The 62230-nt window shown below is 33.4% G+C and overlaps 2 protein-coding genes across 2 annotated transcripts; both read left to right on the top strand.

Annotated features, from left to right (window-relative positions):
• The first annotated feature begins 4623 nt into the window (after positions 1 to 4623).
• Positions 4624 to 26458, top strand: LOC134241466 (uncharacterized). The gene is made up of 2 exons (XM_062723504.1): positions 4624 to 4746; positions 24075 to 26458. Exon 2 carries the CDS (start codon positions 24083 to 24085, stop codon positions 24725 to 24727), a length of 645 nt encoding a protein of 214 aa, XP_062579488.1. The 5' UTR covers positions 4624 to 4746; positions 24075 to 24082; the 3' UTR covers positions 24728 to 26458.
• Positions 26459 to 32105: 5647 nt separating this feature from the next.
• LOC134241468 (agrin-like) lies at positions 32106 to 37157 on the top strand. The gene is made up of 4 exons (XM_062723505.1): positions 32106 to 32212; positions 33744 to 33942; positions 36361 to 36651; positions 36988 to 37157. The coding sequence occupies exons 1-4, from the start codon at positions 32173 to 32175 to the stop codon at positions 37091 to 37093; spliced, it is 636 nt and encodes a 211-aa protein (XP_062579489.1). The 5' UTR covers positions 32106 to 32172; the 3' UTR covers positions 37094 to 37157.
• The last annotated feature ends 25073 nt before the right edge of the window (positions 37158 to 62230 follow it).

Raw genomic sequence — 62230 nt, 5'->3', positions numbered from 1 at the left:
TGGAGATCACTCTTGAAAAAAAAATGAAAATTTGTACAACACATAAGTTAATCTCCCCCTGTGTAACATATTACATGAAGACAAAACAAAAGTATCTCTTCTGATTGGTCGATAAAATTACCCCCTATCTATCCCTCTAATATTGACACAAAATTAAAACACGGATTAAAACAGTCTTTCAAGTGCCGCTAGGGTTCGCTGTTATGAATGATAATAAGTTGCTTAACTTGCTTAGAGCAAGTCCCAGGTATAGAACGGTTTATCCACAAGTCAGTTTTTAGCATTTCCCAAGTGTTTCTTTGCTGTCAAAATTTAGCACTAATGTTAAACTTATTTACTATACAGTTGCGGAAACCGTTTATTTACATATAAGTAAATTTTTAAATTAAAATAAAAATTTAAGTCTACCTTCCGTTTAATTCTAACCTAATTCAATTTTTATACCTGGTCGTTCTTCATCATGCTAAGTAACACAAATAAGATAATTAATTATAGCATTTACTTGTAAATATGTATATGTTTTTATAGGAAGCGCAAAAGTGTGTATACAAAAAACATGACATTATATTTTCTTCTTCATAATAATCGTCCATGAGAGCTTAAATGTTGAATAATCTGTTCCCCATTCATTTGACCCTGTTATTTCAGGTAAAGTGAAGACATTCACATTCTTTTGGTCAACACTTTTGTATAAAAACAATTTAAGGAATAGGTTATCCTTTTGTGTACATAACAATACCAATGGAAAAGGAGCCTATATGTCATTCCTAAAAACGATGTCATAAATCGGCACTTAGTTGGTCGTTTTACGCACCTGAGTTGTCTGTCCTTAAAACACAATATCAAAGTAGTCAACTATTAATAATTAAACTTTAAAATTATTTGATTAAAGGTGTGCCTAATTTATTATCTTTTTTGATAATTCCATGTACCTATAAATCAATATCTGAAATGATTTTTTACCATATGTACAACTTGAAAAATTAGTTGAAAGGCCTACCTGCTGTATCGATGAGCTGCAATGTGTATATATCTGGTATATATTTATTGTATATTCTATGTTAATTGCGCGGATTTTTGGAAAAGCTGATAAATTACACATCTCTTATCGTGATGACGACAATTATAAGCTACGGGCACCTGTTCCTGTGTCCAAGATCGTTGTAGATAATCTATCTATAAAATTAGTAAAATGATATGAAAACAATTTCATTTAAAAAGTTAAATCTTTATAAATAAATTTCTTTAACCAGGGGCATATCATTAAATAAATAATGTAAAATGATTTTAAAACGGTGTCTTTCAAAAGCTAAAATATCCTGCGGTTTCGACAAAATTTATTATATCTAGGTTTTTCCAGAAAAGGTGTAAATAATATTTTTTTCTGTTCTTATTGTTCAAATTATATATAAAAAAAAAAAAAATATATATATATATATAAGCACTATCGGATGTGTTAGATTGACATAACAATAATGACATCTATACTTGAGCTGTAAAAATAAGTTTTAAAATAACATTTTATTCTCTTGTTTATATTAGAAAGGCTTTTGACCAAAATATTTTTTTTTCAGATTGATTGATTGTGCATGCATTTAATAGCTTGTTAAATTAAATATTTATCACCGATTTTGAGATTTACAGAGAGAGAAAAAACAAAAACGTACGACACTTTATTATATTTTGATTTGACTATCGGAATATTTCTATCACTAGAAGAATTTTCTGAATTTGACTATTAAAGATTTCAATTCCAAATTGGACTAATTTTCTTCCCTTAAATATTTATCAAATATATTATCATGTGACATTATATTAAAGCATTTTACAGCTTAAAAGGATTCCCCAAGGAAAAGTTAAAAAAAAAACATCATTAGCTAAGCAGTAATTAATTAACAAAGATTGCATTAAAGTCTATGGGGAAAAGCGTTTTTTTTTTAGTTTTAAAGCAAAAGATCAAACATAAGGAATATCATTAAACACTCTGCTCGAAAGATGCATTAAAACTTTAAAAATAGAAATTAAAACATTTCTTTTTTACCAGATAAGTATTTTAAAATTGATTTTAATAATTAATTTTAATTAAAGAGAAGTTACCTGAACTCATGGATTTAAATTAGGATACATTCAATCCTTACTCGCTAATATATAGTAATAAATGAGAATTATGTCTGAATAAACCGAGTATTCAACACTAACACATCTTCAATTTCTTTGATTCTTTTGCTATCAGGGATTGAATACCTTGATTTCAATTTTCCATTCGATTATTTCGTCATTTTTCAGTAAATGAGATACTTTGTGATGATTGTATAAGCATTTCAAAATATTTGTAATTAATTACTAATTACTTTTTTCAAGTCCATGAAATTTGTTGGATTTCTTTTTTCAAGTATTAAAAATGCTCCGTGGCATCTGATCCCACCTCTGATGTTTCGGGGGTCCGTGTTTGATCTGCTCTTAGTTTGTATTGTTTTATTGACTTTGAGATGGAATACTGTACGTTATCTCCATTTCCTTCATACAATACTTTTATATAGGAACCCTTATTTAAGAAAAAAACATGGAGGACATGGATATAAGGAATATAAATTAAAATCAAAGTTCATAAAACAATTCAAAATAGAAGCAAGGCAAACACAGACCTTTAAAACATCAGAGGAGGTGGGAGCAGTTGTCATGGAGGTAGGGGCATCCCCTGGCCGCCGCTTCCCCTGCCATTATCAGGAAATAGCAAAAAAATCCGTCGTCAATTCAGTGTATAAATAATGGACTAACATTTAGTATGAAAAGAACAAAAGAACTTAGGAAATGATGACGTCAGTCAGCATTAGACTCAATGATAAATATAGGATCTCCCATGGTTTGTGATTTTTATCCAACTCGTTATGTGTTTTCTATCCCTGAGCCTTGGCGAGGGGACAGAAAAAACACAAAGTGTTGGATAAAAGCACAAACCATAAGAGATCCTTTTTATCACATATTTTTTTTCACTATAAATGTGTATTTTGTCTTTGTTTCTAATTCAAAGTTCCCTTTCGGTTACCCCTGACCAAATAACGTAATAAATAATATCATATTACGATGTATGAAATAGTTCGTACAAAAATAAAGAAAAAAAGCATTTATTTTTTTTAAATCCATGAATAAAAAATTTGTTAAAATTTATCAAATAATGTGAAATTTGACGATGTAAGTCATTTACAATAATTATTGACTTCAGCTCAGTCATCCGATTCCTTGTCAAAGATAACATGCTGCCTTTTCTGTGGTGTTTTGTTTGAACATTCATATATGATTACAATTTTTTTTTCCGTCGTGCATGTCTCTAGTCAAGAAGTTTTGAATGCCCCTGAAACATTAATAATCATATAACTTCCAGTGTTTGATGTTGTGATATTTCGTACAGCTGTTTTGTGTCCAATTGAATGTGGCGGATCCGGGGTTGTTTACAGGAGGTGCGGAGTTCGAAAGGATGCCAGATATACTTTTAAGTTGATTTTCATTGATGCTGCTGTAAATGTTAATAGATTGGAGGTTTTTATGGCTAGTTATCTGCATGATTTGATTTGAAGGTACATTGTTTTTGCTTAATTTTTGCACTAGATTTTTTCCAGTGAGTTTTTTTTGTCTCCACCAATATCAGCTGCATTTGCCTTTCTTTTCATTAAAGATGCTAATTTTTTGACGCCAACCGGAGGTCTTTTAAACCATTGCTCTTTGACTGACATTGCGTGTTGCTGAGTATGCGTAGCTAAATAAAATGGATCATCAGGTTTTAAAAAAATCATTGGGTCTTATTTCTGAAAAAAGTTTGTAAATAGCAACTAAACATCCATCTGGCGCGCAAGTATTTGCCCACATTTTGGGTATGACTACACAAACATCAGATCTCTTGGATTTATTCCTTGTCTTGTTTTTGATTGTCTTTCATTAAATGTTAAGGTAGATCGCGGGTTTGTTGACGTCACAATAGGATTTGACGTAAAAAGCTTAATACATTTACAGTATCAAACTACAAACAAGCATGAAGTATTTCCATCAGTATGCATCATAAAGTAAAACAAACATTAAGCTTGTTTTTTACTTGTATGTAGTAAAAAATAAAGGATTAATCAATAACTGATCAATACTAAATTAAATTAAGAGTTAACATAAAGTTAAAAAATGAAAGATAAAAAATATTAAATGCTCATGACCACGCGTACGTCTCTGTGTATTGTTAAATTTTCCTATTACATTAACGTTGTTACACTTTGGACTGGAAAGATTTTCAACACTATCTACATTATCATCATAAGTCCATAAAACAATACAAAACAGAAGCAAGACATTGTAAACAAAGACCGGTCACAGTTATTCAGGAGAGTGTTGTTTTTATGGATTGCTTAATTATAAAATAGTAACAACAGAATGATATATCAACACTCACTGGAAAAAATATAGTGCAAAAATTGAGCAAAAACAATGTACCTTCAAATCAAATCATGATGATAACTAGCCATAAAAACCTCCAATCCATTAACATTTACAGCAGCAATGAAAATCAACACTCAAGTTTCGTTTTAGGTAATGCGGAACATATTTAAAATTCTGATTTGTTAGAGGTTTTTGTAGAGATGCTTTGGGAAACCGTGAATGAATTGTCTAAGGAAGAAAAAGAAGAAATAGGATGGACAACAGACGATGTGCCAGAGACTAGTTGGAATATATCAAGCCTCTTCTCAACAGATCCCAAAAGCAAAGGTAATGTTTTCCTTAAAAATACGAGGGGTGTCCCATAAAATCATAGACAGGGAACATATTTTATTTTCTCTTTGCTAAATCAAATTTCTTTCCTTGTCATAGCAAAGAGTGACATTTTATGATCATGTATTTCAAGTTTCATGACGATACCACATTTAATGAGAAAACTGTGAAAAAATAAAGAAAACGTGTAAGTGTACATCGGCGCACCTACGAAAGCAAGCGTAATTTACGTCTCTCACAATGACATGGTCCCTTTTTCTGCTTCACATGAGGCTATTAACATCTAAATGAATATTTGTTATAGTGAAAAACAACTCTTGATTAAGGGAATATTTCAAATTCACTACTGTCCGTTTTTTGAAACAAGAGTTTTAGTCAAAATTGAATTAGTTGAAAGATCACCCTACATTTGAGACACGGAGAATACACCTTGCTTGACGACGTTCATGACCCAGAACATTTCCAAATGTCTGTGTTAAAGAATCAGTACTCAACTTTACATGCAATAACTTTTTTTCGATATAGAGGAAAAACTCTTTAAATCTCATACTATAAAAAACAACTTTTCTTTACTTTATTAAAATGTAGTGTGTAATGTCCTTTCGCCACTCCTTTCCCCTGTCTCTGATGAATATAAAACATACTAAAAACAATTTATTACATTTCCGTTCGCCGGGTACGCGTTCAACGACGTCATTTTCATCAATCTCAATTCGAACAACACTTTGAAAATCATGCCACCAGTCGTCTGTTACTAAAGCTATTTACAAATGTGCTCAGTGTATGAAAATTTGACATATTATTAAGATTTTGATTCTGGTTTCAGTTATTGAAATTTTAGATCAATCTTTTACATAATACCAAAGAAATAAAAACAAATGTACATGTAATAGTTATATGCGTAAATTATTCCGAATTTTGGTCGTATGATGACAGCCCATATCGGCCTTCATATAAATCGTCCTAATATAATAAATATGAAAGATATATATTATAGAATTCACAATTTTAAAGAACATTGAATGTATTATGTCTATGCAAAATTTGGTTTGTATTGGTCATGTGTTAAAAAAGTTATTAACATTGTCTACGACATTTTAGGACAACCCTCGTATATCTATTTTTCTTTTGCAAATTTAAATTTCCGTCCCATTTAAATAGGATTTTTAGCATATATATATTTCACTGTCTGGTGTAAGAAAGCAGCGCAGAACCAAAAATGTGCAATTAAAAATCGGTTTATCATTTTTAAAACCCTGCGGAAAAGTAATTAATTTACACATTAATACTCTGTATTTTTAGAATGGAAATTAAAAATCTTAATACTGTTTTATTATCTATATTTCCTCGAATTTTGGTATTTATACTGTAGTGAATTTGTATTAATGTCGGGCTCGGCGTCGGGTTCGGAGTGCATATGTTTTGTATACGTCATAAGTCGGTTCTAATGAAAGTTTCTAAAGTATCGGACGTCTATTCGATTCCTTGGCAGCTCGGAACTCGTGGTGCACTTAGGACCCACACCAGAAGCACCACACTGGTGTCAGAAGTGTCGTAAATTTATGCAGCTAAGTTTTTGCGTGAATTTGCACTTGTTTTATTGAATATTTTACAGTCGGGTTTAATTTCGACCACGTGCGTTTCAAAGAAGTGTGAATCCGCTCCTCTGTTATTGCACGATTTTGGCGGGACAAGTCCAGATAGCCTGTTTGCGTATTTATTAAATTTTGTATCAGATTGTGTGAATCCGCATTCTGAATATTTGTGTTATTCATTGCAAAATCATCATTACATTTATCAATAGATCAAGAGGGGTAATTTTTGCTATTTATGAGTTTGTCAAGCATCACAAAATTTTTAGACAAAAACCCACTTCAAGTTCCCTCTTCCCCAATCGACAAATTGCCTGTGTTGATTTCAGATAGTTTGGGAAACTGCCTTCAAACACATCACAACACATATAATATTCCACTGCATTTTCTCACTTATCCAGGGTCACCTACTGCCACTGCAATTGATAGGGCAATACCTGAGTTAGAAAAACTGTCTAAGGGAAACAGGCCACTTGTTGTGTATGTTTGGTTAGGTGTGTGTGATATTACAAAAAAAATACATAAGGGGTCTAATCGCAGGCAAAGGCAAATTGAATTGCGATATACCTCAGTAGGCGAAGCGAGTACACACATATTGGAGCAATTTCATAGGTTAAAACATTTGGTCATCACCAATAAAGGCTCTATAAAATTCCTTACAGTTCCAGTGTACTCGGCAAAAATTTACAATTCTTACTTAGGCCATCCCCACCCTGAATATTTTGAAGCCACAGATAAGTTTCTAGTTGAAGAAATAACACTCCTTAACCAGAAAATTTTTGATCTAAATCAATCGTTAGGCCGTAACACCCTCCAATTTCACCTTGACATTGTAAAGGTCAGAGGTCGTGGAAGACAATCTTTTAATTTTAATCTCTTAAGAGACGGAATTCATCCTGATAGTAAATTGTCGGAAAAGTGGCTAAGGCGATTAGAATTGGACATAATTAAGGAGTGTTGGATTGACACAACACCAGATTTGTTAACCTTGAGTGTTGACCCACAAGAATTACTGACACTGTAATCACAAAACAAGAATTATGTCTACCGGTGACAATTTGCTCGATGACACACTAACAACAGACAATGACAATGATCATAAGTTAGAAGCTAGTTTAAAAATGTCTGTAGAAAATGGTACTGTCAGGGTGTTGGAAAAAGTTGAGAGAACCTTAGGCGACCTTTCCTTAAACATACATGAAACAAATTTGATGTTGGGGAAGCAAGATAAAACTTTTGAATCACAAATGCAAAAGATGAGAAATCAAGAGCAACTTTTGTCAAGAAGCATAGACAGACAAATGGATGTAATAAATAAACAAGAGAAACTTCTATGGGAAACAATAGAAAATCATAAAGAAATGATGAAAAGACAAGAAAGCATTTTCTTAGACATGACTCAAGGGATCACACAGGTCTTGGAGCACTCGCTTAGCCGAGGGGACAGCCCCAGGCAAATCGATGCTCAACAGGGCCACATGTCTGGATTGCTGCACAGTCGAGGGGACAGCCCCAGGCAAGTGTATGCACAACAGGACCACAAGACGGGGTTGCTGCATAGTCGAGGGGACAGCCCCAGGCTATGTCAGCATGATCAGGAGGAAAAGCGACCACAAAGTGATGAAGATTGGCTTGGGTTTTCAACACCCCACAGGCCAAACAACATGAATGGAAATGACTCATTACCATCAGGACGTGTCATGCAGAGAAACACGCACACACTACATGGCTTAGGTAGCAACAGTGCAAGTAATAGACAACCTACATCAACTCCTCTTTCAGGAGCAAGCAACGTACCATTTCAGCCACTTTTAGACACAATTAACAATTTTGAATCTTGTCGAGGCCTGGGAGCTTCAAGTTTCAAGCAAGAGTACATGCCAAGACAGAAGTTGCCAATATTTGATGGAAGTGGCGATTGGGAAGGATTTCTCCTACCCTTCAAAAGGGCTGCGCAACGCTACGCATGGACAACAGAAGAACAACTAGACCGATTCATTGAATGTCTGAGGGGGCAGGCTTCAAAATATCTATGCAGCTTACCGAGTTCTGTACAGAGCGACTTCCCTAAACTACTTAAACTTATGTCAGATCGCTTCAATAGAAAAGATCCACCTGCTACAGCAAGGAAAAGATTAGAAGAAGTGCGACAAAGGGGAGAGTCTGACGATGAATTCGCAGAGCATGTCCGGCGCTTAGTTTCACAAGCATTTCCCTCTGTGAACATTGAGCTCCAAGAAGAAATTGCTGCAGAATCCTTCCTGAAAGGGTACAAAAATTCTAAAATTGGGTATGAAGCCCTAAACAAAATGCCGAAAACTATATCTGAGGCATTAGATTATGTTATACAGTTACAGCACAACTTCAGGGCAACAATTGGCCGTGAAAATGTCCAATTTCAGCGACATTCAAGGAGAGTCTCTTGGCAAGAGGATTCCCATAACATTGGAAACGCAGAAGGGAATGCTTACGAAAACTTGCGATCACTCTCCTCAATGGACACAAAGGAAAAGTCATTAAAGGATGCGATTTTGGAATTAAAGGAGTTGATAGAGCGGAAAACAACAGAAATGAGATCCCGCCGGTCACCATCCCCCAAAAGAGGTTGTTTCAAGTGTGGGGAATTGAACCATTTCCAAAAGAACTGCCCAACTTTGAATTCACCATATCAGTCTCCTAAGAAGGATGATCACTTTAATGAACAGGAGACTCAGCAAAAATTATTCAAGATTGGAACCAAGAGTGGGAAAACAATAAGAGTACCAGTGCAAATAAATGGGGAAGAAACTCATGCAATTATTGATACTGGGGCAGAAGTAACTGTGCTATCAGAAGACTTTGTGAGGAGTAGGAGTTTAGTGTATTCTGGCGGTAAGAAAACAACAACACTTTTAAATGCAGAAAGTGGCAACAAGATGGCAGCAGTTACTGATGTTACAGTGCGAGTTGATTTGGGGAAGTCTTCAGTTGATTGGAAAGTCTGCATTGCGCCCATACATGATGAGGTACTAATTGGAATTGACCTGCTAATGGCCCTTGATGCTATTGTTTTAACAAGACAGGGTGATCTAATGGTTGGAGGAGAGCTTGTGCTTGGAAACATGGAGTCTGCAAGTGAGATACATGTCACAAGAGTTAGCGTAGATACTGACACCATACTTCCCCCACTGAGCGAGACAGTACTTAATGGATATGTCAACAAACCTGATGCACACCTTGTTGGGGTACTGGATCCTGCATCCTTAAAAAATGGTGCACATATTGGTTCTGTACTAGTAAATATGAATGAGCATATACCTGTTCGAATCTTAAACCCAACTCCCCAAGAACTTAAGTTGCCTGCAGGCACGCATTTAGGTAAATTGGTGGAAGCTGAAATGGACAAGGTTGAAGAGCACCAGCAGAAAGATGAGTGTGATGCTGTCCCAGTGCATCTGGACAACCTAATGGAGAGAGCTATAAAGGGACGTTCAGAAGGAGAAGCAAATGAAATAAAAGCCTTGTTAATGGATTATCAAGATGTTTTTGCAAAAAGTGCCAGTGATATGGGATGTTTCTCTAAGATTACTCACAAGATTGTCACAGGTGATGCTCCACCTGTACGGCAACCAGTTCGGCGAACACCTCTGGGGTTTCAAGGTGAGGAAGAACAACATTTGCAGAGCCTTCTCAATACTGGTGTTGTGGTACCTTCAACTTCTGATTGGGCATCACCTGTGGTATTGGTGAGGAAAAAAGATGGTGGGGTAAGGTGGTGCATCGATTATAGGAAGCTCAACGATGTAACAAGGAAAGACTCCTACCCACTTCCAAATATTGAGGAATGCCTGGACACTCTTGCAGGGTCAACAATTTTTTCAACTATCGACCTGCAGCAAGGATATCATCAAATTGAAGTTGACCAAGCTGATAGGAGGAAAACAGCCTTTATTACTCGCTACGGTTTATTCGAGTATACACGCATGCCTTTTGGGCTATGCGGAGCACCTGGGACATTTCAAAGGGCAATGGAGTTTATTTTGAAAGGCCTCCAGTGGAATATGGTGTTGATTTACTTAGACGATGTGATTGTTGCCAGTCGCAGTATGCAGGAGCATATTGAACACCTTAAGGAGGTCCTCCAAAGGTTTAGAGAAAGCAACCTTAAGCTGAAGCCATCTAAATGCAATTTTTTCCAGAAAAGTGTATTGTTCTTAGGACACCGAATCAGTGCAGAAGGAATTGAGGCAAACCCAGAGCTTACCAAGGTTGTACAGGACTGGCCTCAGCCTCATAATGTCAAGGACATACAATCCTTCCTAGGCCTCACTAACTATTACCGTCGGTTCATTGACAAGTATTCAGAAATAGCTGAACCACTGTTCCAGTTAACCAAAAAGGGAGTGAAATTTCATTGGGAAGCTGAACAACAAAAGGCATTTGAAGTTTTAAAAGAGAAACTAGTGTCCCCACCTGTTCTGGCTTATCCGCTAGCCCAGAATACATTTATTTTAGATACCGACGCATCTAACTGTTCAATTGGAGCAGTCCTTTCACAACTACAAGGCGACTCAGAAAAGGTCATCAGTTATGCCAGCAAGCGTCTTGGTCCAACACAATCAAAGTACTGTGTTACACGCAAGGAACTTCTTGCTATTGTCACCTTTACGCAGAAGTTCAGACACTACCTTTTAGGCAGGCAGTTTATTGTGCGGACCGACCATGGCTCCCTTACTTGGTTGTATCGTTTTAAGACACCACAGGGACAACTTGCACGCTGGTTAGAACATCTCAGCCAGTTTAACATCGTTTTTCAGCACAGGAGAGGTCTGAACCACGGCAATGCTGATGCCTTATCCAGATACCCTCTAGAAGGACCACAATGTGACTGCTACACTATTGGATCAAGATTATCTGACTTGCCATGTGGCGGATGCAAACACTGCACAAAAATACATCAGGAGTGGTCTCGATTTCACACAGACGTAGATGACGTCATACCCTTAGCAGTAAGGAGTGATTTTGGCATGGTATTTGCTAAACATCAGACAAGCCATGGAGACCAATGCTGTGATGACTCTGATCCAGGGCCAAATACTAGTTTTTGCTCTGGAGGACACAGTGTCCCCGAGCAAAGTGCGGCGATGGGTACCATCCGGAATTTAACACAGATAGATGAGGCAGTAAGTGATGATGAGGAAGAAATAGGTCCTCCTATATCCTTAAGCAAATACACAAATGAAGAATTGAGTCAGAAACAAAAGGACGACCCAGAGCTACATAAGCTTTTTAAGTGGGTGGAAGGGAAGTTTCCAAGTAATCGAGAGGAAGTATTTTCTGAGTCGCCAGCCCTTAAACACTTTTGGCTTACAAGAGAAAATCTCTCACTAAGCAATAACTGCCTTTATTACCGATGGACGTTTCCAGAGGAGACCCGACTATTATTCATCGTGCCTGAGGCAATGAAGAAGGAAATTATAGACATCGCCCACTGTTCACCATTATCGGGACACCCTGGAATTAAAAGAACTATTCAGCGCCTTCGACAGACCTTCTACTGGTTTAATATGACGGATTGGGTGAAAACTTTTGTTGGAGCATGCGAAAAATGTGCGCTAAGTAAAAAGGCTAACAAGACAAATAGATCCTCATTGCAGCAGTACCAAGCTGGATCACCCATGGACAGAATACAGCTGGATATACTAGGACCCTTTCCTTTATCTAAAAAGGGAAATAAATATATCCTTGTTCTTGTCGACCAGTTTTCGAAATGGACGGAGTGTTATCCACTTGCCAACCAGACAGCGGAGACTATTGCCAATGTACTAGTGAAGGACTTTATTGCCCGCTTCGGGGTGCCTCTAGAACTTCACACGGACCAAGGGCGGAACTTCGATAGTGACCTGATGAAAAGACTATCAGAGTTGATGGGCTGGGCAAAAACAAGAACAACCCCCTACCACCCTTCTTCAAACGGGCTCGTGGAGAGATTTAACAGGACCTTACTTCAGATGATGCGATGCTTTGTCAGCCAGAATCAGGAAGACTGGGACGAACACCTTCCCTTGCTTGCGGGGGCATATCGAAGTACTCCTCATACCAGTACTGGCTTCACACCCAATAGACTGATGTTAGGTCATGAAGTCCATCTTCCTCAAGAGGTGATATTGGGCTTACATTCAGCAGAGCAGGATGAAATACCATACCTGGAGAAACTACGATCGTCAATGAGGAAATGTCAAGAAATAGCTCGAGGAAACTTGAAGAGTGCATCGATAGGACAAAAACGATTACACGATTTGCGTGTGTACGAGAGGTCCTACGACATTGGTGATTTAGTATACATACGGGACGACTCAAAGAAAGTAGGCAAGAGTCCTAAACTACAACCGTTATGGAAAGGGCCTGCAGTAGTTGCTAGAAAGTTGGGTGCAGTGCTGTATGAAGTTATCACAAAGAAGGGATGCACAGTACTGCATCATGACCGCCTCAAGCCTTGCCACCAAGAAACACTGCCCAGATGGATATCGAAAGCACGAAGACAGCTCCAGTATTGTGTCAACTTTAAGGAAAAGGACCCTCAAGCAATCTCACCAGAAGATGCTGATGTTCCAGGCGAGACAGAAGACAAGTCAGAGGAAACTGCAGTAGAAGAGAACTGGGTGGTACCTGATATACCCATACAACATGAAGCTGAAAAGGAAACAGTTCCTTCAGGACCGGCTACACCGGAGAACCAGGATAGCGATGCGGAAGACCAACAGAGGACCAACGAGACCACTACTAGATGTGGAAGAAAGATTCAACCTCCGTCAAGATACACGTCCTAAAGCAGCTTTAAATATCAGAACAATTAACTAATGTTTATTTTCTTTGCTTTCATTTCATGTATTATTCCTTTTAGAAAAAGGGGAGTAGTGTAGTGAATTTGTATTAATGTCGGGCTCGGCGTCGGGTTCGGAGTGCAAATGTTTTGTATACGTCATAAGTCAGTTCTAATAAAAGTTTCTAAAGTATCGGACGTCTGTTTGATTCCTTGGCAGCTCGGAACTCGTGGTGCACTTAGGACCCACACCAGAAGCACCACAATACTTTAACAAATGTGAATTTCATACAGTTTTATATACACCAGGTTGAATTCCGACTTTCTGAAAAATGGCGGCTGCGTTGGCCCAGGCGGCGCACTGGACTATGATCAAGTCTTCTCATTTTGAATTCACTCCTTCAGAAATGTACAAGTCATAAATGTTTGATATACAAGGGAATGTTTTCTGGTCCCCATTATTAAAAATGAATGAAATGGTTTCTCTATGTATATGTATAACGGATATAAAAATGAAGACAGGATTAAACCTTTGACAGGAGTGCCACTGTGCAATTCCATTAGGGACAGACAAAAAGCCCGTAGAAATAAAGGGTTTTCAAATTATTAAAATTTCATACCAGAATATGCATATACATGTACTTTTTTTTTTTACATATTTTAATGTTTGATCATATCATAGTAATTAACTTATTTTACATTAATAACTATAATCGTTTTTATCAATCAAAGAATTTGATTCTGGTAATTGGAATATTTCTTCAAAAATTTGAACGGTTGACATTTGTCTTTTTTGACTTTGTAGATTACTCCAGGTGTATAGTTAGAGAATGATGTCACTTAAAATCTTATTGCTCAAATTGTTTAAAGTGAACATTCTAAAACTTAGTAATGTATCTGCGAATTAATTTTATAAAGGGGTCGGCAGGGGATGCTCACTCCCCCATGACAATGATCCCACCTCTGATGTTTCGGGGTCCGTGTTCGCTCTCCTTTAATTTTGTATTGTTTTATGGTCTTTGAGATGGAATACTGTTTGTTATCTCCATATCTTTCTTTTAACCACCGAATTTGATCTCTGTTGGTGGACAATTTGTTCCCGAGGATACTTGTCGTCCGGTACCTATTCATTCATGAGTACACAGAATAACGAAATGATACTGGCAGGCGCGTCGCCCAGTATAGAAACACGTCACTCCTTTGGGTCTATAAGGGACACAGACTCAAGGAGTTCATTTGGTGCCCCTCGGATAATCCTCAGGGATATAAAACATATGTCATATGTACAGTCTTCAGATTCCCAGTTTTGGTATAAAACCAATACACCAAATTGAAAGAATGGAGGTTTCTATTACAAATATATTTTCCGATCCCATGTCTTCTGTTTCAAAATGTTCTGTTTCGAAGCTGTAAAACCTGTGATATTTTGATAACTGACACTTATTTCACGAGTAATCTTACTGGACAGAGCGTCTAAACCTAAACTTGGGAAAATCTGAACTGCAAATCTTCTAATGTTGTCTGTGGAATACAATGTAATCTGTGTGGACTTGTTTATGTCGGTGAAACCAAGGAATCGCTTAACAAAAGAACATCAGGTGATTGATTTCAAATTAATCATGGTGGTCAGCAGCTTTTATACAAACATTTTAATTCACCTCATCATTCTTTTTTATCAATGAAAGTTAGAATTCTCGAAAAGATTTATCACCACATAAAAAGTCCGTCCCTGAGTACACCTTTTCGTAGACAAAGAGAAGAATTTTGGATTAGAAAACTAGGGACAGCCTTTCCCTGTGGATGTAATGATAATGTCAATAGTGTTGGATATCTTTCCAGTCTGCAGTGTAATAATGTAAATGTGATGGGACTTTTTAACCATACTTAGAGACGTAAGCGTAGTCGTGGGCATCGTTCGTACAATTCACCTGCAATACACGACGTGTCTTTTGATTCATTACTACCTTATGTAAATCAACAGTTAGGTCTACATCATATTTGAACAAAACTTTACTCTGTCCCTTTGAAACTTTTAAATAGTTTCCTTGAAAAGGTCAAGGAACATCCAATTTGAATATAGACTCGGATCTGTGAATATGGATATTGCATATCATAAGCTCTTTCAACCCGCACGCTTCACGGAAGAAAATGCAGCAAAAACAATCCGTCTTTCCTTTAACTTTAATATGCCAATAAAGGAATTGACGCGGTTAATATAAGGAATATTCTTAATCACAAAAGGGTCCAGTCTTCTATTCCACCACATTTCAAATTAAAGACTACACCTTGTATTTCCTACAAATATGCATCGACCATTGCTTCCAAATTTTTCAATTACAAAAACACTTTACATGGCCTGGATACCGACTATCTGAAACATAATCTGTTCTTCTTCGCCCTATAACTATAGTCCTGCTGGACACGTTATTACAAGTGACATAAATATAGTTCGTAATGAGGACCTTTGATCACTTATTTTAAAAGGTCCTAAATATAGGGATCCCCGATCCTTCAACTGGCGTCGGAATTTCATAAATGTTATGGATTCTGTTGAAAATTACGCCAGACGATGGGCCAGATATGAAAAAGAAGACATTGACACCTTGTCGGAATGGATTAAATGTATCAGATCCATGTTAAAATCCTGTATTAAAAGTTTGGAGGGCAATATGAAAACCATATACCCTTCTGTGTTCGATGAACCAGAAGGGAAAAAGGAGTTAGATAGATTACACGATCAGTATGTACTGGTACCTGCCGACAAAGCAGGTACCAAGATTGTCTTCGTTTGTAAGACTCATTATAAAAATTGCGTTCTAGAAGAACTCTGATTTAATTCTACAAATGGTAATCCTACTTATACTCATACTTTCCTTTCTAGGGAATAAATTCTTCAAAATAACTTGTCAGTTTTGAAGTTTGGAATACTTTCAATATTCCACAGAGCCAAAATGAACTACCTTATGTATATTGAATTCCAAAACTTCATACGAATCCTTACAAACAAAGATACATTGCAGGTTTCAGTAAATGTTTAACCAAAGCTCTTTCGTTACTCCTCACTATATACAAGATATTGACAGTAGTGAAGGAAAAACTTCAAGACTACTCTGCAACTATATATTCAAGAAGTGGTGTGAATCAGATGTAAATACTAAAAAATTCTAAGCAACTTTTGGACAATTTTAAATCACAAAATTTTACAAAAATCAACAGCTTAAAAGCTTACGGATTTTCACTTGCGGTTCGGACTCCCAGGATTAGGTAAAGACTTCTCAGGTGACCTATAAGGCCCGTGGGCCTTTTGTTTATTGCAAGTATTTATTTTTACCTTTATTATTGTGATGAATCGTCTGTCAAATCAGCTTTAACAGATGTTTAGAATCAATCGCCAGTCTTATCAGCTTCGGGCTCTTTGGAATTAAAAACAAACAGCACAGTGGCAATGAACTCAAGTTGCCAAATGCATCTTAGGCCATAAAAACAAACCTTTGTCATTGCGCTAGTTGATGAAATGATCTGGACTTGAGAATGATTTCAACATACATAAACGCCAACTGACTTACAAGGTTTCTACCTTCACTTTCATATCAGTACATAACAAAACATACAGAAAGAAAACAAAGGATCACTTCGTTCTAAATAGGTATTTGACCTATAGGACCGGGCTTGGTTCTTCTCTCTACAAAAACCTTGTCGATTTCCGTTCTGATTAATGACTTTAGACTGAATACATAATAACAATTTGTTTTTCTTAAATCTTTATTTCAGTGAGTAGAGATAGGAAGAACTCTTTTTTTCTGAGTTTATTTTTTATTTCCAAATGTAATAATTTATATTTTTCTTTACTTCTCATTGTGCATACATGTAATGGTAATGTATACTGTCTCTGAAATTCTATTCTTTATGTTTAGGCTTTATTTATCAGTGGATATTATAAAACATGTCATATTAATGTGTGCAAATTATGTAAACCTAAATGAAATCAAAGGAAAACAGTTACTGATATATACGTAGCCAAAGTCAATGTGATCAAATTCTAAGGAATATCATCGCATTTCAATGCTGCCAAGAATACCTGTATGGAGTAACATAAAGTGAGCTTGTCCTCGGAGAAAGTGTGCTTATATTGTTCCGCCTGACTGACGACTGGACATTGGATTGTCACGATCTTAGCTCTCTTAAGGATGAATTCTTCTGATCAATTTACCCCAAGTGGGTCTTCGTACTTAGACATGTCGTAAAATTCAAACTGATATCAATTTACAAAGAAGTTTTTAAAGTTTTTATGATTTATATGTTTAACTTTATTTATTTTTAAATAAAAAATCTTTCTATGTTGTATAAATGACCAACACGTGTGCAAAATTACGATATTTACGACATAGGCCTAAGAAAGTCGACAAGTGAAATCGACATCGAGAGGGGAAGACTCAAGAAGACGGGATCGCCCGTTTCAAAGCGACAGGAATGCCGAATGGCACTCCATTAAAAGAGCCAACCGACAGAAATTTTAAAACATTAAAAAAATTGTCGAGATCACAATTAAGCCTACAGGAACATTCTCGAAAGCGGTACCCAAACATGCCAGCCAAGAGCACCGAAGTGTGTTGACGCAGTGGAAAAGCGAAAATGTAAGTTAACAATGCTTTCAAACTTATTGAAAATAGCAATGTTTATGCGTTAAAGATACAAAGGTTTCAAAATACATAGTATACTGTAACACCGCAAACTCAAACATAGCATAAACATGTTACATGTACGTAACGTTAGGCCTAAGGTCTCCAGAGGCGTGTAGACGACGTACATTCGTATTATCTTTTTTATTACAACTTTAGCTTTTAGTATATGATAAATTACCTTTGATATTGTAAATGCAGAATCTCTATCTCAAATTTATAGACATACCGTAAGAAAAAAATAAGATAATTCTATAATTTTTAGCTGTTTACATTCGGTAAGAAACTAGGTCGCTTCATTCTATGGCGGCCTATGCGGGTTAAAAAAATGGAATATTTCTGAAACATCATGGAACATGTAGAAATTATTTTAGTCTTAACTTCAGGCCTGGGTTCATAAAAACAAAGTCAGATAGACAAAATAATGATTTTACATTTTTTGAACAATGATATTACCAGTAAATTATAATCTAATTTTTTTCTAAAATAATTTTTTACAGGTAAGTCTTGTTTCCACAAGAATCACTAATGAAGGCTTTTAGAAGAGAGCAGGGTTTAAGAACCACTAAAATCAGATGGAGAAAACCATAAAAAATCAGATTGAGAAAGTGGGACTGGATTTAACTAATCATTGGGAAGCCACCATCCAACACCACAAACCAGGACCCAATCTGGAACCCCAGGCCAAGAGAAAGAGAGGCCATCCAACAGACTATTGTGAAGTTTTATGTGTTAATTGATTACTTTTTGTTCTTAAAAATCTTTTCTTAACAAAATTGTAAATATTACCTGAAATTATCACACTAATTTTGAACATTTGGTGAATAAAACACATACTTTGATGCCTAAATGCTTGATTTATTTTCATTAAATGCTGCAAAAGAAACATGGGGTGGGGATATAAAAAATATCAAAACTTTCTTATATGTGCACTAACCCCTACTTTTCATGCTATGAAAAGAAGCCATAATACGTAAAGAAACTGTACAACAATTTTCTTAAAAAGTTTAATTGTAGAAATATGTTTTTTTTTTTTGGTTTTTCGAGCAATTTTATAGGGAAAAATGGGCCTAATTTTGACATGGGTGAACAACATTTTTGGGTACAAGTTATCTAATTGGTATTTATTTGGTCATATTTTGTTTAAAAAATCAACTTTGCAATACTTTCAAGTTAATTTAAGCCAAATTAAGTTTTAATTCACTGTATTTATCAGTTTTATGAGGTATTTTATTGTCTAGTAGCATTTTTAAGGAAATTTCCCATGCTCTATTTTGGCCTATGTTCAAAGGGTTGAACCTCTCTTAGATGAACACTAACATACATTTTTCTTGTCTTTAAATTATTCCTTGGATATTACACTTTCAGAAAAATATAAGCATTTGAAAAGTTTAATGCACGTTTTTTTCCGCGTATCACAAGAATACATCCTTAAGGGTTTCTTATATCAAGTATGAGCATACAAGAAGGATAGATAATTGAAAGAAAATGCACAAGTCTATAAAAAAAAAATAAAATATTCTTTGAAAAAGCGAAAAAATAAAACTTTAAAATTGTGGTACCAGGTGGATCCCCGACTTAAAAAAAAGTAACGATAGGGTTTAAGTTAACGCATATATCAACTGAGCTAGTCTGACTTAAACATTGTATGGCATAATTTTTAAGCAGATTATCAAAATCAGGTCTCCTTATTTTTTGTAGGTTTTTTTTGAATTTCTTAAATTATTCTTTACATCCGAACCTATCAAAATATCACAGTTTTATTTAGGGGCAGGCCTGCCCTGAAGGACTTCTAGGCCAAAATACATGCAAAAATCAATGCGTTGACGGACAAAATGGTGTTTTGACCAACTTTGGAGTTTTATTGTAAAGTAGTAAATAATAAATATTAGGTATAAATTACAAATTTAAAAAAGAAATAGACACACACACACACATATATATATATATATATATATATATATATATATATATATATATATATATATATATATATATATATATATATATATATATATATAGTAGAAAACAACAAATAAATATAAATTTTTAAATGTCACTTTTTTCCGGGAAATTGTCTTCTCGTAAAGCGTCAATTCTTTTGTCAAAGTGAATACATCCTGTTATAAAATATTAATGCCTTAAGCCTAACATAACAGTAATGTTTCTCATTCATTCAGAAACAAATTTATCCAAAATTATTAATGTAAGCTTTACGAAATGCATTGATTTCTAACAATTACATGCATTCTGCAAGTGATAAGAGTATCACTCGGTTATAACGTAGTTACTGCTACGCTTGCTTTATCCGTAATTCGTTTCATCCGTGTTCATACTAACCGAGTTTTACTGTATAAAGAAAGTTTATACGCACTTGTAACTATCATAAAATAATACTTAACCATTATTTATCAAAAGTCTTAAAATAATATTGTTAAATGATCACTTGCATTTTCCAAACACCCAACACGTCTGCTGTAGCATTGAAAATGACGTATAATTTTATCCGATAAAAGACAAAAAGGGAAAGGAAGGGGGGTGAACAGAGTAGAACTTTACATATAATTACTAAAATATTCTTTTGAATAAATGTACATTTAAATTTATCTTGACATATATATTATTGAAATTGCAATTTTACTTGAGTATAACAAGGGTAAATGAGTGAAAACTTTCATATGATTCTCATATGATCAGTTTCAAATGATTCTCATGTGACCACCGTCAAAATATTCATATGATTTTCATATGCAGGGCCTTTCATATGAGAATCATAAATTACTGCATATGACTTACATATGTGTATTCATATGATTCTCATATGATTTGCCACATATGATTCTCATATGATTGTATTTACATATGATTCATATATGATCCACATATGACCCTTATATAAAAGACAATGCATATGTGGATCATATGTGGCTATATTGCCTATGTAGTCATCAGTGCCTAATTTTCTCGCGTAGCAAGTATCGTTGTAGATAAGGCCCTTTTTGGATAAAAAGATCTGGAAAGAGAGATTAACAACATGAAATATATCTTATGAATTTAAGGGGGATGTACGGCCACCTTTTAAAGTGCAGTGAGAACAAAATGTAAACATTTCTTCAAATGCTAAAGTACATTATATTTTGATCAAATTTTAAACCTTTATGATAAAGATACAATAAATATGCATAAATGAATGCATGTTGTGCATATATAATCTGTACTTTTGCAGAAAAATGCTTTTGATATGCTCCTTAGAACTGCGCAGCTACAGAATTCAGCAGAGCCTTAAAAAATCCAAAAAAATACGCAAACTGTTCATTAATGTTCTCTCTACAACCATTTGTTGAGAAAATGTCTAAATTTTGCACTTTTAAATGATAATTTTAAGTTCAAAACAAGGTATCGTTGTCTTCAAAAAGAGTGTAAAGAACACTGAAAGTAGTTCATTGATAGCAGCACGTGGTCTATTTTTAGCACATAATTTTGTTTTCCAGACCTCGTCTTAATATGGAGGGACATAACAATCTTTAAATGTAGAAGAGAATTACAGTTCCAAATATTTCAAATAATATGAACACTTTTAAAAGAGGAATTGTGTTATAGTGTGGCTTGAAGTAATTTATTTAGTATTATTATCGAACAGTTGTTAAATAGTGTACGTATTGAATAAACTCTTTGATTCCGGGTAAGGAAAAATGAGCACCATCAAAGTTTAAAATTAAGAGTTTGTAAGTTTGCCACAGATAACTTATAATATATCTATCAAAAGTTTTATTATCACCGATGAAACACAAAGAAATTAACCACATAAAATCGATATGAAAAACCTTGTGTTAGTATCAACTAATACGAGGGGTGATCAAAAAAATCTCGAACTATCTCTATATCTATACAAAACCACAATTTAGATTAGAAACAAATTTGGTACACACTCAAGTTCCATAAATAGCATATGCTGAATAAAGTATTGCTCACAATGTGAAAATGAAGTCATCATGCATGTACTTGTGACGAAAAATGGTTGTCTCAGTGGAACTCATTCAACAAACGACTAAAATATTTATGGTATATCTTAAAAATGCCTTTGAAGTAACGTACTTTTGTATAAGAATTTGTTCATAGTTTATTAAGACAAATGACTTCCTACTAATTCAATCAATGATTGGATAGATCGTTTTAGTGAAGGAAGGCAGATGGTTGAATATGATACTTGTTATGTTGCCCGGTGAAAGCAAGTTTGAAAAGGGGTCTGTTTTCAATTAAGCAATATGCTATCAAACATCTCCAATTTAGACTTTCAGATTTTAGAAAAATACTTTATTATTTCAACAATAATATAACTATCAAATACCTAAGATATCGTTTACTTTTGATCACCCCCCCCCCCCCCGTATACTCTGTCAAATAAACATTTACAATTTTCATTACAGTGGAGCAACATTTGAAAAGGAATAAAATCATTCAGAGTGGGTTAGGAGATTTAATGAATAAAATTATTTTTTCTATTTGCCCATTTTGTCAAAATTACAATTTTACAGAGTAAAGAAAAAAATCAACATATAATTAAATATTTTATACCATCTTTAAAATGACGTTAGGTGGACCTCCCAACTCAGGGAAAATTATTGGGTCCGTATTTATAGAAATTTAAACATATTTGTTGACGGAAGAAAAAAAAATCCTGTAATTGGATGTAAAATAAAATTGAGTCGGGCCATTTCTAGGCAGTAGATCGGGAGAGAGGACAACCAAATATTTTTATAACAAATGGTCATATAAGGCTAGTACATGTTCCATCACATACTTAGTAATGCAAGATTTTTTAAATCTTTGGCACTATTTTGAAAAAAGAACATAGGATTTTCGGAAAGGGGGGGGGGGGGTATTCTCTCATTTTTTTTTGCGATGATAGACATAGCATATGCAATGGACCTTTGTTTGCAAACATTGTGATTGCTTCTAAATTTCAAAGAAACAACTCAATATATTTTATCAAGCTTCGTATGTTCAATAAGCGAGAGCTTATAACGTAGTCAACATAATGAGACATGATGCGCTTTTATGTCCAAACATTACTCCATACAATGTGTTGGTCATTGCAAACAATCAAGTTCAGCTCATCAAGTTATTTACGTGGGGTGCCTGAAGGAAATCCTTTAACAGCCTATTTTTTCTATCTAACTGCTAAACAAAATAGACATATGTACCAACTTTTCGAATGTAAGACATGCAATTGCAATTTGTTTTTCATGCACCGGATATTGTTTAACATTTTCAAATTAAATGCTAAGCATCCTCCTTGCAGTGCCCCATTTCAAAATAACTTCTATCGCCACAGAAAAAAGACCCGACGTAAACACATATGTTTAGGGCATTTTTTAGCTTTTTTCTTGAGTTTTAAAGAAACCAACAAATTATCAAGACTTGTTCCGCGAAAAATTAAATATAATCATGGTAATCAACGCATCTATCCACAGCAGATATATGCACATGCCAACCACGTGCTCAGTGTAATAATATTACCTAGGAAACTCGAGCTGCGAACAGAACAGTTTTTCCCGATTTGCTCTAGTGGGGTTAAAATAGCGTTTTTTCATTAATCAGACGAAGCGATGCAACAAATAAAAGTAGTAAGTAATATACCTAATGATTATAACTTATTAATTTCTTGTCTTGATGTTATTATGGTCGCATTTATTCTAAAATCAATGTAATTCGAACTCTGTGTGACAGAGGAATGGCGGGCGAAATAAACATATGGCCTCAGGAAGACACACATATGAAAAATCAAATTTTCAAGAATTTTAGATAATGACAAGAAAAAAGCGAAACAAATGGTTGTAGCCATATTATAAATGAATCAAACTAACGCCATTTTCAATGCATTTTTCATCTCGTGAATGCTGTAGCTGCGCAGTTCTACCATGATTAATTTCCTCCTAATTAAAACAAAATAAACTTAATTATTTACTAATTTTGGTCTCTAACAGTAGGTAACTAGTGCATTAACACTTTGAGTAACTTTGGGCTCGTTTAGACGAGTATTAAGCGCATTCTTGGCATTTCTTATTTCATACCAGACTAGATCCAATTGGCTTGTACATCCCCCTTAAGAGGGGTTCTTGTTTGTTTAGTTGCAAAGAAAGTCTTCATATCAAAATTTTATGGTAGGAAAATCCAAATACATGGATCCTGCTAATTTAGAATGAGTAGGGTATCGATTTCAGTATTTAATTTTCTTTGTCTTTTTTTCAGGCAAAATCATGGAACTGGTGAATTTAGTAACTGGGCTATATGAAATCAAATTTGAATTTTTAAAGGAAGTAGATGTAGGAAGAATTGTCAAATTCAAACCTGATATAGCGTTTGCATCTCCAGAATATGATGTGTTAGTCTTAGAGCTTGAAGACCACAAGTTTGAGTTGAAATGTCTTGGTCTAGTGGAAGATAATGCTTGTAACGAAAAGCTCCACGTGTTTGGTCACCCAAGTGGAAAACCGCTTCAACATGACCCTGCATGTACAATCCTTAAGGAGGATACAGATCTTTCTGAATTAAAAAAAGAAGGAATTGCTTTCTTTAAAAAAGAATGTAAAAGTTTGGAAGAAAAGGATATAGAGGAATCTTATTCCCCGTGTGTTATCTCTAAAGACAAAATTTTATTTCATAGCTCCTGTAGCACAGCTCATGGTGCGTCCGGTGCCCCACTCATTATCGTATGTAATGGAAGCCCAAAAGTGTACGGGATGCTTCTATGTGGACACCCCGGTGTATTTTATAATTATTTTAATGGACGCTTGAAACGTCTTGATCTGCTGGTCGAGTCTGGAATCTCCATGAAAAAAGTCAGGTCTTTACTTAAATCCTTTATACCAAACCTGGAAAAGGATTTGTTCCGCGATGTGTGATATTTGATTTTTTTTTTCTCTTGTTTCTTGTCAGGACGAAGAGGTTGTTGGAATTTTTGATATTTTTTTACATTCATTTACACCTCCCATGTTGAAGAGTTCCACAATAGTCTGCTTTGAATAATTCGTACTATAGTTTATTCCTATAGAAAATAGTAGTAGAATGAAATGTTATGATATATGACGTCTTACAAAAGTGCTTTTGTGACTATATTTTTTTTTATATTTTTGTCATATATTCCAAACTCTCGGATTGGAGTAATCTTAATTACATAATCAACTAGTGTATATAACATTATATACACTTGAGTAACTATTTATATATTATAAAAAGCATATCGATTTTATCTAGATATGAAAATAATTTTCTGAAAAGCAACAGTAATGCTAAATTGTAAACAGCTAAGACAATGTATGGCCTGCTTTTTCTTTTAAAAAACAATTATGCTTACAAATCCTATTTGTAATTGTGATGTCCTATGATAAGTATGAGACATAAAGATAAGTGGGAGAATCTATATAATTTTAAAACAGAATAGGGAAGTTTTTTCTTCAAAAATCGATATAAAATATAAATAAAGAAAATCCCCTAAACTACTTTATCAGTACGAGAAAACACACGTTACATTAAACAGACTACTAGTAATTAATTTAATCTCTAATCTTTCAGAATGAAAACCAGAGATAAAAGTCGTCATAATTTTGTCAATTTTTGTAAACCCAAAGAAAGGTGCATATCGTTATTCCCCGATCATGACAAGGAGCACACGGCGGGTATGACCAGTCAACAGAGGATGCTCACTCCTCCATGGCAACCGATCCTACATCTAATGTTTCGGAGGTCCGTGTTTGCTCTGCTCCTAATCTCTATAAATATTGTTTTAAGGATTTTGATATTGAATACTGTTCGTTATCTCCATATCCGTCTTTCATCATCTTGTAAATAAATATAAACATAATTCTGTATAATATTTAATATTTGAAACATAGAACAAAAAAAAGATATTGCTTTTTTCTGGTTACCGTTTATACGATGATTTACCAACCTTCTAAGTACAATAATCATCTTGACCTTTGGTCTCGGTGAAAATTGTACTCCTCGGGTATCAAATTTTAAAAACATTGTATCGACCTCAAAATTAATTGCAATAATATGAATATGAGAACACTACATGTCATTGCAATTTATGGAAGCAAGTAAACATACTATTTGTATCTAACTATTTTGGGACAGGGAAACCATTCGTTTACATAAAGTTTAAGGTATGTTAGAATGCAAAATGTAAAAACAACGCTTTCTGATATAAATTGCAGCTGCTAGTATATTTTTTTCCTTGGATATGTCAAATCAAAGATGTTTGGTTTTGGGGATTCTTTTCAGTGTAAACATTTTACATGTAGCTTTAAATAAAATATCTTTGTTCCACTAGAGTTTTTATGACTGTATTATTTTATGGCACCATTATTATAGATTTTCTCCATTTTTTTTTCTCCGAGTTTAGGTGTACGTTTTTAAAACTGTCAGTGAATTGTAGTACATGTATTTTGTTCGTGCATTGATATGTTTAGCAAAGATACAAGAATACTGGCTATTTGAATAACAAAAGCTGATTGATGATCAGTAGATATTTAAATTTTCAAAATTATTCTTTTTTATTATTTCCCATCTCTCTGATTAGCTGGGATGCAACAATATACGAAAAATACTATGTTCTGTTCACCAGCATGTGACCCCCCTCCCCCCGCCCCCCCCCCCCCCCCGGTAAACATAGGGATTTATTTTTCTCTATGTTGGACGATAAATAGATTGAAAAATCCAAATATATGCAAAGCGTTTTGAAAGGGTTTTTTTTTTTTTACTTGCAACCGCCTTCCATAATACTTAGACTCTTAAGACCTTGAGTAACGTTGATTGTGCGTGTGAATGGGCATGTGATAACTTGCAGTCTATGGATGCAAGTTCATACAGTGAACCTGTTTAATTCGACATATACTGGGAGACAAAATTTATGTCGGAATAGACGAGGTGTCGGATTTAACAGTGTTAGAACATGGAAAATCAAAAAACTGGGAAAGAAATTTTACGTCGGAATTCATTGTGTGTCGGATTATTCAGGTGTCGGCTCAGACAGATTCCACTGTATATTTCTTTCTTATATTATGATATTTAGGAAGGGTAAATTGAAATTCATGGATATAACCTCCTGTCGTAGTAAGTGCTAAACGTAAAAAGATCCGCCACAATGGTTAAAGTGGCAAGAATAGGACAGAATGTGCAGTCCTTCACCAACAAAAGGTGATATCTACATTTGAATGCATTTCTCGACATGAGGCGTTTAACAAAAAAAAAAAAAACAAAAAAACAAAAACAAAAAAAAAAAAAAACAACAAACAAAAAACAAAAAAAATTATTTACGGAAAATACATACTATAGACAACAATTATTAATTATACGTTGAATCATTCTGTAACTATTTTCTAACAAAGTAGAATTATCTATATATAAATTATTTTACAAAGACATCTCGTCATTATGTTGTACGTGGTTTGTATGAGAGATAATTAGATGGTTTGAACACTTGTATTTTTCTTCAATTAATATACGGTGAAATCACAGATTTTCTTGGGGGTTTAATTTTCGTTGTTTTTGGGGTATGAAGAGACCAACGAATTCATATCCAGCACGAAATGTAAAACGTTACATACATAACTACTCAACAATTCTTCATCCATGAATTTAAATCCCCACAAATAAAGATTTTTACTCAAACAACGAAAAATTAACTCCACGAAAATATGTGATTTTAACGTAATATATTTAGCCTTTGTATCCAGCTTAGATGTGCTTAACAAAGAACATTTTTTTTCTGAACTTTTATTTATTTTAAAGAAGAAATTTATACTCCAAAGGTCATAAAAAGTTAATTACTTAATTTGTAACTGAGACATGTTTAATTGATCCTGACAATGACCTTTAGGGGAAATAAAATTATCATCTCTGATCTTATTGTATTAATTTACTATCTATTTAAATGTTATAATTGAAAGGTAAACCATCTTTGCAAAAAAAAAAAAATAAATAAATGTTAAAAAAATGAACATATGATTTCTATCATTTGTATTGCGTAGATGATATTTTCCACAGTTTTATGATTTGTGAAATATTGGGTCTTTAATGATTTAGATTGATATCATTGTACCTATATACTGTATACAGGGAAATTTTCGCCCCCGTTTTATTTTCGCCCCTTTCGCACTACCTTCATAAGGGCAAATTTAAAACGGGGTGAAATCAAAAAATTTAGTATAATTTCTTAAACAAAACTACATTTGGGCGAAATTAAAACGGGGCAAATTTGTTTTACAGTGTGAAAGGGCGAAAATAACACGGGGCGAAAATAACCCTGTATACAGTAGTAAAATGTTGCTTGCTTGTTTGTTATTAGTTTATGTATTTTGTAGAAAAATAAAGAGCATATAAAAACTATTTCTTTCATCTGTTCTTGGCACCTGGTTCTACCCCTGATTTTTTTGCTCTTTTTTGTATTGTTTATTAAAGTACTGAGCTTGAATACTGTTCCTTATATCCATATGTTTCATTTCAAGGTTAATTTCTAACTACATGACTGAATACACAACTCTACAAGCAAAAAGATATTCAACTTCTCAATAAATCTTCTTCGCTGAAGTTTGAGAATTTGTCCCCCACTGTCTCTTCAACAGCAGCTTTAGAAGATGGATCTATTTAAGTGATTCACAATGATAAAATTCATTAATTTATTTAAAACAAATGACTTGAAGAATTTAGAATTTACAGTATCCGAAATTCCTCCATATAAGTTCCAGCTTTCCTGGCCCAGTGGTTCTTGAGCAGAAGATTTTAAAAGATTTTTCCAATATTTTTCAATGTGAAACTTTAATTTTATATTGTGACCCCGCCCACACCAAGTGTCATGTTTGAACAATTTAGAATCTATACACTACCCGACGATGTTTCCACATAATTTTCAATTTTTCTGGTCCAGTGGATCTGTAGAAGATATTTTAATGACCACACCTTAGTTTTGTCTTTTTTATTATATTCCCTTGGAAGTTGACCCGACCCTTCATTTTAACAATTTAAATTTCTCTTCACCCATTGATGCTATGTACTAAGTTTGGATTAAATGAGCTCAGTGCATGATCCTTGATAAAAGGGTTAAAATGTTGAAAAGTTTATAGACGAAGGGACAGATAGACGGGTGATCAGAAAAGCTCATTTGAGCTCTCAGCTCAGGTGGACTAAAAGAAAATGTTATACAAATGTATCAAAGAATATTTAGGCCATGTTCTATTTTGGGTACGATCGAGCAATTTTTTTTTCTTGGCAGAAATATGCTCTTGGAAAATAAAAAAGTAGTCGCACTTGAACTCCACATCTCTAATACCCTACATTTGATAATTTGAATTTATCTTCACCCAATGATGCTATCTACCAAGTTTGGTTTAAATCAGCTCAGTAGTCCTTGAAAAGAAGGTGAAAAAGTTCAAACGTTTTCTGACGGAGGGACAGACGGAGGACAAAGAATGGGTGATCAAAAAAGCTCAATTAAGCTTGAACTTTTAGCTCAGGTGAGCTAAAAAGAAAATGTTTAAATAAAAATATCAAAAGGATATCTAGGCCAGGTTCTAATTTTGGGTACGATGGTGCAAATTTTAACAGAGCTATATTTCTTAAAAAATAATAATAAAATAATTAAGAAATGAATTTCTTAAGCGTTAGCGCTTCATGATAAATACGCCGGTTGAAGAGTTGTAGGTCATATACCTCATATATCTTCAAAAAATTAAATTCATTTCCTATATTTACATTATTTCTCTGACGACTTGCCATAAATTTAAGCCGTTCAACTTTCATTTTTATTGATTGATTGTATACTGTTTAACATCCCTCTCCAGAATATTTCACAGATATGGAAACGTCACCATTGCCGTTGAAGGGCTGCAAATTTAGGCCTGTGCTCGGCACTTACGGCCTTTGAGCAGGGAGGGATCTTTATCGTGCCACATCTGATTTGACGTGGGGCCTCGGTTTATACGGCCTCATCCGAAGGACCGCCCCATTTAGTCGCCTTTTACGACAAGCAAGGGGGTACTGAGGACCTATTTTAACCCGGATCCCCACGGGGTAACTGTCATTTTTAAAACAAAACAGAGTGCACTGTTACAACGCACTTTGAAAAATTACGCACTTTGAAAATTTTTTTTCAAAGTGCGTTAAATTTGGGACCAAGCTTACGCACTATGAAAAAAAATTTTTTTTTTTCAAAGTGCGTTAATATCGACCATATTAACGCACTTTGAAAAAAAAATGTAAAGATTTGTCAATATTCCAAGAAAATAATCGGTATGATAAATAACAGATCTTGGTTGGATAACTTTTTTATGATAAAGTCACAACAGGACCTGAGATTTTGACCTTTTAAATATTTGAGGTTTTGATAAAATAAAAGGGAAAAGGGTCTTGAAAAAAGAGTGACGATTGATTAAGATCATTAATTCGTTTTTTTTTTAAATTTTAGTCTTTGATAAATAGATTTAAAGGTGTAAAGGGGGCACTAACAGTGGACAGCTTCAAGCAATTTAGCATTTACCATAAAAAGGGGGCAATTTGATTGTTCAAAACTATATAAAAAAAATTTCTCTCTCATACGTTTTACTGTACTTAAAAATTTCTAGTTTTCATCTGTTTCAATTAACTCATTTAATATTGAAAGTTTTCAACGTCATACCAGTTAGGTAAATACATAATTATATGAATGCTTTGAGTATAGCATAGACATCGAAACCGGGCGAAGGGCCAGGGGAGGGGGGGGGGCTAAGCCCCCCATTATTTTGGAAATATATATACATCAATTGAGCATTGAAAATGCAACTTACATCTTTTGGGTTTATTGCTCGCCTCCCCCGTTTGTCACCAACACCTATGTATTGGAAAGATAAAGATTTGGACTGAGGCTAGGGATCTTATACCCGTGTTCTCCTCTTTTCGACGGGAGTAAATTAATTCTCTTTTGAGGTTAGGGTTAAGGTTAGTTTTTTGAAAGATAAATAACAAATAAAATCTTCCTATTACTAAAATATGATTTTTTTTTCAAAGTGCGTTAAGTGTCACCTTGATAATACATATTGATGTAGACTCTTAATGCACTTTGAAAAAAAAATTCAAAGTGCGTTGAATTGGTCCAAAATTTAAGCACTTTGAAAAATTTTTTCAAAGTGCGTTGTTTTTGTCCCAATTTTAACGCACTTTGAAAAATTTTTTCAAAGCGCGTAATTTTTTCAAAGTGCGTTGCCACAGTGCACTATATTTTTTGACTTTTGGACGTCAAGAGCAGTATTATGACGTAACAATGGAGACATTCATGCTTATTCGTGGTACATACCTAATGTAGTTCATGAAAAAATATACTGCATTTTATTTTGTAAAGAATCATAGAGGAAATTTAATGGAAATGTAAATATTGGCACTTGTACTCCGCATTTCTAATACAAGGGATAATTCTAAGTGCTTTGGAAGTCAAAATTCATTTGTTGAATTTTGTTTTTAACCTCGGTATCCCAAAGTCACGGGAATCTCTATTCCCATTGAGCTCGAAATAACTAGGTTTTAATGTATGAATAAAGATAAATTGTTATATCAAATAAATAATATACAAATAATTGTATAAATATCAAATACTTCAGAGATGTCAGTACGCGTAGATTGGTCTACGTAAATTATCATCCCCTCCAACATATTAATAGTAACGTACTTGTTTGTGTGTTTGTCTGTGGGTAATATCCTGTGCGAAATGGAAATGACGTGATTTTATATCGGGATTGATGTCGAACGCTGCCTTGATTTTTTGGGGAATTAATGCTCTGTGTTATGATGCTCCTGTATAATTTGATATTAAAGCTCTCAGATTTTTCCCACAGAAACTTGTTTTTTTTTTTCATTTGTGTAAATTCTTAATGCAATTTGATTTCTTCTGAATCATAAATTTCCCTTATCAATAATCAGACGTATTTTTTTTCTTCATTTTGTTCTATGTTATAAACATGTTGGTTAAAAAAAAACACGTGATTTAATTCTATGGTTACAAATACGCACAACGAGACAGTTAAGCCTGTGCATTTATATATAATTCCAACCTTTGAATTCTACATTTTGTTGACGTTCTTGTGCTTTCATTATAATATGAACAATATATAAAGGATTCTAGATTTGTTATTGTTCATACATACAATAAGTAATTATATTTCAAACAAATAGCAAGAAAAACTGGTTTTGACAGAGATCTTTGTCATTGTACGATAAAAAGAGAATGTCTTTAACTCACGCGCCGTCCTTGTGGAGTGATAAGAGATACATAGCAGTCTGATATCTAGACCAGAGTTCCTCAGTCTAAACTTATACAGCTATGGAGTTAATCATTGTCTTTCTCGCTATTGGATTCGTCAGTAAGTAAATATACCTGTTAATCTGCTTTTTTTTCATTCAAATCGACGGCGGGAAGCTTTTTTTAGCAATCGTTTTGCTTCCATAAGACACATTAGAAGGCTTTCAGCATTAAAACTTAGTATGGCCTTCTTTGTACAAAGTTGCATGCCATTCTTGATATTGGATTCGTCAGTAAGTACCTTTAAACAATATCAGATCTTGCGTCATTTTTCTGACAGTTCAAGTCCTTTTTGTGAGACCATGGTTTTACTTTTGTTTCACCAAATAGAAACGGTTTTTAGCAGTAATACCACGTATGACCATGCTTGTCAAAAATTGCAATGAAATTTCCCTATCTAATATTGTTCTTTTTAATTTTTTTCAATTCTTTGTTTAAAATATCTGAGAAAGATTCAAGTTGCATGATTTGGTGACGCAACCCACAGGGGAGCAGTAAATGTAACATACTAAATTTGATTTCACGAAATCACAGTGATTGTAAATAAATTAAAACAGTGATTAACGTGAAATCAAATATAATATATACCAGCCAACGTTGAAGGTTGTTCGTACATTTAAATTCAAAATATGACTGATTAAGTGTATGTTGTTTGGCGTCTCATTCGAGATTATTTCACTCATATAAAGACGTCATCATATACCGCTGAAGGGCTTCAAATTTTGAATTTTGTATTTACTCAGAAGTTACGGCCATTGGACAAGGAGGATCTTTATCGTGCCAACGTCCACCGTGACACGAGGTTTATGTTATTAAGTCTCTTTCAAATGACCCACAACTATCACTTCAAAGTTTCGAGCAAATCAATTGCTACTAATTTTTTTTTTTTTATCAACTTAGGTCAGTTGGCTCCAAGATGATATGACCCGTCTCTCAAAACACATGTAGGATATTCTAGACATTTTTTCCATTCAAATATTTTAACAGTTATTAATATTGATATTCTTGGATTTAGAACCAAGCAAATGGAATCTCTTGCATTTCGATTACGTTGTTAGACCGAATTTCTGTCATTTTTACAAATGATAAGAAACAGGAAAGGCTATTTAATTTAGCAAGGTGAAGCGGTTGTAAGTCATGACAACATAAAATTCATATAAAAGATGCTTTATAACAAGGAGCATACGGCGGGTGTGACCGGTCGGCAGGGGATGCTCACTCCTCCATGGCACCCGATCCCACCTCTGATGTTTTAGAGATCAGTGTTTTCTCTGCTCCTAATTTGTAATGGTTTATGAATTTGAGCCGTAATACTTTTCATTATAGCCAAATAGTTCATGAATATTATTTTCAGAGGTTGGCGGTGATTTAATTTTGGTCAATATCCCATTTAACTCAAGCAATCTGTCATTTTATAAAATTCATCGAGGAGATTCTTTTTAAACTTAAGTTCCCGAACTCCAATATAGTTCCCCTCTGCTTAAACTATTTCGTACAATTACCTTATTTCTCGTCGAGTACTTTCAGTACTTCGATTTTGCACGAATACTTTGATTTTTCACGACTTTCAGTCCTTTGATTTTATATGACAGGTGCTCAGCACGGCCATGGAGGTGGGCATAATAACTACCAACCCGACTCTCAGACTCACATAGACTCCGAGATACAGGGACTGGACGCCCACTTCGGCAGACACCAGTGTCTAGATCTCCTGTTAGTAGACTGCCAGTATCATACTACTAATGGCGACGAAATGGTGTGCGGAAGTGACGGGGTTACCTACTCTAATCAGTAAGTGATAAAAAGAGTTCAAAGGGTTAATAAAAAAATTTGTGGGACCAAGTTTAGTATCTGGAAATTATAAACATGATAACGGTGTAGAAGTTTATCTTTTAAAAAAGATAGGTGAGTCGTAGCAAAAAATACAGAAAGGAAGGTCCGTGATCAAGTGATTTATTTTTAAATGTTTATCGAGGCTGCAGTGTGATAAAGTTATAATTGTTTTGTGAAGTGTACTTTATAGACACATTAGTAAATTTTGTGTTGACCTATTGGAGTTTTGGCCCAATGGAACATTTCAGACCTTTACTGGAGAGGGGGAGAGACTCTATATAACATGGAGAAAATGCCGATTTAGGCATTGTATGAGCTGGTTTCAGAACAGAATTTTTTGGCTATGTAGCAAGGAAGATACAGCGGAGTTAAAATGAATATAGAAAATAACTCAAAGTTTATATTGTATAAAGAAATCCAGGGAGATCCGAATGTGAAGATGTGAAGTAGCTTGGTCCTTTGGGTCATCTTTGTCAAGAACTGTTAGGTTAAAAGCCATACACATCAGATTTTTTTTTATAAATTAGGGAATAACTATCTTCTAATTTGGTATTTGCGACCGTTAATGCTGATTTAACGGTCGCAAACTGAGTTTTACCGGCGACGCGTAATGGATTTATTCAGTGCATTAGCCAATCACAGAGTGTTTTACAAAACAATTGCATTAGAATAATGGATTTATTCATTATTTTTAGTGTAAATTAACTCTTGTTAAGTTGTTTCTGGAATTTGTAAGATTGGCTTAATTGACCAATCTATTAGAGTCTATCTTTAGTTGTGCTTAGACGTAAAAAAAACTCCATTGTCTTAATTTAGAACAATCAGATAATGAATCGGGCTTTTCCGTCAGAAAAAAAGGTGAAGTATTACAATTATGTATAGTTATCTTTAAACTGTAAGCTACACAAGGCACAGCTTCCGCGTGCCTTGGCAAGGATGAGACAGGGGGACCAGGCTATTGAAAATTACAGCAAGCGCAGCGAGTGACGCTCGCGAAGCGACCTCAATAGACTAACGTGTAAGAAGAGAGGAAATTCGGGATGAAATCTGTACATGAGGCATATTTTGTTGTGAAACCTTCCCAAAATTTCTTTTACTACTCAATGTCCTTTGTGCGAATAAATAAATAAATAATAACGTAAAGCATAACATTAAGGCTTTCAGTTTGTAGAAATCTTCAAAAGAAACAAAAAATAACTGCAATGTATTTCGACAAAAATTGCACTAGGTCTATAGTTTCAAACAGACGATTTCAAATAGACGAAATTGTTTCCGTAAACCCTGACGAGCTCTCGTGTGACGTCACAGTCTAGATGTCTCGTGCGATTTAACGTTTGAAGTGGTGGATCAACTTCTCAGGTGTATATTTGAAGGTACAACTGCGCTCGCCCCAACTGTCACACCGTTAAAATATTAAAGGGGTAAAAAGTGTATTCAAGACTTTGTGGGACCAAGATCAGCATGTGACAATTATAAAGGGTTAAGACTTTGTGGGACCAAGATCAACATGTGACAATTATAAACATGATAAAGGGTTAAGACTCTTGGGACCAAGAGCAGTATGTGACAATAATAGTCAGGTACAAAACAGGAAATCAAAGACATATTGTGGGATTATGATCCGCCATGTGACAATTATAAAGCGGTAATAAGAGTGTTTGGGACCATGATCAGTTATGTAAAAAGCAAGTTTTACGAACAAAACATGCAAAAAATCATTTCAGAAACTAAGTGCGTTTTCAAAATCATATGGGCAATACTTTGTACTCTGTTTGCCTCCGAGAGGCATACAAGCAGAAAAAAATATTTTCAAACATGAATGCATCTTCACAATATACATTGAATAATTACATGAATTAATAGATCACAACCCTATCACATGAGTCCCTGAAAATCACAATTTTGGAAGAGACACTCTTGTTTATCATACATATAACTGCATTAAGTCCGTTAAAAATGTCATTATCAATAGAGTCCACCCCCTCCCCATATTGAGCCCCTGCCTCTGGGGCCACAAATTGCAAAATTTTGAAAGAAACACCCTAGTTTGTCTGCTTTATTACCAGATGCAGACATTCAGATTTTCGAAGAACTAAAAATATAGCATTTAAGGCATACATGCTCCTATAGCTGCAGAACTGTAGCTCTCTGCATGAGAGAATTCGGCCAGATAAAGCTATAATGCTGCTACAAACCTACAAACTGCTACAAACCTACAAACATACGAATCCTTAAAAAAGGATTTGCAACTATAATATAAATCACCTGCTCGGAAGGCTAGGATAATAGGACGTATCAAAACTATATGTACTTTAAAGTATGTCTTACTCTATAGCTAGTATTTACTTAACAATGTCGTATGTTTCATTTTTGCAGTTGTAAGTATGTGCACGCCGCCTGTATGTACGAGAATCTGAGTGTTGCCCATACCGGTCCATGTACGTCAACCACCGCGGGCGCCACCACTCCCGCCGGAACGGCAGCCACCACAGTACCAGTAGTCGGGAGCTCAGGCGCCGTCACTCAATCCACAATGCCACCGACGACCACTCAGAGCCCGGAGGCCATCGCCTTCCAGAACATTTTCTGTAAAAATAAGGACTCCATTAACTGCCCTACCGTGGTGACTCCACTATGTGGTTCTGATGGCGTTGTCTACAATAGCAGGTTAGAACCCGTGTATAATGAACACCGCGGTGGTGTATACTTATAAATGGCGGATCTCATAGTGTGACCTCATTTATTTTCTACATTTGTCACATGTCACCGCCTCACTCCGATTCACTCGTTGCACAATTATTTTATAGGCATATAATATTCTCACTTGTCGCTGTGATAATCATAGAATATTTGGTCAGTGTAACTGTGTTAATCACACCTCAGCTGTCACGTGATTATCATGTTTCATTTCCTACAGTTGTCACGTGATATAATCACGTTTGTTTACTTTATTTCCTACAGCTCTCACGTGATAATCACGTTTGTATATTTTATTTCCTACAGCTGTCACGTGTCTAAGGCCCGCTGTGATAACCCCTCTCTACAGACTGTGGACGGCAGTAAATGTGGACTCACCACTCCCGTGTCTGTGGCCCCTGTTGTCGGATAGACTCAATAAACTCACAATTATACTCCAGAGTGGACTCAATGATAAAGATTTATACTCAAAGACATGGGTTCTTTTGTTTTCCTTTTTTTGTTAAAAAATTAGCTAGACATAATATTCCATAAAGTGTTTGCATTGTCTGTAGATATGATAGCATAGATAGCAGACAAAAACGACGACGTACGATGACCACGACACAGGTATTTGTGGAGAAGCCCCCCGGGGTTGAATATGAGAAGGGGGTCCTGTCCACAAGTACCTGTGGACCACGTCAGCCAATACACTTGTTCTTGAATCTTGTTCTGGAACACTGACGCCGACATCGTGAACAAGAGGCCCATGGGCATTAACACTCACCTGAGTCAATATATCTCTGCTGTTTTTCATCAGAACTTTTTTTATCATATATTCTTATGTAAAACTTTTGTACGTATATTGTTACCCCCCCCCCTTCAGATGCTTTGCTTTTTAAAGATGTCTTCATACCCTCTTATTAGCCCTTCATACTTTATCAAGTATTAGTCTTCTATAAGTCACTTATAAGTAAGTACAACACTACTTTTAAGATCTTAATTTAGAACAGAACTTCCAATCATGCAGGGGTTGCATGATATGTTCAAAGCCTTTTTTTTTTACATTTACATATGTATTTGCACTTTAGATGAAATAATCAAGTTAACATTTTATGAAAAAATTCCCTTTCATATGAGGTACATTCTTTGATGATGCAAACTTTACATATTAATTCAGTTTACTAACAAGAACGTTGGACAAAAAGGCAACAAGATTTAATGACCTTAAGTCTTTTTCAAATTTATGAGATCTGAAAGCAGCTGAGTCAATTGATTCAAAATTTTAGGCAAAGGAAGTTAAAATAAAAAGATGATGTAAATAGAACCTACTTGTTGTACCTGATATAAAGGCATACTCAAAATAAATCTGAAATCTCCAACAACATCCTTTCACTGACACTAACCTAGTTTCAAATTCTTGTTGCTCATCTCTGCAGAGACAAATTTTCTGATTGGTTACCTTGAATACCCATAATGCTCCATGAGAGAAGTCTACTACAGGGAAACAAATCAAAGTCCACGCTTATTCTTGCTCATACAATACTGATCTTCACTTATAAGCGAGGTATAAGTGAATTATTCACTGATATGTAGCTCATCTTTACTTATAAGTGAAGTATTAACGAAATCCCTTCCTCAATTATACTTACTTTGACTTGCAGTACACTTATTAGTAAATTACAGAATTTATAAGTGACTTATAAACTTCTAATAAGTGGATTATAAAACACTTATAAGTTTCTATTGGTTTTTTCTGTAAGGGCTATGATGGTCATGCTTTTAAGAATTTTGAAGGACTCTTCCATGTCAATGTTACTAATCATGGCCTCAATATAAAACTCTCTATCCCCAATGTGGTCCAATCCTACACCGAGGGTCATGATTTGAGAGCTTGACTTTAGGCCAAAGTGGGTACTCAGTGCCCACCTCTACTGGGCACTCAGTACCCACTTTTGAAAACGGTGGGTACTGAGTACCCACCTCCTGTTTGCAGCGTTTAGGGGGGTCCCAGATCCCAACTCGGAGTGTGGAGCAATAGTACTTGACTAGGGAAACATTTTGGGATACTTTCGGAAACTCTGGCCCCACCCCTCCGGACTGTAGGGGGGGTCGGGACTGAAAATCCGGGAATTTTTAAAGTCGTCATATCGTAATGTGTGAGGTGTCATTGGATAGGTATGGACGAGTAGATTACAGATATATAATTTTTTTTTCGGTAGGACGTCCGGTTCGTCCGGAAGTCGGGTTGGAAAGTCCGTGAAATTCATACGCCGAGTCACTGAGTGAAATTCATACAAGTATTTTGGCTATAAAATTCTTATTTATTGAGTTAGTGCAAAGTTCTTTATACCATTTTCTTTGTCTCATTGAGACCAACAATTATATATAAAAAAAGTTATTGTATCTTTAAAAATAAAAATTTTATGAAGTTATTTCCAGTATTTTTGGACTTAGAAAATTTTGTCGCGAATGAAAAACATACTCATAAGGATGAAAAACTTTTATTTTTTAAGCTAGGTAAAAGTTTTTTGTATCATTTTCTTCGTCTTTGAAAGACAAACAATTAAATCTAATCAGATCTCTTGTAAGTTGGAAAATAAAAAAAATCATTCAAAAAACCCTTTAAAATTAACACCACGGGCACTGAGTACCCACTGAAAAAGTGGGTACTGAGTACCCACTTTGGTAAAAAATATATTATTTATTGACCTACAACAAAGTTCTTTATATCATTTTCTTTGTCTCATTGAGACATAAAAGAATATGTAAAAAGAATGTTTGTATCTTAAAAATTAAAGATTTTATATACTAAATACTGTTATTTGGACTTTGAAATTTTTGTTGCGTTTGAAGAACATACTCATAAGGATGTAAAATTTTTATTTTCTAAGCTAGGTAAAAGTTCTTTATATCATTTTCTTTGTCTCATTGAGACAAACAATTATATGTAATAAGATTTATTGTGTCTTTAAAAATAAAAATGTTATGCAGTTATTTCCAGTATTTTTGGACTTTGAAATTTTTGTCGAGTTTGAAAAACATACTCATAAGGGTGTAAAACTTTTAATTTCTAAGCTGGGTAAAAGTTCTTTATATCATTTTCTTTGTCTCATTGAGACATAAAAGAATATGTAAAAAGAATGTTTGTATCTTAAAAATTAAAGATTTTATATACTAAATACTGTTATTTGGACTTCGAAATTTTTGTCGCGTATGAAAAACATACTCATAAGGGTATTAAACTTTTATTTTTTATGCTAGGTAAATGTTTTTTATATCATTTTCTTTGTCTCGTTGAGAAGAAAAAGAATATCTAATCAGATTTTTTGCATCTTAAAAAATGAAAATTTTATTAAACTAAATAATGCTATTTCTTGTAATTTTGGACTTAAAGAAATTTTCTAAGTCCAAATTAAAGGAGTTTAGGGGCTGAAATTTTTATTATATACTCTACAGAAAATCTGATTACATATTCTTTCTCGTCTTGAAAAGACGAAAAAAAATGATATATAGAACATCAATATAGGATAACAAACAAAAAAAATGACCCCTAAAACCTTTTTAATTTTAAGGAACTTCTTGTGACCTTAATTTCCACATTGAAATAATTCCTTTTTGGGGATGAAATTTTTATTTGTGGAGCTATCTTAATGTGCCTTATATCATTTTCTTTGTCTCAATGTGACAAGGAAGAATATGTAATAACTTTTATCATAAGACATCTTTTAAGATTTGTATGCCCCTAAAACTCTGAAATTGGACTTGCAATTTTTTTTCACACTCTAAAAAATGCTCATAGGGTCTAAACCTCCCTTTAAATAAAGATTTTATATTATCTTTTGTATAATCAATTTCTGCTGTTTAAGATGAACATCATATGTAAAGTATATCTATATAGTTGGAAAATTATAGAAATCAGCCCCAAAAAGCATTTTCAATAGCGCACTGAAAATTTTCTAAGTCCAAATTAAAGGAGTTTAGGGGCTGAAATTTTTATTATATACTCTACAGAAAATCTGATTACATATTCTTTCTCGTCTTGAAAAGACGAAAAAAATGATATATAGAACATCAATATAGGATAACAAACAAAAAAAAATGACCCCTAAAACCTTTTTAATTTTAAGGAACTTCTTGTGACCTTAATTTCCACATTGAAATAATTCCTTTTTGGGGATGAAATTTTTATTTGTGGAGCTATCTTAATGTGCCTTATATCATTTTCTTTGTCTCAATGTGACGAGGAAGAATATGTAATAACTTTTATCATAAGGCATCTTTTAAGATTTGTATGCCCCTAAAACTCTGAAATTGGACTTACAATTTTTTTCACACTCTAAAAAATACTCATAGGGTCTAAACCTCCCTTTAAATAAAGATTTTATATTATCTTTTGTATAATCAATTTCTGCTTTTTAAGATGAACATCATATGTAAAGTATATCTATATAGGTGGAAAATTATAGAAATCAGCCCCAAAAAGCATTTTCAATAGCGCACTGAAAATTTTCTAAGTCCAAATTAAAGGAGTTTAGGGGCTGAAATTTTTATTATATACTCTACAGAAAATCTGATTACATATTCTTTCTCGTCTTGAAAAGACGAAAAAAATGATATATAGAACATCAATATAGGATAACAAACAAAAAAAATGACCCCTAAAACCTTTTTAATTTTAAGGAACTTCTTGTGACCTTAATTTCCACATTGAAATAATTCCTTTTTGGGGATGAAATTTTTATTTGTGGAGCTATCTTAATGTGCCTTATATCATTTTCTTTGTCTCAATGTGACGAGGAAGAATATGTAATAACTTTTATCATAAGACATCTTTTAAGATTTGTATGCCCCTAAAACTCTGAAATTGGACTTAAAATTTTTTTTCACACTCTAAAAAATGCTCATAGGGTCTAAACCTCCCTTTAAATAAAGATTTTATATTATCTTTTGTATAATCAATTTCTGCTTTTTAAGATGAACATCATATGTAAAGTATATCTATATAGTTGGAAAATTATAGAAATCAGCCCCAAAAAGCATTTTCAATAGCGCACTGAAAATTTTCTAAGTCCAAATTAAAGGAGTTTAGGGGCTGAAATTTTTATTATATACTCTACAGAAAATCTGATTACATATTCTTTCTCGTCTTGAAAAGACAAAAAAAAATGATATATAGAACATCAATATAGGATAACAAACAAAAAAATTGACCCCTAAAACCTTTTTAATTTTAAGGAACTTCTTGTGACCTTAATTTCCACATTGAAATAATTCCTTTTTGGGGATGAAATTTTTATTTGTGGAGCTATCTTAATGTGCCTTATATCATTTTCTTTCTCTCAATGAGACGAGGAAAAATATGTAATCACTTTTATCATAGGACATCTTTTAAGATTTTTATGCCCTCAAAACTTTTAAATTTGGACCTAGAATTTTTTAACGCATTCCCAAAAAACTCCTTATTGGGGCTAAAGGGCACTAAAAATTAAGATATGGTATTATTTTTGGTATCAGTGTGTTATGAAAACTTTTTATCTAAATTAATTGATTTTGTTTTTAAATTTTGCAATATAGATAATTTTAAATATATTTATGCTGAAGATTTGAGGCCCAAATACAAAAAAAAGAGTACACAATAAAGTATTCGTAAATAAAAATGAAATGAATTAATGAAATTTTTATATACTAATACAATGTATTCAAATATGATTCATAGATTCATGTCAATCAAAATTTATACTTGTGGATCTGTTGTTTGATTGACAGTTCACAAAATTTTGATCTTCGAACAGGTAAATTTCATTGGTTAGTGACACCTGTACCATACAGGTAAATTACCTCGAAGATCAAAAGCTTGCGACCTGTCAATCATACGAGGCGAACAAAGGTGTGAAATTTGATTGACAGGTTCAGTAGAGCATGTTAACTGACGTCTAGCACAGGTAATTTACCTGTACTGTACAGGTGTTATCAACCAATTGAATTTACCTGTTCATAGATCAAAAGCTTGCGAGCTGTCAATCATACGAGGCGAACAAAGGTGTGAAATTTGATTGACAGGTTCAGTAGAGCATGTTAACTGACGTCCAGTACAGGTACTTTACCTGTACAGTACAGGTGTTATCAACCAATAGAATTTACCTGTTCATAGATCAAAAGTTTGCGACCTGTCAATCATAGGAGGCGAACAAAGGTGTGAAATTTGATTGACAGGTTCAGTAGTGCATGTTAACTGACGTCCAGTACAGGTAATTTACCTGTAAGACAGGTGTCACTAACCAATGAAATTTACCTGTTCAAAGATCAAAAGCTTGCGACCTGTCAATCATACGAGGCGAACAAAGGTGTGCAATTTGATTGATGGATTAGTCCTGGATTTTTTTTTCTGGAATATGTTAAAATTCTTAGACTAAATATAATTTATAAATGATAAATGAAAAAAATTGATTTGATTTGAAAAATGAATAAGTTGCTCTCGTAAATTTATAATTGAAATTAATTAAATAAAATCTAATTTCTCGCCGAGGAGAGCTTCTGAAACTTTTCAAATATATTTTTATATTGTAGAACAATTATTCAGCAACATTTTATGATATAAATTGTGTTTGTAGCTGCTTTTCGTAAAGCAGAAGGGCCGAAATACCAACCCCACCCCACTGCCGTATTTTATTATTATTTATTGCTCTATCGCTTCTCAGTTCTTTTAAGGCACTTTAATAATGGTGAAAAATATTCAGTCGTGCTTAAAATTTAATGATCTTTACGATAAATTTATTTTATCGTCCCTATTTTATACCTTATTGGACCTAGAAGCGAAAAACGGAACCCCTGTAAATTCTGCTAGAGCGCTCTTTACGAATTTCCTTTATTAATTAAATAAAACCTAACTTCTTGCCAAGGAGAGCTTTGGAAAACTTTCAAATATATTTTTATCTTGTAGAACAATTATTCAGCAATATTTGAAGATATAAATCGTGTGTATAGCTGCTTTTCGTAAAGCAGAAGGGCCGAAAAACCAACCCTACCCCATGCCGACTTTTATTATTATTTATTGCTTTATTGCTTCTCAGTTATTTTAAGGCGCTTAAAAAAGAGAAATAAATTTTCAATCCTCCTTAAAATTTAATGATCTTTACGATAGAATTATTTTTACGACTGTATCTTATACCTTATAGGACCTAGAAGCGGAAAGCCGAATCCCCTGCTCCATGCGCTAGAGCGCTCTTTTCGAATTTCCTTTATCTATTAATTAAATAAAATCTAATTTCTCGCCGAGGAGAGCTTCTGAAACTTTTCAAATATATTTTTATATTGTAGAACAATTATTCAGCAACATTTTATGATATAAATTGTGTTTGTAGCTGCTTTTCGTAAAGCAGAAGGGCCGAAATACCAACCCCACCCCACTGCCGTATTTTATTATTATTTATTGCTCTATCGCTTCTCAGTTCTTTTAAGGCACTTTAATAATGGTGAAAAATATTCAGTCGTGCTTAAAATTTAATGATCTTTACGATAAATTTATTTTATAGTCCCTATTTTATACCTTATTGGACCTAGAAGCGAAAAACGGAACCCCTGTAACCTCTGCTAGAGCGCTCATTACGCTTATTAATTAAATAAAACCTAACTTCTAGAAGCTTTGGAAAACTTTCAAATATATTTTTATCTTGTAAATAGCTGCTTTTCGTAAAGCAGAAGGGCCGAAAAACCAACCCTACCCCATGCCGACTTTTATTATTATTTATTGCTAAGTTATTTTAAGGCTGCTAGAAAAGCGAAATAAATCTTTACGAATTTCCTAAATTATTAATTAAATAAAACCTAACTTCTTGCCTAGAAGCAAGGAAAGCTTTGGAAAACTTTCAAATATATTTTTAATCTTGTAGGACCTAGAGAGCTTCTGAAACAATATATTTTTATATTGCAATATTATTCAGCAACATTTTATATAAATCGTGTGTATAGCTGCTTTTCGTAAAGCAGAAGGGCCGAAAAACCAACCCCACCCCATGCCGACTTTTATTATTATTTATTGCTTTATTGCTTCTCAGTTATTTTAAGGCGCTTAAGAAAGAGAAATAAATTTTCAATACTCCTTAAAATTTAATGATCTTTACGATAGAATTATTTTTACGACTGTATCTTATACCTTATAGGACCTAGAAGCGGAAAGCCGAATCCCCTGCTCCATGTGCTAGAGCGCTCTTTTCGAATTTCCTTTATTAATTAAATAAAACCTAACTTCTTGCCCAGGAGAGCTTTGGAAAACTTTCAAATATATTTTTATCTTGTAGAACAATTATTCAGCAATATTTTAAGATATAAATCGTGTGTATAGCTGCTTTTCGTAAAGCAGAAGGGCCGAAAAACCAACCCTACCCCATGCCGACTTTTATTATTATTTATTGCTTTATTGCTTCTCAGTTATTTTAAGGCGCTTAAAAAAGAGAAATAAATTTTCAATCCTCCTTAGAATTTAATGATCTTTACGATAAATTTATTTTTACGACCGTATCTTATACCTTATAGGACCTAGAAGAAAAAAACGGAACCCCTGTAAATTCTTTTCGAATTTCCTTTATTAATTATATAAAACCTAACTTCTTGCCCAAGAGAGCTTTTCAAATATATTTTTATCTTGTAAACGAATCCCCTGCTTCATGCGCTAGAGCGCTCTTTTCGAATTTTCTTTATATTTTAATTAAATAAAATATAATTTTTCGCGGAGGAAAGCTTTTGAAACTTTTTAAATATAATTTTATAGTGTAAAACATCTATTCAGCAACATTTTATGATATAAATTGTGTTTGTAAATGCTTTTCGTAAAGCAATAAATTTTTATTATTTATTGCTTCTCAAATCCTCCTTAAAATTTAATGATCTTTACGATAAATTTATTTTTAAGACTGTATCTTATACCTTATAGGACCTAGAAGCGGAAAGCCGAATCCCCTGCTCCATGCGCTAGAGCGCTCTTTTCGAATTTCCTTTATCTATTAATTAAATAAAATCTAATTTCTCGCCGAGGAGAGCTTCTGAAACTTTTCAAATATATTTTCATATTGTAGAATTATTCAGCAACATTTTATGATATAAATTGTGTTTGTAGCTGCTTTTCGTAAAGCAGAAGGGCCGAAATACCAACCCCACCCCACTGCCGTATTTTATTATTATTTATTGCTCTATCGCTTCTCAGTTCTTTTAAGGCACTTTAATAATGGTGAAAAATATTCAGTCGTGCTTAAAATTTAATGATCTTTACGATAAATTTATTTTATCGTCCCTATTTTATACCTTATTGGACCTAGAAGCGAAAAACGGAACCCCTGTAACCTCTGCTAGAGCGCTCTTTACGAATTTCCTTTATTAATTAAATAAAACCTAACTTCTTGCCCAGGAAAGGTTTGGAAAACTTTCAAATATATTTTTATCTTGTAGAACAATTATTCAGCAATATTTGAAGATATAAATCGTGTGTATAGCTGCTTTTCGTAAAGCAGAAGGGCCGAAAAACCAACCCTACCCCATGCCGACTTTTATTATTATTTATTGCTTTATTGCTTCTCAGTTATTTTAAGGCGCTTAAAAAGAGAAATAAATTTTCAATTTTCCTTAGATATTAATGATCTTTACGATAGAATTATTTTTACGACCGTATCTTATACCTTATAGGACCTAGAAGCGGAAAACCGAATCCCCTGCTTCATGCGCTAGAGCGCTCTTTTCGAATTTTCTTTATCTATTAATTAAATAAAATCTAATTTCTCGCCGAGGAGAGCTTCTGAAACTTTTCAAATATATTTTTATATTGTAGAACAATTATTCAGCAACATTTTATGATATAAATTGTGTTTGTAGCTGCTTTTCGTAAAGCAGAAGGGCCGAAATACCAACCCCACCCCACTGCCGTATTTTATTATTATTTATTGCTCTATCGCTTCTCAGTTCTTTTAAGGCGCATTAATAATGGTGAAAAATATTCAGTTAATGATCTTTACGATAGAATTATTTTTACGACTGTATCGTGCTTAAAATTTAATGATCTTTATGATAAATTGTTTTTATTTTTTTATTATTATTTATTGCTCTATCGCTCGTCCTTTACGATAAATTTATTTTACCTTATTTTATACCTTATTGGACCTAGAAGCGAAAAACGGAACCCCTGTAAATTCTGCAAGAGCGCTCTTTACGAATTTCCTTTATTAATTAAATAAAACCTAACTTCTTGCGCAAGAGAGCGTTGGAAAACTTTCAAATATATTTTTATCTTGTAGAACAATTATTCAGCAATATTTGAAGATATAAATCGTGTGTATAGCTGCTTTTCGTAAAGCAGAAGGGCCGAAAAACCAACCCTACCCCATGCCGACTTTTATTATTATTTATTGCTTTATTGCTTCTCAGTTATTTTAAGGCGCTTAAAAAAGAGAAATAAATTTTCAATCCTCCTTAAAATTTAATGATCTTTACGATAGAATTATTTTTACGACTGTATCTTATACCTTATAGGACCTAGAAGCGGAAAGCCGAATCCCTTGCTCCATGCGCTAGAGCGCTCTTTTCGAATTTCCTTTATTTATTAATTAAATAAAATCTAATTTCTCGCCGAGGAGAGCTTCTGAAACTTTTCAAATATATTTTTATATTGTAGAACAATTATTCAGCAACATTTTATGATATAAATTGTGTTTGTAGCTGCTTTTCGTAAAGCAGAAGGGCCGAAATACCAACCCCACCCCACTGCCGTATTTTATTATTATTTATTGCTCTATCGCTTCTCAGTTCTTTTAAGGCACTTTAATAATGGTGAAAAATATTCAGTCGTGCTTAAAATTTAATGATCTTTACGATAAATTTATTTTATCGTCCCTATTTTATACCTTATTGGACCTAGAAGCGAAAAACGGAACCCCTGTAAATTCTGCTAGAGCGCTCTTTACGAATTTCCTTTATTAATTAAATAAAACCTAACTTCTTGCCCAGGAGAGCTTTGGAAAACTTTCAAATATATTTTTATCTTGTAGAACAATTATTCAGCAATATTTGAAGATATAAATCGTGTGTATAGCTGCTTTTCAGTAAAGCAGAAGGGGCGCCAAAAATGATCTTTACGATAAATTTATTTTTACCCGTAACCTTATAGGACCAAAACGCCGAATCCCATGCCGACTTTTATTATTATTTATTGCTTTATTGCTTCTCAGTTATTTTAAGGCGCTTAAAAAAGAGAAATAAATTTTCAATCCTCCTTAAAATTTAGGTAAAAAGCCAACCTCACCCCACTGCCGTATTTTATTATTATTTATTGCTCTATTGCTTCTCGAATTTCCTTTATTAATTAAATAAAACCTAACTTTTTGCGCAATAGAGCTTTTCCATTTTAAGATATAAATCGTGTGTAAGATGCCGACTTTTATTATTATTTATTGCTTTATTGCTTCTCAGTTATTTTAAGGCGCTTAAAAGAGAGAAATAAATTTCAATTTTCCTTAGAATTTAATGATCTTTACGATAAATTTATTTTTACGACCGTATCTTATACCTTATAGGACCTAGAAGCGGAAAGCCGAATCCCCTGCTCCATGCGCTAGAGCGCTCTTTTCGAATTTCCTTTATCTATTAATTAAATAAAATCTAATTTCTCGCCGAGGAGAGCTTCTGAAACTTTTCAAATATATTTTTATATTGTAGAACAATTATTCAGCAACATTTTATGATATAAATTGTGTTTGTAGCTGCTTTTCGTAAAGCAGAAGGGCCGAAATACCAACCCCACCCCACTGCCGTATTTTATTATTATTTATTGCTCTATCGCTTCTCAGTTCTTTTAAGGCACTTTAATAATGGTGAAAAATATTCAGTCGTGCTTAAAATTTAATGATCTTTACGATAAATTTATTTTATCGTCCCTATTTTATACCTTATTGGACCTAGAAGCGAAAAACGGAACCCCTGTAAATTCTGCTAGAGCGCTCTTTACGAATTTCCTTTATTAATTAAATAAAAAATAACTTCTTGCGCAAGAGAGCTTTGGAAAACTTTCAAATATATTTTTATCTTGTAGAACAATTATTCAGCAATATTTGAAGATATAAATCGTGTGTATAGCTGCTTTTCGTAAAGCAGAAGGGCCGAAAAACCAACCCTACCCCATGCCGACTTTTATTATTATTTATTGCTTTATTGCTTCTCAGTTATTTTAAGGCGCTTAAAAAAGAGAAATAAATTTTCAATCCTCCTTAAAATTTAATGATCTTTACGATAGAATTATTTTTAAGACTGTATCTTATACCTTATAGGACCTAGAAGCGGACAGCCGAATCCCCTGCTCCATGCGCTAGAGCGCTCTTTTCGAATTTCCTTTATCTATTAATTAAATAAAATCTAATTTCTCGCCGAGGAGAGCTTCTGAAACTTTTCAAATATATTTTTATATTGTAGAACAATTATTCAGCAACATTTTATGATATAAATTGTGTTTGTAGCTGCTTTTCGTAAAGCAGAAGGGCCGAAATACCAACCCCACCCCACTGCCGTATTTTATTATTATTTATTGCTCTATCGCTTCTCAGTTCTTTTAAGGCACTTTAATAATGGTGAAAAATATTCAGTCGTGCTTAAAATTTAATGATCTTTACGATAAATTTATTTTATCGTCCCTATTTTATACCTTATTGGACCTAGAAGCGAAAAACGGAACCCCTGTAAATTCTGCTAGAGCGCTCTTTACGAATTTCCTTTATTAATTAAATAAAACCTAACTTCTTGCGCAAGAGAGCTTTGGAAAACTTTCAAATATATTTTTATCTTGTAGAACAATTATTCAGCAATATTTGAAGATATAAATCGTGTGTATAGCTGCTTTTCGTAAAGCAGAAGGGCCGAAAAACCAACCCTACCCCATGCCGACTTTTATTATTATTTATTGCTTTATTGCTTCTCAGTTATTTTAAGGCGCTTAAAAAAGAGAAATAAATTTTCAATCCTCCTTAAAATTTAATGATCTTTACGATAGAATTATTTTTACGACTGTATCTTATACCTTATAGGACCTAGAAGCGGAAAGCCGAATCCCCTGCTCCATGCGCTAGAGCGCTCTTTTCGAATTTCCTTTATCTATTAATTAAATAAAATCTAATTTCTCGCCGAGGAGAGCTTCTGAAACTTTTCAAATATATTTTTATATTGTAGAACAATTATTCAGCAACATTTTATGATATAAATTGTGTTTGTAGCTGCTTTTCGTAAAGCAGAAGGGCCGAAATACCAACCCCACCCCACTGCCGTATTTTATTATTATTTATTGCTCTATCGCTTCTCAGTTCTTTTAAGGCACTTTAATAATGGTGAAAAATATTCAGTCGTGCTTAAAATTTAATGATCTTTACGATAAATTTATTTTATCGTCCCTATTTTATACCTTATTGGACCTAGAAGCGAAAAACGGAACCCCTGTAAATTCTGCAAGAGCGCTCTTTACGAATTTCCTTTATTAATTAAATAAAACCTAACTTCTTGCGCAAGAGAGCGTTGGAAAACTTTCAAATATATTTTTATCTTGTAGAACAATTATTCAGCAATATTTGAAGATATAAATCGTGTGTATAGCTGCTTTTCGTAAAGCAGAAGGGCCGAAAAACCAACCCTACCCCATGCCGACTTTTATTATTATTTATTGCTTTATTGCTTCTCAGTTATTTTAAGGCGCTTAAAAAAGAGAAATAAATTTTCAATCCTCCTTAAAATTTAATGATCTTTACGATAGAATTATTTTTACGACTGTATCTTATACCTTATAGGACCTAGAAGCGGAAAGCCGAATCCCCTGCTCCATGCGCTAGAGCGCTCTTTTCGAATTTCCTTTATCTATTAATTAAATAAAATCTAATTTCTCGCCGAGGAGAGCTTCTGAAACTTTTCAAATATATTTTTATATTGTAGAACAATTATTCAGCAACATTTTATGATATAAATTGTGTTTGTAGCTGCTTTTCGTAAAGCAGAAGGGCCGAAATACCAACCCCACCCCACTGCCGTATTTTATTATTATTTATTGCTCTATCGCTTCTCAGTTCTTTTAAGGCACTTTAATAATGGTGAAAAATATTCAGTCGTGCTTAAAATTTAATGATCTTTACGATAAATTTATTTTATCGTCCCTATTTTATACCTTATTGGACCTAGAAGCGAAAAACGGAACCCCTGTAACCTCTGCTAGAGCGCTCTTTACGAATTTCCTTTATTAATTAAATAAAACCTAACTTCTTGCGCAAGAGAGCTTTGGAAAACTTTCAAATATATTTTTATCTTGTAGAACAATTATTCAGCAATATTTGAAGATATAAATCGTGTGTATAGCTGCTTTTCGTAAAGCAGAAGGGCCGAAAAACCAACCCTACCCCATGCCGACTTTTATTATTATTTATTGCTTTATTGCTTCTCAGTTATTTTAAGGCGCTTAAAAAAGAGAAATAAATTTTCAATCCTCCTTAAAATTTAATGATCTTTACGATAGAATTATTTTTACGACTGTATCTTATACCTTATAGGACCTAGAAGCGGAAAGCCGAATCCCCTGCTCCATGCGCTAGAGCGCTCTTTTCGAATTTCCTTTATCTATTAATTAAATAAAATCTAATTTCTCGCCGAGGAGAGCTTCTGAAACTTTTCAAATATATTTTTATATTGTAGAACAATTATTCAGCAACATTTTATGATATAAATTGTGTTTGTAGCTGCTTTTCGTAAAGCAGAAGGGCCGAAATACCAACCCCACCCCACTGCCGTATTTTATTATTATTTATTGCTCTATCGCTTCTCAGTTCTTTTAAGGCACTTTAATAATGGTGAAAAATATTCAGTCGTGCTTAAAATTTAATGATCTTTACGATAAATTTATTTTATCGTCCCTATTTTATACCTTATTGGACCTAGAAGCGAAAAACGGAACCCCTGTAATAATTTCTTTATTGATTAAATAAAAAACTTCTTGCCCAAGAGAGCTTTGGAAAACTTTCAAATATATTTTTATCTTCTAGAACAATTATTCAGCAATATTTGAAGATATAAATCGTGTGCACCTAGAAGCGAAAAACGGAACCCCTGTAAATTCTGCTAGAGCGCTCTTTACGAATTTCCTTTATTAATTAAATAAAACCTAACTTCTTGCCCAGGAGAGCTTTGGAAAACTTTCAAATATATTTTTATCTTGTAGAACAATTATTCAGCAATATTTGAAGATATAAATCGTGTGTATAGCTGCTTTTCGTAAAGCAGAAGGGCCGAAAAACCAACCCTACCCCATGCCGACTTTTATTATTATTTATTGCTTTATTGCTTCTCAGTTATTTTAAGGCGCTTAAAAAAGAGAAATAAATTTTCAATCCTCCTTAAAATTTAATGATCTTTACGATAAAATTATTTTTACGACTGTATCTTATACCTTATAGGACCTAGAAGCGGAAAGCCGAATCCCCTGCTCCATGCGCTAGAGCGCTCTTTTCGAATTTCCTTTATCTATTAATTAAATAAAATCTAATTTCTCGCCGAGGAGAGCTTCTGAAACTTTTCAAATATATTTTTATATTGTAGAACAATTATTCAGCAACATTTTATGATATAAATTGTGTTTGTAGCTGCTTTTCGTAAAGCAGAAGGGCCGAAATACCAACCCCACCCCACTGCCGTATTTTATTATTATTTATTGCTCTATCGCTTCTCAGTTCTTTTAAGGCACTTTAATAATGGTGAAAAATATTCAGTCGTGCTTAAAATTTAATGATCTTTACGATAAATTTATTTTATCGTCCCTATTTTATACCTTATTGGACCTAGAAGCGAAAAACGGAACCCCTGTAAATTCTGCTAGAGCGCTCTTTACGAATTTCCTTTATTAATTAAATAAAACCTAACTTCTTGCGCAAGAGAGCTTTGGAAAACTTTCAAATATATTTTTATCTTGTAGAACAATTATTCAGCAATATTTGAAGATATAAATCGTGTGTATAGCTGCTTTTCGTAAAGCAGAAGGGCCGAAAAACCAACCCTACCCCATGCCGACTTTTATTATGATTTATTGCTTCTCAGTTATTTTAAGGCGCTTAAAAAAGAGAAATAAATTTTCAATCCTCCTTAAAATTTAATGATCTTTACGATAGAATTATTTTTACGACTGTATCTTATACCTTATAGGACCTAGAAGCGGAAAGCCGAATCCCTTGCTCCATGCGCTAGAGCGCTCTTTTCGAATTTCCTTTATCTATTAATTAAATAAAATCTAATTTCTCGCCGAGGAGAGCTTCTGAAACTTTTCAAATATATTTTTATATTGTAGAACAATTATTCAGCAACATTTTATGATATAAATTGTGTTTGTAGCTGCTTTTCGTAAAGCAGAAGGGCCGAAATACCAACCCCACCCCACTGCCGTATTTTATTATTATTTATTGCTCTATCGCTTCTCAGTTCTTTTAAGGCACTTTAATAATGGTGAAAAATATTCAGTCGTGCTTAAAATTTAATGATCTTTACGATAAATTTATTTTATCGTCCCTATTTTATACCTTATTGGACCTAGAAGCGAAAAACGGAACCCCTGTAACCTCTGCTAGAGCGCTCTTTACGAATTTCCTTTATTAATTAAATAAAACCTAACTTCTTGCGCAAGAGAGCTTTGGAAAACTTTCAAATATATTTTTATCTTGTAGAACAATTATTCAGCAATATTTGAAGATATAAATCGTGTGTATAGCTGCTTTTCGTAAAGCAGAAGGGCCGAAAAACCAACCCTACCCCATGCCGACTTTTATTATTATTTATTGCTTTATTGCTTCTCAGTTATTTTAAGGCGCTTAAAAAAGAGAAATAAATTTTCAATCCTCCTTAAAATTTAATGATCTTTACGATAGAATTATTTTTACGACTGTATCTTATACCTTATAGGACCTAGAAGCGGAAAGCCGAATCCCCTGCTCCATGCGCTAGAGCGCTCTTTTCGAATTTCCTTTATCTATTAATTAAATAAAATCTAATTTCTCGCCGAGGAGAGCTTCTGAAACTTTTCAAATATATTTTTATATTGTAGAACAATTATTCAGCAACATTTTATGATATAAATTGTGTTTGTAGCTGCTTTTCGTAAAGCAGAAGGGCCGAAATACCAACCCCACCCCACTGCCGTATTTTATTATTATTTATTGCTCTATCGCTTCTCAGTTCTTTTAAGGCACTTTAATAATGGTGAAAAATATTCAGTCGTGCTTAAAATTTAATGATCTTTACGATAAATTTATTTTATCGTCCCTATTTTATACCTTATTGGACCTAGAAGCGAAAAACGGAACCCCTGTAAATTCTGCTAGAGCGCTCTTTACGAATTTCCTTTATTAATTAAATAAAACCTAACTTCTTGCGCAAGAGAGCTTTGGAAAACTTTCAAATATATTTTTATCTTGTAGAACAATTATTCAGCAATATTTGAAGATATAAATCGTGTGTATAGCTGCTTTTCGTAAAGCAGAAGGGCCGAAAAACCAACCCTACCCCATGCCGACTTTTATTATTATTATTTATTGCTTTATTGCTTCTCAGTTATTTTAAGGCGCTTAAAAAAGAGAAATAAATTTTCAATCCTCCTTAAAATTTAATGATCTTTACGATAGAATTATTTTTACGACTGTATCTTATACCTTATAGGACCTAGAAGCGGAAAGCCGAATCCCCTGCTCCATGCGCTAGAGCGCTCTTTTCGAATTTCCTTTATCTATTAATTAAATAAAATCTAATTTCTCGCCGAGGAGAGCTTCTGAAACTTTTCAAATATATTTTTATATTGTAGAACAATTATTCAGCAACATTTTATGATATAAATTGTGTTTGTAGCTGCTTTTCGTAAAGCAGAAGGGCCGAAATACCAACCCCACCCCACTGCCGTATTTTATTATTATTTATTGCTCTATCGCTTCTCAGTTCTTTTAAGGCACTTTAATAATGGTGAAAAATATTCAGTCGTGCTTAAAATTTAATGATCTTTACGATAAATTTATTTTATCGTCCCTATTTTATACCTTATTGGACCTAGAAGCGAAAAACGGAACCCCTGTAAATTCTGCTAGAGCGCTCTTTACGAATTTCCTTTATTAATTAAATAAAACCTAACTTCTTGCGCAAGAGAGCTTTGGAAAACTTTCAAATATATTTTTATCTTGTAGAACAATTATTCAGCAATATTTGAAGATATAAATCGTGTGTATAGCTGCTTTTCGTAAAGCAGAAGGGCCGAAAAACCAACCCTACCCCATGCCGACTTTTATTATTATTTATTGCTTTATTGCTTCTCAGTTATTTTAAGGCGCTTAAAAAAGAGAAATAAATTTTCAATCCTCCTTAAAATTTAATGATCTTTACGATAGAATTATTTTTACGACTGTATCTTATACCTTATAGGACCTAGAAGCGGAAAGCCGAATCCCCTGCTCCATGCGCTAGAGCGCTCTTTTCGAATTTCCTTTATCTATTAATTAAATAAAATCTAATTTCTCGCCGAGGAGAGCTTCTGAAACTTTTCAAATATATTTTTATATTGTAGAACAATTATTCAGCAACATTTTATGATATAAATTGTGTTTGTAGCTGCTTTTCGTAAAGCAGAAGGGCCGAAATACCAACCCCACCCCACTGCCGTATTTTATTATTATTTATTGCTCTATCGCTTCTCAGTTCTTTTAAGGCACTTTAATAATGGTGAAAAATATTCAGTCGTGCTTAAAATTTAATGATCTTTACGATAAATTTATTTTATCGTCCCTATTTTATACCTTATTGGACCTAGAAGCGAAAAACGGAACCCCTGTAACCTCTGCTAGAGCGCTCTTTACGAATTTCCTTTATTAATTAAATAAAACCTAACTTCTTGCGCAAGAGAGCTTTGGAAAACTTTCAAATATATTTTTATCTTGTAGAACAATTATTCAGCAATATTTGAAGATATAAATCGTGTGTATAGCTGCTTTTCGTAAAGCAGAAGGGCCGAAAAACCAACCCTACCCCATGCCGACTTTTTATTATTATTTATTGCTTTATATTATTATTTATTGCTTTATTGCTTCTCAGTTATTTTAAGGCGCTTAAAAAAGAGAAATAAATTTTCAATCCTCCTTAAAATTTAATGATCTTTACGATAGAATTATTTTTACGACTGTATCTTATACCTTATAGGACCTAGAAGCGGAAAGCCGAATCCCCTGCTCCATGCGCTAGAGCGCTCTTTTCGAATTTCCTTTATCTATTAATTAAATAAAATCTAATTTCTCGCCGAGGAGAGCTTCTGAAACTTTTCAAATATATTTTTATATTGTAGAACAATTATTCAGCAACATTTTATGATATAAATTGTGTTTGTAGCTGCTTTTCGTAAAGCAGAAGGGCCGAAATACCAACCCCACCCCACTGCCGTATTTTATTATTATTTATTGCTCTATCGCTTCTCAGTTCTTTTAAGGCACTTTAATAATGGTGAAAAATATTCAGTCGTGCTTAAAATTTAATGATCTTTACGATAAATTTATTTTATCTTCTCTATCTTATACCTTAAGGACCTAGAAACGAAAAACGGAACCCCTGTAAATTCTGCTAGAGCGCTCTTTACGAATTTCCTTTATTAATTAAATAAAACCTAACTTCTTGCGCAAGAGAGCTTTGGAAAACTTTCAAATATATTTTTATCTTGTAGAACAATTATTCAGCAATATTTGAAGATATAAATCGTGTGTATAGCTGCTTTTCGTAAAGCAGAAGGGCCGAAAAACCAACCCTACCCCATGCCGACTTTTATTATTATTTATTGCTTTATTGCTTCTCAGTTATTTTAAGGCGCTTAAAAAAGAGAAATAAATTTTCAATCCTCCTTAAAATTTAATGATCTTTACGATAGAATTATTTTTACGACTGTATCTTATACCTTATAGGACCTAGAAGCGGAAAGCCGAATCCACTGCTCCATGCGCTAGAGCGCTCTTTTCGAATTTCCTTTATCTATTAATTAAATAAAATCTAATTTCTCGCCGAGGAGAGCTTCTGAAACTTTTCAAATATATTTTTATATTGTAGAACAATTATTCAGCAACATTTTATGATATAAATTGTGTTTGTAGCTGCTTTTCGTAAAGCAGAAGGGCCGAAATACCAACCCCACCCCACTGCCGTATTTTATTATTATTTATTGCTCTATCGCTTCTCAGTTCTTTTAAGGCACTTTAATAATGGTGAAAAATATTCAGTCGTGCTTAAAATTTAATGATCTTTACGATAAATTTATTTTATCGTCCCTATTTTATACCTTATTGGACCTAGAAGCGAAAAACGGAACCCCTGTAAATTCTGCTAGAGCGCTCTTTACGAATTTCCTTTATTAATTAAATAAAACCTAACTTCTTACCCAAGAGAGCTTTGGAAAACTTTCAAATATATTTTTATCTTGTAGAACAATTATTCAGCAATATTTGAAGATATAAATCGTGTGTATAGCTGCTTTTCGTAAAGCAGAAGGGCCGAAAAACCAACCCTACCCCATGCCGACTTTTATTATTATTTATTGCTTTATTGCTTCTCAGTTATTTTAAGGCGCTTAAAAAAGAGAAATAAATTTTCAATCCTCCTTAAAATTTAATGATCTTTACGATAGAATTATTTTTACGACTGTATCTTATACCTTATAGGACCTAGAAGCGGAAAGCCGAATCCCCTGCTCCATGCGCTAGAGCGCTCTTTTCGAATTTCCTTTATCTATTAATTAAATAAAATCTAATTTCTCGCCGAGGAGAGCTTCTGAAACTTTTCAAATATATTTTTATATTGTAGAACAATTATTCAGCAACATTTTATGATATAAATTGTGTTTGTAGCTGCTTTTCGTAAAGCAGAAGGGCCGAAATACCAACCCCACCCCACTGCCGTATTTTATTATTATTTATTGCTCTATCGCTTCTCAGTTCTTTTAAGGCACTTTAATAATGGTGAAAAATATTCAGTCGTGCTTAAAATTTAATGATCTTTACGATAAATTTATTTTATCGTCCCTATTTTATACCTTATTGGACCTAGAAGCGAAAAACGGAACCCCTGTAACCTCTGCTAGAGCGCTCTTTACGAATTTCCTTTATTAATTAAATAAAACCTAACTTCTTGCGCAAGAGAGCTTTGGAAAACTTTCAAATATATTTTTATCTTGTAGAACAATTATTCAGCAATATTTGAAGATATAAATCGTGTGTATAGCTGCTTTTCGTAAAGCAGAAGGGCCGAAAAACCAACCCTACCCCATGCCGACTTTTATTATTATTTATTGCTTTATTGCTTCTCAGTTATTTTAAGGCGCTTAAAAAAGAGAAATAAATTTTCAATCCTCCTTAAAATTTAATGATCTTTACGATAGAATTATTTTTACGACTGTATCTTATACCTTATAGGACCTAGAAGCGGAAAGCCGAATCCCCTGCTCCATGCGCTAGAGCGCTCTTTTCGAATTTCCTTTATCTATTAATTAAATAAAATCTAATTTTTCGCCGCCCATAACTCCCTTATTTATGGGTCGATTTTTTTCAAACTTGATATCATTCTTTTCGGCTGGTGAAGTTCTACAAGAATACGTAAAAAAATAATATATAATTATTAAAATTTAAGAGATATTATCGTTAGAAGTTAATAAAATTAAAAACCGGAAGGGGGTAGGGATGGAGAATGATGGAGAATCCATACTTCCGGTTTGAAATATATAATTATTTTTATTCATTTTTTGAGAGCAATAATTTACCTACATTTTGACACCAAATTTATAAATATATCTTAATAAATAAAAAAGTTATGGCTATTTTCTAGAGAAAAAAATCTGAAAACTTCATGCCGGCCGCCATTTTTTCGAAAATCCGGATTTCCGGCGCCCATAACTCCCTTATTTATGGGTCGATTTTTTCAAACTTGATATCATTCTTTTCGGCTGGTAAAGTTCTACAAGAATACGTAAAAAAAATGAATGTAGATAAATATTTGTGAATGTTATGGGGTAAATAAAGTCAATTTCAAAAAAAAAATAAGGGGGTGGGGTTGGAGAATGATGGAGAAAAGGTATTAATTGTTGATCAAATTTTCTGAAATTTTGCACACAAAAATAACATACATGTACCTTTATTTTGAAACCAAAAAAAATAAAATCTGATCACTGGTTATAAAGTTATAAGCGCGTACTTTCGGAAAATTTCGGAGAATTTTCGGAGAATCGGAGAATTTGGCCCCCGACCCCTAAAATTTTTTTTTTTTCAAAAAGGGGTCCTAAAATGCCTTAAAAGGGTCTAAAACGCCTAGAAAACATAAAAAAAATTGGTCTGAAGAAGTTTTTTCCTGGAGACAACCTGTTGATCTTCACTATGGAAAGAAGGTTTCATTTATTGGGTGTACGTTTCAACATTTTTAGCCGAATTTTTGAGATTTTTCAACATTACAATAACATTTTCACTAATGCTTAATCATTTTAGAGAATAAAATCTTCGGGCCCTTCCTTTCAGATATACAATCATGTAAATGAATTTCCTTCACCGAGAATGAATTGTGGCAAGTCTGGTTGACACTGGTCCAGTGGTTTTGAAGGGTCGAAAATGTTAAACATTTACAGAAAGACAGACAGACTGACGATGATCAAAGTGCACTTATAAAAGCACAAGCTCATATTTACTTTGTTAATACTAACTATAGACAAGTAATTTTTTAATGTCTGTCAATGAATCCAAAGACAGAAGTATATATTTTCATAGTTTATGCATATTTATTATCAAAACAATACATGTGATTTTACAATACTGTTTCCATATAATGATAACTACAGATAATCACGGAATAAAATCAAGTTGTCCTGCTAATTAGGCTTTACAAGCAGTCTTGGTTTATCCTACACTGTACAACCTGTAATCTGACTGGAGATCAAAATTCAGGATTTTACAATTACTCCGAATTTATCTTACAGTCAATTTTAATCTCTGATTTTTTTTTTACAACTAAACCTAAGTTTATTTTTCAGACACATCAGACTGAGAATAATTGCTCTTTTTTAATGAGATATAAAACATCCTGAAATACTACAAAGCTTAAAATAACTTTAAAATTGTGAAAACAGTGGTTAGTATTGCTATAAAAATCTTTAAAATCTCAGTGAGAGTAAATTTGAACACTGGGCTGACTGTAAGTAAAAAAAATTATAACTTTTTCAGTAGTCATTGTAAAACAATGTCTATAAGTTTAAATATTTCTGAAAATTATTAGCCTAAAAGTCTTTCAACATTTTCAACTTCACAATACCAATGAAAGACAAGCATCAACAAAACCAAGATCTGTAAAATTCAAGCTTCAGTAAGACAATGACTTAATTAAAAATCTGACATGCCTCAATCTTAAGATCACCAAATCAAATTTGAAGCAAATTTGAGGCAAATAAAAGATCTGATATGGATTTCATAAAAACCATAGAAACTTAAAAATCTATTTTGCTTCTGACTAGATATACATGTAATAGCTTACCCTATGAACTTTTGTGTTCTCATTTCAATTTGACTTTTTGTAAAGAAGACGTTTTGCTATTGTTATGGTTATTATTATAAGCTGTGTTACTGATTTATGGTTCATTTTTTCTCTATAATAATTATGTCACAATTTATCTCTTCATGAAAGCAGCAAAAGATAGCATTGTGGGATTAAAATTAAACTCACATAAACTGACTAAAGTACATGTAGATCAGCATAAATATGAAAGCAAAAAATGTACAAAGGTATCACACTTAAATAAATGTAAAATCTTTGATAAAGCATTCAAAATAAATATTGAAGATACACTGAAAATTAGTAGCTGTGTGCACATTTAACCTTCTCAGGAAATGTGCGAGGTTTTGTATAATTTAACTATGTGGGATGGGGGTAGGGGAGGGGCTGTGACAAACCTATATCACTAATTAAGCCCCCCCCCCCCACCTGCCATCCCCACTCTTAACTTCATATGCCTCAACTATATGGAATGCAATTTATTTCTAGGACGGAAAAGGATAAACATCATAATAATTAAAAAAAGATAATAAATAAATTACTTTGAATAATAAAAAACGAAGATCCTTTAAAAAAATAATGAAAGCACAGTTATATCAAGTTTGCAAACAGCAAAGCAGCATCAACAATACACATACATTGAAGGACGGCATGTCAAGATTAAATATACAATCTAATTATAAATGTATACACCTGTATGCTATGTATCTATGTATCACACCAACAGAAAATTTTCTGTAACATGTACACATGGACAATGTTTATATACAATATACCTCATAAATATACATCATAACATGTACATAATGTATCTACAATGTATATGTACTCAATGTATTTATGTGTCACAATACAAAATTGTATCTGATGCATGTACACATGGATAGTGTATATACAATTAATATATCTACTTGTAGCAACAATAAAACATTGTGGATACTTGTACAATAATTTTACTGATTACCCGAACAACATCAATATTATTTATGTAATCTTACAGGCAATCAGTATAACTAAATTTACACTTTCATAAGAATAGTATAAGGACTTAAATCAATGTACAACTGTATTAATATAACATTAATGTACAACATAATCATTTCATAACTATGTATACATCAATGTAACTACTGTATAAAGGGTTATTTTTGCCCATTGTCATTTTCACCATTTCACATTAATTTTACAAACAAGTCTGCCCCATATTAAATTTGACCAGTCATAATTTTTCTTATCAAGAAATTATACTAATATATTCTTTGAATTTGTCCCATTTTAAATTCTCTCCAAAAAGGGTATGGTAAAAGGGGCAAAAATAAAGTGAGGCAAGAATTTCCCTGTATACAGTATATGTAATTACATAAATGTACAATTCATTGCAATAGCTACTGTATATGAACATTATTACCAAGCAATCAGTGGATTGAAATGCATATATATAATACATAACTGTTTCATACTGCTGAATATTTTAATTACTGAGAATGAAGTAAAATTTACTATATTACATTGACAAATTAAGGACATTTAAGACTTTTTTCCCGTAAAAAATGAAAATAGAGCTTGTCTGACAGAAGTCATTTTTTTATTAAATGAATAAATTTGACATTGATCTGTGATATTCTTTTCCATATGTGAAGTTCTTATTAAGCAGAATTAGACAAAAAGAATCAACCTCTACTATATTACATTGCCAATTATTTTCTCTGAACAAAAACAAACCAATTGCAAAATTCACAAAAAACACAATTTCTATAAAATACCTGACCTGAAAGTCAATAATTGCATTGATTGACCTGATATGCCCTAAAACTTTTGTATCTACTAAGTACATATTATATATCTAGTACCTAATAAATGTATATTGTTGTACATTTGTTAAAAATTTAAAAAAATCCTATCTAGATCATGTAGATAATAAAAATTTATTGCCTTTTCCATTGCACCATCATACATATATACAATAATTATTAATACATTT

Source organism: Saccostrea cucullata, unplaced genomic scaffold (genome assembly GCF_032062105.1).
Source record: "Saccostrea cucullata isolate Sc308-1 unplaced genomic scaffold, CSIRO_AGI_Scuc_v1 ctg2914, whole genome shotgun sequence".
Lineage (NCBI taxonomy): Eukaryota > Metazoa > Mollusca > Bivalvia > Ostreida > Ostreidae > Saccostrea > Saccostrea cuccullata.
This window is presented reverse-complemented; position numbering and strand designations above follow the sequence as displayed.

Bases quoted from the DNA above. Each gene is read 5' to 3' on its own strand.
- LOC134241468 (XM_062723505.1), top strand. From the start codon at position 32,173: ATGGAGTTAATCATTGTCTTTCTCGCTATTGGATTCGTCA. The intron at 33,943-36,360 runs GTAAGTGATAAA...TCATTTTTGCAG, and splicing joins GGGGTTACCTACTCTAATCA to TTGTAAGTATGTGCACGCCG. The intron at 36,652-36,987 runs GTTAGAACCCGT...TATTTCCTACAG, and splicing joins GGCGTTGTCTACAATAGCAG to CTGTCACGTGTCTAAGGCCC.
- LOC134241466 (XM_062723504.1), top strand. From the start codon at position 24,083: ATGGAACTGGTGAATTTAGTAACTGGGCTATATGAAATCAAATTTGAA.